Consider the following 72089-nt stretch of genomic DNA (forward strand, 5'->3'; position numbering starts at 1 on the left):
TAACCCTTACCCCTTATTCCCTCTTCTTTCTTTCATTCTCTTTGTTCTCTTTTTGGAGAAGAAGGCTTTGGATGATCATCTCCTTCTTGGTGGATTGAAGTCATCAATCTTCTTCTTTCTTTGGATCTAGAGGTAAACACTTTCTTCTTCTTTCTTTCCTTGTTCCTCTTGGTTTTGAGTTATGATGACAGATTTAGGGTTGTAATTGAACTTGGAAGTTTAATTCTTTCTCTCTCCTCTTGCTTGATGATGTATAATTTGTGAGAAGCGTTTGTGTCTCCTTTCCCTTCAAGATTGTTGTAACCTAGACCGTCATTACAGTAATATTACTGTAGCTACTGTAATATTTGCTTGTTTCCTTGTTTCCTTAGTTGGGATTGAAGCCAATCTCCACTAGAAATTCTTTGGGAACCTTGAAACTTAGTTGCAGATCAACCCTAGACCTTGTTAGGGTTGCTTTGCGTTGTTGAGCCTAGGTTTTCATTCTTGTCTTTTTCATTTAATTTCTTCTTGTTGTTGTGTGTGTGAGTTTGGTTGATTAGGTGGTGAAGGTTCTTTGCAAGGCAAGGAGCTGACGGAGGAGTGATACCACCAGGGTCTTTTCTTGCCTAAGTAGTGAGTGGGTTAAGTTAGTTGCACATTTCTATTGGAATATTATTAAAAAATCTTTATTTCTTGAATTGAAAGTCTTCTATGGTTTAATCATGTATATTGGTGTTTTTATTGGTTTAAAAAGGAGTTTATATGCTATTGATTTATATACAAAACTCTTGATATTTGAAAATGATAATAACTATATGTATGTTTTTGGAATTAGAATAATTTGGGAAACTCTGTTTGCATCCTTATGCTTTTGGCATTGGTGATTGTGAAAGTGGATTTTATTCTGAGATTCATATATTGGTCCTAGGCATGGACAGAATAAGTTGTCACACATGATTTTTATGTCTATATTGTATAAGTTGATATTTTAATTCATTTGAAAGGCCATCTATGCTATTGATTTATACGTGAAATTCTAGATATTTTGAGGAAAAATGAGGATGACTTGAAATCGAATGGCTTTAGGCATGTGAGTTTAAATTCCTTGGGATTTGGTGGTGACTTTGAGTCGAGATAAATGAACCCAAAGTTGTGAAAGTATATGTTTTGTTGGAGAGGAGAGGTTTTTGTTAAATATTTGATAGAGTGTAAATATTGCTTGTGTAACTAATGTTTAGACCTATTGATGATTGAATCTTTAATATGTTGGTGATGGATTATTTTAATATTTGTAAGAACCGAAGATTTATTAATTGGTTTAATGTCTAGAGGTTTTGGTATATGGTAGTTACAATTAAGAGACTTAAGCAATAAAAGAAAGGGATATTGTTGATTATGGAAGCTTCAAGCATAGAAAATGTTTAATTTAATTTTGTTTTAAAGGTGGAACTGATTTAAGATTTAAATTGGAATATATAATTTATTTATTTGTAAAGATTGGAAATTTCTTAGAAGAATGATGATGGATAACATATGTTGTATAGGCTAAGTGTATGAGTGAATTGTCAATATCCAATTCATGAGTTTGACATGTATATTTATTTTTAGGGGAAAATTGAATTATATTGTTCAAGTGGAAATGATCAGACACTTGATCTTATACTTGTTGTCTTAGATGAGAGATCGTATCATTTCTAGAGGATGCATCCATTGAATTTGTGAGGGGTTTATTTGTGAAATTGGTTAAGTATAATGGAAGATTGATGCAAAGAAAGTTAATTAGGTTAATTGATGGTGAAATATGATGGCAATCATAAACTTTGAGGCAAGGTTATCTGTGAAAAGATTCGATTGATTTCTTGTTATGCAAATGCAGAGGGAATGCCCTAATTATATTTATATTCACTATGGTTGTCATATACATAAATTGGGTATTTCAAAATCAGTTACTTATTGGTTGAATGCTAGTCAGGCTAGTATCTATGTTTGTATTATGGGATACCTTAATACATATTAAAAGTTAAGTGCGAGGTATCTCAAGAAGTATGCTTATTGTTTCCTGCAATGTTGTTTCCTACTTTGGAAAATGGCTTATGATGCTTGTGAATGTCCCGAGAGTGGGCATTGCATTATGTTTTCTTTGACATCAATTTACATGAGAAATTCTCCAGCTTTAATTGCAAAGGTTGGCAACCTTATTTATAGGTTGAGTTTAAAGTGATTTTTGTTAACATGTTACAATTGTGGCATTGCTTTACTTGGAAATGTTTCTTATTTTTCAAATTTTGATTGTTGTCCTGGTCAAGGACAAGGTTATTCACTTGTGAAAACTATGGTCAGGGATTTTTTTTCCATATATTTATTTATGTTGTTTTATCGCATTGGCAACAAGATTTGACACTCTTAAGCATCTAATGCTTGTGAATTTGATTATGTGGAATGATGCTCATTGCTGGCATGTGGATATTGTCATGTTTATGGACCTTTTATTACTGTTGTGTTGATATTTGGTTGCACCTATGGCTGGTTGATGGTGATGGGGTGGAGGACCTATTTTCCCTGCCCTCATTAGGTGGCGCGTTGAGTCCTGATTTGGATGATACACCAGGAGGCCGAAGTCACCATACGGAACTGGTAGGCCAACGTCAAAGTTATGATGACTTTGAAGGCTCTCAACTTAGTCTTGACGACAGCTAAGTTGGAAAGTGTTTTTAGGCCATTGCTCTTTTCTTCGAGATAAAGTCTTCGCATTTGATAAAAATTATGTTTTCCTTGCAAAGTTATTTTCAAGATGTGATCTCTTGAAAAAACTTAATTGATGTTGAGGTTTATGTCTTAAGGCTTTAAAGCTCGTATTATGGCAAATTTAGTATTTGTGAAAGTTGAAATCCCTATTTTTGTATTTTCTTCATTGATTGAAAAGCTTTGTTACCTTGAGTGCAATTATGTAAGTTTACATTTGGGAATTTTGAGCGCCAATGGTTATAATCTCACATGTTTGCAATATTTTATTGTTGAAAGACTTCATATCTATTTTTATTACTGCTTAAACTCTGTTTATTGGAAATTTGTGGTTCTTCTTTGATATTCTTTTAGAATTGTAACCAACTCACCGAGTGACATTAGTTACTCACCCTCTCAATCCTTTCTAGGTTTTAGTTATTGGTAGTGTTGCGACGGGGCAAAGTGCTTGGCAGTTGTTGTTCTTATTTTCATCTTGAATCGAGTTGTATGTTTGTTTATGAGCCTGCTGCATTGTATAAGAAAAATGGATACACTAGTGCCATTAATGTTTTATTTGTGATTCGTAGGTTTTCTAAAACTCGATTAAATTTCCCTTTTAAAATTATTACTTCTGTATGTTTTTACTGTGTGCTTGTTTAGCCCATGTATTTATTCAAGAAAGTGTTAGCCTTATGATGACTCAAGGTTTGGGTGGCTTGGGTGTCCCTCCTCAGGTTGTCACAGTAGTTGTTACGTCTTGAGGTCTGCGGGTAGAGGCGTGACATCTTCCAGCTCTTCTATGCTACCAGCTTCTATTTCGTTGTCTCCTTCTCTAGGATCATTTGTCATGTGTTGTTACTACATGCATTTTGGATATATGAAGGGTCAGTATCCTAAGCTTCAGCAGCAACAACAACAACAGTCTCATGTCTCATCCTTTGCCTCGTTCTTATACTATTTCTTATAGAATCTACCTTTGATCTTGTTCACTCTAATGTATGGGGCCCTGCCCCACTTTCATCTCTTGGTGGTTTTTTCCTACTAAATCTCCTTTATTAATGATTTCTCGCGTTATAGCTGGCTTTACCTGATGTGGTCTAGAACTGAGTCTTTGCCATTTATTCTCAATTTGCACAAATAATATATACTCAGTTTGGTAAGCGCATGAAGGTCTTTCGTTCTGATGATGCACGCGAGTATCTCTCTACATCTTTTTTAGCGTTACTCTCTACTCATGGCACTCTCTTTTAACAATCCTGCCCTTAAATACCTTCTCAAAATGGTGTTGCTAAGCGCAAGTATCATCATATCTTGGAAACCACTCTTGCTCATCTCTTTACCTCTTCTGTTCCTCAAACTTTCTAGGCTGAGGCTATTCTTATCTTCGTCTATCTCATCAATAGTACTTCCTCCTCCACTCTTTCTGGCATCATTCCTTATGAACGTCTTTACTCTCATTCTCAGTCTTATGGTCATCTTCACATTTTCAATTATACTTGTTTCGTCCTTTTGCTCATTGTTGAGAGAACCAAATTGTTTCCTCGTTCCACCATGTGTATTTTTTTGGGCTATAGTTCTAAACACAAGGGTTATCACTGCTATGATCCTTTATCTCACCGTCTTTATATTTCTCGTCACGTTACCTTTCTTGAAGACACACCTTATTTTTCTTCCCCTTATCCAAATCTTTCCTTTCTTCAGTCTTCCTCTACTATGGTCTTGTTTGGATTGGCTTATCAAAAAAGTGCTTTTTATTTAGTTTAGTAGAAGTGCTTCTTGAAAAAAGTGCTTCTCTAGAGTAAGTTAAGCACTTTTTTATGTTTTGTGTTTTTATTAGCTTTTCTGTAGAAGCAGAAGCTGTAAAAATAAGCTAAAAAACAACTTTTTTCAGAAGCTGGTCATGACTAGCTTCTGAAAAAACCTGTTTTTCAGCTTTTTTTTATAGCTTCTGCTTTTGCAGAAAAGCCAATACAAACAACTTTTTTTGAACCTAGAAGTGCTTAACTTATAAAAAAGCACTTCTAGGTTTTCCAAAAGCTAATCCAAACAAGCCCATGTTATCTCCACTTCCTTCAGTAGTTCTTCTAGGTGCCACCATCACTAACAATATTATGCCTCCTTCTAATGTCTCCTCAAACAATTCTTCTGTTCATCCTTCCCTCTCCTATGGGTGCATTGATGGTTCCGATGATTCACCTCCTCTCTCTATCGGTTCATTCTCTTCTGAAAATGCTCCTGCTGCCTCCTATCATTACTCCGACCGTACTCGCTGTCCTCCTACCCGGTATGCACTTTCTATTTCCTCCACCTGCTCTTCTTATTTCCAAACCTTCCTTGCTACTATTTAGGGCTTTGGCCCTAATGAACATTATGCTTCTTCTCTCTATAAAAACAAACAATAATAATATAATTTGAAATACAATATTTTCACTTATATTGTAATTTCACTTACATAAATCAAACAGTCCTAAGTTGTGTCGGATGCATCTACGTTACTTTTTTTCCTTATTTTGAAATTCAATCTTTTGTCACCGGCGATGTTTGTGATAAAGTTAGGGAAATAATCCTATACTTCTTTTAAAATATATTTTTAATATTTAATGATCAATTTGTAATTCCGAGATCCTCCTGTCTTATTTCGGTTATAGATCATCAAACATGTAAATTTTAAAAAGGTTTTATGGGGCTGGAGGTTATTTATTTGTGATAAAATTAAGGTAATTTTCTTTTCTCACAAGAATAATAATAAATAATTGAGTTATTTTTAAATTATTATTATTATTGAATTAAATAATTATTAAAACGACGCTCCTTTAATTTTTTTTTAATTACTTTTTATTATATTATCTATCTGTCTCTCGCCATTTTTTTTATATAATGTTATTTTTTAAAAATCTTATTGTGCACTTCCTATATATATATATATATATATATGTTTTAAAATTTACAATTTTTAAATTTTTGTTCAAGTCTTATTAAATTCATGTATAGATTTTTACTAACTCTATTGAGATTTAGATAAATTAATATTTCAAATATTATAATTATTATAATTTTTATCAAGAGTTTTAAATTTTTATCATCTTTAAATTTCTTATTATAAAGAATGGAAACACTACCTGAATCTGGTTAAGATATAAGACCGCATTTGCATTAATATTATCATTTGAAAATATTATAAAAAAAAAAAAGCAAACTAACTCTCAATCTAGCTAATTTGATTTTAATTTTCAAATAAATAATTAATAGACAACAACTTCATAATCTATTGGTACTAAACATAAAAAAAAACACTTCTGGGTTTTCCAAAAGCTGATCCAAACAAGCCCTATACCCTTTGTGTAAAGTATTCATTTTGAGAAAAATATGAGATCGAATCTCGAAACCCATGTATAGTGTATTAAGAAAGATTATAAGGAAGCTGATCAATTCAAGGATGTCATTCCTAATTATGAGAATAATTCAAGGGATTGTATGGAGACTCAAATCATCTCAAAATAGTAAGTTGGAACAAGAGGATTTATCTCCTTTATTCACGACAAGTGGCGGACAAAAATAATGGCAAGTGACAACCCAAGATAGGAATTGATTGATTCCAATTTTATTTTTCCATTCTTTGTATGATTGATTTGAATTCCTATTTTCCTTCCTTTCTGTGTATTGTTTTTTATTGTAACAAAGTCTATAAATATAATAAGAGTTGAACTCTCTTCTCACGTTGAAAAGAGAATTCATTATTTACAAAAACCTTGTTCATTTTTAATTTTTCTTTATGGTACCAGAGCCACTTGTGAGATAAGAGAGTTCTATTCTACAAAACAACGGCTTCCACAATTTCCTTGAATGTTGCCAACTTTGTTAGACTCAAACTTACCCCAGAAAACTATCTCTTGTGGCGTGAACAACTACTTGCTCTTGCAGAAAGTCAAGATATGGTTGGGCTTCTCACAGGCGAAAGAGATAAACCAGCCACGTACAACAATACCACAACAAGTGAAACTTCAACCAATGAAGCAAAAAAGATCTCAGAAGAATACCTCAAATGGCGAAAAGAAGATCGTCTCCTACGTGGGTGGATTATCGGGACACTCACCGAAGAAGCTTTAGGTCTTGTCATTGGCCTAGAATCATCACAATCAGTTTGGCATGCCTTGAAAGAAGCATATGCTCAAGATTCCCAAGAACGAGAATTTACTCTTCGACAACAACTTACATATCTCAGAAAAGATCTAAATCAGCCTTTAGCGGAATACTTGAGGAAGTTTAAAAGTATTTGTGAGAATCTTGCAGCTATCGGAAATCCAGTACCCGACAAGGCAAAAGTCTATTCCTTACTTGCTAATCTAGGTCTGAAATATGAGTCTTTTACAACGGCGATGCTCAAACCTACCATGCCATCTTATTCCGAAGTTGTGTCACTCCTACAAGGTTATGAACAATGAAACACATGGTTTGAAGCCTCTAATTCACCAGCATATGCATTTTATGGACAACGCAAGCAAACCCAGCAACAAACTTACAACAACCACAATCATCAAAACAAGCAATTCACATCAAAAGGTAGAGGTTTTCAGGCTACTAACAACAATTTTCAGCATTCAAATTTTGTAGGAAATAACTCACAACAGCCACAAAGATTTAACAATCACACTCCACGACCACCACCTCTTGGCAAACAACGAATGACAAGCACAGAAAGAGAGTTATATAAGAATGAGCACTGTCAGCTTTGTGGAAGGCTTGGACATATTGCAAAAATATGTTGGAGCCTACCAGAACAGTCAGTGAATAATGAGGACCTTCCTCAAGCTCTTGCTGCTCTCACTATGGATACTTCAGTTGCGGATGTTGAATGGACAACAGACACTGGGGCTTCAAATCATATGACTGCACATTCAGGTATGTTACAAAATCTTAAAAAATATGTTGGTCATGATTCAGTCTTCATTGGTGATGGTTCTCCTTTAAAGATAGATGCAACTGGAGATACTTTAGTTTCTGATGGTAAGAATGAATTATTTCTTCATGATGTCTTACATGTACCTCAGTTAACCTGAAATCTACTCTCTATTAGTCAGTTAACGACACAATATCCTTTAAATTGTGAATTTACTGACAAGTTGTTTTGTATTAAGGAACGAGCAATAGGTCGAACATTGCTAATGGGTCAACGTAAAGGAGATCTTTATGTTTTGTCTAAACCAAAGGAAGCACACTTTTCAAATAGACAAAACTCAGGGACTGAAGAATTGTGGCATCAACGTCTTGGACATCCACAAAGATCAGCTGTTCAATTTTTACGTACCAAGAATTTAATTCATGTTAATTCAAATAAAAACATGGAAACTATTTGTGAAAGTTGTCAATTAGGCAAACTTAGCAAGTTACCATTTAGTTCTTCTCATTCCTCTAGTAATCATGTTTTTGAAAAAATTCATTGTGATATTTGGGGACCGGCCCCTATTTTATCTCTTGGCAAATTTCGATATTATGCTTGTTTTGTAGATGACTATTCTCATTATATTTGGTTAATTCCTCTTCGTGCTAAATCTGATTTTATTGATGTTTACTTAGCCTTTGAAAGTTATGTGCAGCGCCAATTTGATAAAAAAATTAAGATTTTTCACTCTGATGGTGGAGGTGAGTTTGTCAATAAAAAACTTATTTCACACTTTCAGCAACAGGGAATTGTTCATCAGCTTTCTTGTCCTCATACACCTGAGCAAACGGGCATCGTTGAACGCCGTCATCGTACTATCAGAGAACTTGGGATGACGATGATCTTTCATAGTGGAGCACCTAATTTTCTATGGGTTGAGGCCTTTACCACAGCAGCGTTTTTAATCAATCGTTTGCCTTCTTCCTCTATTAATTTTACTTCTCCTTATTTCCGTTTATATGGTGCTCATCCTAATTACTCTATTTTACGTGTGTTTGGCACTAGATGTTACCCATATACATGGGATTCTAAGAAGAATAAGTTTGATCCTAAAACAATTCCTTGTGTTTTTCTAGGTTACAGTGACAAGCATAAAGGATACCGATGTTTCAATCCAAAAACTAGCAAGATGTTTGTCTCTAGACATGTTCTCTTTGATGAGAATATGTTTCCTTATAAAGCAAAGGAGTCGTTTTCACCTTCTAATACCTACATAATAGATTTTCTCAATCCCGCACTTCCTGCTATGGATCTAACATCTATTTCACTACCATCCAATGTTTCAACTACGCCATTAATTGAACGAGAACATACCAACTCAGATGTGCCACTTGAGTCGCCTTTAAATCATGATAGTGATCACACTCTGCAACCTGGTGCCGTCAATGTCTCATCCCAGGATCATGACATGACTCTTGTGACCTCTCCTACCATAGTGAACAATAATTCGGTGAGTCAAAACTTAATAAGTGAAAACTCTAACACTTTTGATCCTTCTGAACAAGTTCAGCCAACATCTCATCCTATGGTTACAAGAGCGAAACACGGCATTTACAAGCCTAATCCACAATATGCATTAACTCTTGAATGTGGTGATATACCAAGTGAGCCACGATCTATCAAAACAGCACTTCAACATGACGGGTGGAGGAAGGCCATGCTCGATGAACTTGATGCTTTGCATCAAAATCAAACATGGACCTTAGTTCCTAGAGAATCTCATATGAATGTTGTAGGATCAAAATGGGTGTTTAAAACCAAATTAAAAGCTAATGGCACACTTGATAGGTTGAAAGCTCGGCTGGTTGCAAAAGGCTATCATCAAGTTGACGGTATCGATTATATTGAAACTTTTTCTCCCGTTATAAAACCAGGTACTATTCGATTAGTTCTTAGTTTTGCTTTGGTTCAACAATGGGATATTAGGCAACTTGATGTTAAAAATGCTTTTCTCCATGGTCACATAAATGAAGATATTTACATGGAACAACCACCAGGTATGCATGATCCTATGTTTCCATCTCATGTTTGTAAACTTCAAAAAGCTCTTTATGGCCTTAAACAGGCCCCTCGAGCATGGTTTGATCGTTTTAGTTCCTTTTTGATTACGCATGGGTTCTTTTGTAGTTTGGCTGATCCATCTTTGTTTATTTTGCACTCATCACATGGCACATTGGTCTTACTTCTTTATGTTGATGATATGCTATTAACAGGTTCTAATTCAAAGTTACTTACTGACTTTATTACACTTTTACATTCTGAATTTGCTATGAAAGATCTTGGACCAGTGCATCATTTTCTTGGCATAGAAGTTCAACGATCTACTAACACTTTGCATCTTTCTCAAACTCACTATGCTCAAACTATTCTTGACAAAGCTCAAATGCTAGATTGCAAACCCATGACTACACCAATGGAATCTAAAACCAAGGGTCTTCATGATGATACTCCACTCTCTGATCCTACATTTTATCGTAGCCTTGTTGGTGCTTTACAATATTTAACACTTACAAGACCTGATCTCTCTTTTAGTGTTAATTATGTTTCTCAATTTATGCAGTCACCAACTAGTGCTAGTATGAAAATGGTTCGGCGTATTTTCATATATGTTAAAGGGTCTATTACTTTAGGTTTGTATCTAACTGGAGATACTACACTTGATCTTTTTGCCTTTTCTGATGCAGATTGGGCAGGTTGTCCTACTACAAGAAGGTCCACCACTGGTTATTGCACATTTTTGGGACGAAAAATTATTTCTTGGTGTGTTAAGAAACAATCAACAATCTCACGCTCAAGTACTGAGGCAGAATATCGTGATATGGCCAACACAGCAGCAGAATTAACTTGGCTCACGTTTCTTTTACGTGACCCGAGTTCCACAATCTTGTCCACCCATCCTGTTTTGTGATAACTTGAGTGCATTGCACATGACTATCAATCCCGTCTTTCATGCTCGTAGCAAGCACATTGAATTAGATTACCATTTTGTTCGTGAAAGAGTTTCAATGGGTCTCCTGATTACTCGTCATGTCTCCTCTACTTCTCAATTTGCAAATATTTTCACAAAACCGCTATGCAAGGCCGCTCTATGTTATTTACATAGCAAACTATGCCTCCAAGCTCGGCATAATTTGAGGGAGGATATTAAGAAAGATTATAAGGAAGCTGATCAATTCAAGGATGTCATTCCTAATTATGAGAATAATTCAAGGGATTGTATGGAGACTCAAATCATCTCAAAATAGTAAGTTGGAACAAGAGGATTTATCTCCTTTATTCACGACAAGTGGCGGACAAAAATAATGGCAAGTGACAACCCAAGATAGGAATTGATTGATTCCAATTTTATTTTTCCATTCTTTGTATGATTGATTTGAATTCCTATTTTTCTTTCTTTCTGTGTATTGTTTTTTATTGTGACAAAGTCTATAAATATAATAAGAGTTGAACTCTCTTCTCACGTTGAAAAGAGAATTCATTATTTACAAAAACCTTGTTCATTTTCATTTTTTCTTTATAGTGAAGCACAAATTTATTGAAATATTAACTTCACTCATATGCAGTTCTTAACTTATTTTTTATGGGGGGCATCACTAATGATCATATTTGGAGTTCCCGAAATGGTGAGATAAACTTGTCCTTCACTAATTGTCCTAAAACTTATCTTGTTATCTGTGCTCCTACTATGGTTGTTAAATGTGCTCCTACTTGAGGATAAAACTTTTTGCAATCGTTCTTGAAATACAATGTTGTAAAACAATAGACAACAACATTAGACAAGGGGCATAGGGAAAAGACTCTGGTTGACAAATTTAATAAAAAAATAAATTTGATAATAAACCAAGGATTTATATATAGTTTTCAATGGCTTTAATAATGGGACTTGCTAATGTATAATATATGATCAAACATAAGATATATATATATATAGAAACAAGTGAACACAAGTATTAATTCATCTTAATTTTAAAGAGAAATAAATATATAGTGAACAAAATGACAAGAGAACCCCAATTATTCCCAATGATAAATGTTAATGTTCCACTTAGGAGTAACCATCAAGCATGGAATTCAAGACTAGTGGACCCAACCCACAGATATTAATTCATTGGATTTGGGGCTACCACCCAATTATATTTCCAATTGATTCATGTTAAAAAATGAAACCAAGTTTTGCTCCCTAATCAATGTTCTAATAACATCATCAGAGTCACAAAAATAATGCTCATTTTCTTAATGCATTCCAAACAAACCATCAATTAAAATATTTTAATACATAATGAGGCAAAAAAAAAAATAATGATTATATATATATATATATATATAATCCTAAAAGAACACTACTGATTTATTTTACAAATTATATATATTATCATAAATTTGTTAAAAATTATAAAAGAAATTAATTAATTAAATTACACCTTTTATGTCATATCTTTAAAGTAGATTATTTTTGTTTGTTCTTCAAATTAAAACAATTAGTTAAATTTATTCAATAAATTTGAGAAATTAATTTTTTCCCAATTTAAATTAATCATAAACTTAACTTTAATTTCATATTAACTAACTTTAATTTCATCTAATCCATAATGCTAAGCATGTGCCAAGAAGTGTATAAACAAAGTCTCACCTCTAATCAAATAGAGTTTCTATTGAATGATTGAACAACTAATCCATGTTGTTATTAATCAAAACAATGGCCTTAATGGCATCATTAATATTAATCTTGAGATTGGGTGGATTTAACTGGTCTATATATATGTACCATGCTTTAGCTTTTCTTTTAATAAGAAAAAAGATTGATTGAACTCAAAGAGGTTTCATTGGGATGGACCATAGCTTTGCCCACTTTAAACCAACTCCACTACTTTTTGGTACATTAATAATAACACTAACAAGCATGCTTTCCTTTTTAATTAATATAAAAAAGGGGTGCGATTTAACAAACTAATTGGCACATCAAATTGGACCCATAAAAGGTCTTTGGTATCCCATTCACTTGTTCAACATCAAACTAATACTTTGATGGAATATGTGCTAGTGAATCAGGATTAGGTTCCAATTCAAATTCGCCTTTCACTCTCTTTCATTCATGACTTTTTTTTTAAAATTTATTTATTTAATTTTTTTTTTAATAACTAATATTGGTATAAGTGATAGAATATTAGGGCGCTTAAATAAACCATTTTAAATCTAAATTTTTATGTATATAGAACAAATTCATGTTGAAAGAGGTCTATTTTTTTATGGGGCTCATATTATCTAGTCTCATATTAGTTTAAATCTCACTTTTTTATTAAGCTCTCAAAACTCTTGCCCCTGATTAGTTTAGATCTAGTGTCTTTTAGGAAATGGGCAAGTCAAAGACCAAAATAAATAAATAATTTTAATTACCTAAATATAAAACTTAAGTACAATGACTCCCCAAATTGTTGTAGTTTTTCAAGAACTTCTCACAAATATTTCTCAAAAAATTTCAAAGAATAATATTCAGTCAAACTATTTATGATAACAATTAGAGGGGGGTTTGCTTAACGAAAATAGAGGAGTAAATTGATCTAGGATACTAAAATATGTGTACATTGTCATTTTTTCCAAAAACAAACTTTAAAAGGCCGTTTTTAAAAATTAATAAAATTAATTTTAAAAAAAAAGACAGAAGCTAGTCATATTATGTCAAAAATAACCAAGGAATCCTCAAAATTAATAAATATGTATTTAATCAATTTCAAATGATGTTGGAAATGCAATAAATCAAATTAAAATTAGACAATCTTTATCCCAGTTTAACAAACATATATATATATATATATATATTTACAAAGGAGGCATGATCCATTAAAAGAACATGCAGCTATAGAAGTGCATTAATTACGGTGGTTTAACAACTTCTTGGGAATTTATCACCTGGGGCGGTCGGGCAATAACAACCTATCACATACGCTAATATATAGTGGCGGAACCAGAAGCAAAATAAAGGGGGTGCTCATATAAAAATTATAATTTTTTTTTTAAAAAAATTTCAATTAAAAAAAATATATAATTAGATTAGTTGAACAACATATTTATTGTAGTTTAGCTATCCAATTGTTACAAAAAAAAAAACAATACATTTATAATTTTTTTTATACAAGACAAAAAAAAATTAAGTGGCAAACAATAATTTTTTATAAATATTTTCTAAAAATATATATATTTATATAAATATTTTTTTAATATATATATATATATATGTTACATCCTAACTAATAAAAATCACGGGTTTAACTGATAAATGTTTATAATTTTTTTTTCTAATTTTTATTCTATATAAACTAATTTGTAATAAATGAAGGCTAAACAATAATTTTTTTGAAAAAAAATCTTTTATATTATATAAATTAATTTATAAAATATCTAAATAAAAAATATTAATTTTGTTCCAAACACTATTTTTTTAAACTATCGATATTAATTTGTAAAAATTATTATTTAAAAAAATAAAAATAAAGATCTAATGAATTATTAATAGTGGAAATTGCTAAAAACACCCTCAAAATTTGCAATATGCACAGATCCTCCCCTTAAATTTGGCTATCCATAAAAACCCCTTCCTTTTTGAATCTGATGATTTTTTTAAACCCCCAAAAACATCTAATGATGATTGATATAGTTAATTTGGAATTTTTTTGGGACGAAATTGTCCCTGCAGTGGGAAGTTGTGGCAAGTGTGACGGGGGTTTGACTATAATGCCCTTGGGTGCAATGAGTTTCTATTTAAAAATGAGGCTTCTATTTAAAATATGAGGTATGAGGTTCTGTTTAAAAATGAGTTTCATGTTTAAAAAATGAGTTTTCTATTTAAAAAAATGAGTTTTTTGTTTAAAAAAATGAGTTTTCTGTTTAAGAAATGAGGTTTTTTGTTAAAAAAAATGAGTTTTCTGTTTAAGAAATAAGATTTTTGTTTAAAAAAATGAGGTCTCTGTTTAAGAAATGAGTTTTTTGGGGTGTATTTATCACCCCCAAAATCTCTTTATTGCGATTAGATTTGGGCCGGTGAGACAAAGCATGCGGCTCGCGATCGCGATCGCGTTGCATGAAAAATGGGATTTCGAACCCTAGAATTTTGATCTCCACCTCGTTCTAGATCTCGATCTTGCCAAAGAAAAAGGTACAACCTTTCGATGCCTTCGCTCGACGACGAGGAGCACGCGGTCTTCCCCGAGGTCGACGACGAAGAAGATGAAAGAGATGAGGTCGACGATAGGGAAGACGATGAAGACAAAGACGGCGAGATCGAACCCTCATCGGCGCCGCTTCCTCCCTCCATTCCCGTCACCGACTTAGGCACCATGGATCCAAACCCCGGAATGATCTCTAACCCTAACCCTATTGCTATCCATGTTGTGGTCTCCGCGATCGAGAATGGTTCCGTTCGAGTTCGACTCGTCTTATCGGACGTCGCCACGAAGACCTCACCACTCCGACCACCGAGGGAGCGTCGCCAGACCGGATCGCCAACGCCGACAAAGATTTCTCCTTTAAGACCCCACATGAGCGAGGGCCACCTTTGAGATCGCTCGCCCGGGATCCGGAGCTCGGCCTCAAGCGTTCAGCGAGATCGTGAACGATGAGATACTCGATGTCCCTACTCGATGAGGGTTTTCGTTTAAAAAAATGAGGTCTCGTTTAAAAAAATAAAGCTCTCTGTTTATATGCTTGTTTGTCTTTGTTTAACTATCGATGTTTCTGTTTAATATATTGTGTTTACGTTTAAAAAAGTGCTTAAATATCGTTGTTTCTATTTAAATATGTACGAGTGGCCAAGATTAATTGGTTTTTATATCCAGGATTAATTTATCGCGTAAATATTTGCTTTTTTGTTTAAATATTAATGTTTTTGTTTAAAAAATGAGTTTCATGTTTAAAAAAATGGGGTTTCTGTTTAAGAAATGAGTTTTTTGTTTAAGAAATGAGGTTTCTGTTTAAAGAAATGAGGTCTCTGTTTAAGAAATGAACTCTCTGTTTAAAAAATGAGTTCTCTGTTTAAAAAATGAGCTTTCTGCTTAAAAAATGAGTACATGCAAAAAGGAATGCAAAAAATAATGAAAAAAATGTATGCAAAAAAGTTTAAGGGCAATGATGGAATTTCATAATGCAGGGGTAAAAAGGAAGTGAAACAATAAAGGAAGGGTTGTCTGAGGTATGCAAAACTCACAGGGGCTGTTTGGGAAGTTTTGAAATTATCGAGGGGTAAACAGTAATTTTCCCTTATTAATATATATATAGAGAGAGTGTGTGTGTGTGAGAGAGAGAGAGTGTGTGAGTGAATGAGTGAGAAAGGAGAGGGGGTGCTTCTAATTACCAACTCCTCTCAGAGTCCCTCTAATATATTTATATATATAAACATATATATAATATTGGTTGGTTGGGGTCAAGGGGGTGCTCAAGCACCCCCTTGACCCTTTTTCCATTCGCTCCTACTAATATATCATGGACCATAACTCTACAATGATAAAACTCTCTTACTATACAATCCTGGAATAATAGAGAATATGATTCCTCCAACAGCGAACTTAATTAATAGTCAATTAACATATATAATATATAATATTCCTATAAAATTATAGGGTATTTGCACAATACTACATACTATAAAAGCTGAGGGGTTTCGACCCCTTGGATGTTCATTCCATTCTAATGATATACCACAAGTTACCCGTGTTCTCACCCATTATAACATTTTAATAATTAATTTATATAATATAAATGATAATTCAAATTTTAATAAAAATTATTTTTTTTTGAAAAAAAAATAAAATGCACATCGTTGACATTGTAGTCCCCCCACCTTAGTGGCAAACTAGTAATTAAGTGAAAACGAGAGCTAGATTCCGAAAATGAACACGTGGGCCCCGCCAAATAAAGCGTGGGTTCGCGCCGAAGCTTCATCACTTCCCCGACCGCGTGGCGACCAAAAACGAAGGACTTTTAAATGAAAATTACACCAAAACAAGGGACTTGTTTGCAAAAATTGTCACTTTCCTTCTTCCTTTCTATCCGTTCATCATATTTGGAGAGAAAAAACTCCAACGAAGAGAGAAATAGAAGACAAAAAGGAGGAGAATTCAAGGAGAGAAATCAAACCAGTCCCTCAGCCTCTTGCTGGACTGGTTTGCATTGTGATTCTTGTGAGTTTTTTTAGCTCTCTCAAGCTTGTTCTTTTACTGCATTTTTTTATTTTTTTTGATCAGTAGGTATGTGTGTTTTTTGGGCAATTTTTTAGATGGGTTTGATGTAATTGGAATGGAATTTTACTAAATTTTCCATCTTTGATTTTGTTTTCTAGTATTTGTTTTTACCATGGTGTCAAAATCTCTTCTTTCTCTGTCTTTTGGGGGCTCCTGTTTAGTAAATGGAGTAGAATTTGTTTTTATTTGTGTTAATCTAAAGTCATTCTAGGATTTATGGGTTCTTTGGTGGCTAATTTTACAGTAAAGTTTTGTTTTTTCTGATTTTTCTTGTGATGGTCTAGTTATCATCTTCCAAGAGTTTAAATTTTTTATTTAGTAGCTAATTCTTCTGATGATTTAGTTATCATCTTCCAGTACTTTGATTTTGGCTTCGTTTAATGCTTTTCTGTTGATCTAAGAAGGAATTTGGGGTAGTTTGTTCATGGTGTTTCTCAATTTACTTTTTTCTTTCAGTTATCTATGAGAATTTGTTTGTGATTGAACTAATTGACACAATGTAAGTTGTCCTGATGTTCATGCAAGCTCTCTATTTTTGTGTCTAGACTTAACTATGCAGGTGAGCTTATTTTGATGATTAGGAGAGTGAACTAAGAACCTGAGTAGATGACGAGAGTGACGCTTGATTTTGGAGATTCAATGCAAGGGGAGGTAATGCAATCAGTGTCATCTGACGTAAATTTTGCCTCACATGGTTTTCCAAAGTATATGCTAGGCCCTAATAATATGATCATTGAGCCACATGAGGGTCCTAAAAAGCCCTCTCTCAAAGAGATTGTTGCCAAGGAGACAGCGCAGTTGTTGGAGCAGCATCAACGAGTTTCCGTTCGTGACCTTGCTAAGAAGTTTGAGAAAGGTCTCTCAACTGCCACTAAGTTATCCGATGAGGCATGTTCCCTATCATGCTTTTAGTTATAAATTTTTCTACTTTCCTCACAGGTTATCTGGGGCTAGTTTCAAGTAAAGACAATATGGAGACAATGTAGAAATAAATTATAATCTAAAATACTTCTTTATTTCTTGCATGTAACTAATATGATGTTGTCGTGTGGAAATTTCAGGCAAGGTGGAGAGAAGTGACATCTTTGGACCGGCAAGTTCTTCTGAAGAAACTTAGGGATCTATTGGAATCACTCAGAGGTCGTGTGGCAGGTCGAAACAGGGATGATGTTGATGAAGCCATTACTATGGTTTGTTTAACTATTACCTTTTCCTAATTTTTTTCTATGAAGTTCAAATATTCAGTGATAGAGCTCTTTCTTTTTTCCATGTCATGTTGAGAACAAACATTTTCTTTTAGTGGGGCAACTAGGCTGTGTCCGAGTTAATTCTCACTTCTTTTGCTGCAAATTGGCAAATGGAACATCAAGTGAGGGTTTGAGGCAAGTTGGTTCCCAACAATTAATTGTTAGCACCTCAAATGGCATCTCTGCTCATTTTAATGGAAGAATGTGGGGTTTCATAGGACAGGGCCATTTCTTTATTTGTATTTAATTCAGCAATTCTTGAATTTATTTTCTCCAATAAAATTCTTCAACATATATTTAGTTCTAAGGCAGAAATTTATTTTAGAAAGAAATTTTGAGTTAATTTATAGATGAGCACAACAATAGACAATGGTCATCAACACGGTTACTAACTTCACTCTTTTTGATTGAGTTACTTTTTGCCAAGTAAGCATGCTTTATTGACCTTTTTCTTTTTTAGTTGAAAAATAACTTATCATTTACATTGCAGACTGTGATATTGTTGGCTGAATGGAAAGTGAATATGTATGGTAATTCCTTATTTTATTTTATTTTATTGTGCTTATCCTAGGTGGAGGCTTTAGCAGTTCAATTGACTCAGAGAGAAGGAGAGTTGCTTCAAGAAAAAGCCGAAGTAAAAAAGCTAGCAGCCATTCTAAAGAAGGTATTTTTTTTTAATTCTCTGATGCAATATATGGTTAATCGGTAGATCAGGAACCCGGGACAAAGGGCAGCCTAATCAAAGACTTATGGTTTGAGTTCCTGTATTCGTGACTCATAACACAGGACGCTTCCTTTCGTTCATGGCCTTAAATAGAATTAATTAATAAGTGGAAAATAGGAACATTTAGAATAGGTGAAAAAACCAATGTTTAACACCGGAGTCGAGATTGGCAAGATGAGTGGAAACAATTAACCTTGATATATGTAAAGTTCCAAAAGGTGTATAATCTCTAATTGCAGGTCTTTCTTTATCATGGTCTCGAGTTTTCAACTATTAAAATAAGTAAATGAGAGAGTACATTGGAAAAATTATACTTTCTAGCTTTGTTCAACATAACCACTATTGATGGGAATTATTATTATTTAATGAGTTGAATAATTTTTTAATGAACTTGTATCTTTTGGTATATGTGTTTGCCATAATATGCTGTGTTTCTTTGTTCTTATATTGAATTTCTACATCCAACATTTCTTTAGGCTTCTGAAGATGCCAAAAAAGTTGCTGAAGAAGAAAGAGCTTTTGCTCGTGCAGAAATTGAAAATGCAAGAGCAGTGGTGCAGCGAATTGAAGAGGCTCTTCATGAACAGGAGAAGAAGTCAAAAAGTTCAGAGCAGCGGGTTAGTGTAAAATCATCTTTGCTTTTTTGTAGGAATTCTACTTTTCACTTAATCTCTGTTAATCATTTTTGAATCCTGTCTTGTTATATTCATAGACCAATATCAGTTTATTTTAGTGGTTTACCTTGATATTACTATTCTCATGTTTATCATGGCTTGATGTTAAGTTACTCATACAACAATTTTTGAGAAGTGTGGAATTCTACTGAATATGTTCTGAGTTCTTCTCTCCATTAAGTTTTTACCAAAAGTCATTTATGCCTTTCTTGTGTTTTGAATTGATTTTTTTTTCTTCTAGGATTTGGAAGAACTAATGCAAGAAGTTCAAGAGGCGAGAAGAATTAAAATGCTTCACCAACCAAGCAAGGTATGTTCTCATTTACGTCTTCCTTTTGATGAATGTATATATAAATATATATATTCTTTGTTACATTTATGTTCTTCCTAGCTTTCTATTTTCAATTGAATGTGGTTCTCTTCTCAGTATTTTATATTCAAGCAATTTACCAATCTTCAGTGTTAATTCATTCTAATCTTCCTTTCCTACTTATTCTGTCTGTTCTGTTTGTACTTTTGTTCTGGCATTGTCTTTACTTCTGTCTATTGGTAACATTGAGGAAACTTTGTTTAGGTAATGGACATGGAACATGAACTTCAAGCACTGCGTGGCCAGCTTGCAGAAAAGTCGGGGAAGATCATTAAGCTTCAGAGAGAGGTGCAAACCTCAAACTTCCATTGTTTAATAAACTAAGTATTGCTCTTATATTGCTAAAATGAGACTTATATTCATTCTGTTACTTTTCTTCCCTGGTGAAATATCTATGTTGTCTATATATTAAACTTTGATATTGCTTTTTATTGGATCAATGTATAACATGGCATCAGAATTTGGTTTGTTTGGTTTGTTTGTGACTATATGAATTTGAATATATAAACTTGGGTATCAGATCCTATCTTCTTGAACTTTTGGGTTGAATCGAGTCCAAATAATATGTTTGATTTGCATTTAACACAATGCATTTGCCAAACTATTATTTACTCCATTTGTTTGACTCAAACATGAGAATTTTGATTCTCTGTCTCCACTCTGAATTGTTCTCCTTTTCCTGGTTTCAGTGTCCAATCTATTTTATAGGGGGACTAAACTATATCAATATAATACATTTTTGGGGATTTTAATTTTCATGTACAAGATATAAGGCTGATTGAATGTGTAGCTGATTAATTGAAGTACTTATAGCTGATTTTATTTATAATCAATATATTTATGTATTTACGAATTTTCTGTGTTTTCCAGATTTCATTGAACAAAAGACGCGAACAAAATGAATCCCTTCTGTATGAGTTAGAAGGCCTTGAATGTTTAGGCTCTTGTTTGTGCATCTTGCCAAGAACAGAGACCGCTCCCAACTTGGCGAATTGTTCTATTCAATGGTATCGTGTCCAGCCTGAAGAAAGCAAAAAAGAATTGATTTCAGGTATGCACTATTTTGGTTTTGTCCATATTAATGAAAATAAGCAATGCTAGATGACTGGTTTATTTGTGTAAACTATATTTAATGCATCCTTGCTTATCTGTTCTCTGAATCACTTATATTCTTGAAGAATAAATCAGAGAATTATTTTTTCTTTAATTCTTCTAAAATGCTTTATCTCTTTAAACCGTTTCTTTTGTTGTAGGGGGTTCATTGATGTTGCTAAATGCTAATCAATCAAGATGTATCTTTTTCTTTTCTTCAGTTTATTTTATATTTTTTGTCCTCTCCAACTCATCATTATTTGATTTAGATTTAATTTTATTTCATTTATATATATATATATATATATATATTCACTTCTTTTTTCTACTTTGCATCACATGTAGGGGCAACAAAATCAATTTATGCCTCGGAACCTTTTGATGTTGGACGATTCTTGCAAGCTGAAATTGTTTTTAACGATGAAAAGATTATATTGAAAACAAGCGGTCCAATAGATCCAGGTTTTACCTTTTCCTTTTATATTCTCACATTGAACCAATTTCTCTTATTAGTTTAGAAATAATAACTGTGAAATTGATTATAAAACATTACCTTTCATGTTGAAACAGCTGCAGGATTGGGAAGCTATGTAGAAGCACTAATTAGAAAGCCGGAGACTCAGTTCAATGTATGACTTGCATTATACTATAGTCGTAGAGTTTTATACCACTGCCACTAAATTTTCTGATGAATTATATGACAATTTCAATACTTTTTATTGACTTGCTATGTATTAAATGCTTAATTTAACCAAATACAGCCATTGACTCTGGGGGATACTTTCTGGCTTGCTGAACATAGCCTTCCATATGCTTTAATGTATAGAAGGATGCAATTTCACTCAATTGGTGAAAAGTATCATGTTGTTTGAGAGTAGGGCAGTAGTTTGGTTTGATGATGAAGTGCTTCTTGGTGATCTTTTCTCAACTTTAACTATGTTTCTCTTATCCGCAGGTAATCATTGTCCAGATGAATGGACGTGATCACCCCTCACATGCTATACACGTATTTCATGTCGGGAAGATGAGGATTAAACTTTGTAAAGGAACAAAAACCAAAACCAAAGAATCATATTCCAATTCAATGCAGGTGAGCATGTCATGCAATTTTGAGAACCATTTAGACTACTTAATCGAAGGAATAGAGATTTTGCTTACTTGAGAAACAGTGCAAAATATACGAATATGCTATTTGTTTTCTTCTTACCATTCAGTAATTGAAACTCATGCTTTTCTGAGGGAAATGATTTGCAGCTTTGTGGGGTGAGAGGTGCTGGAAACGCAGCGGCGCAAGCACTATATTGGCAGGCAAAGAGAGGCCTCTCCTACATTTTAGCATTTGAATCAGTGAGAGAAAGGAATGCCGCCATTATGCTTGCTCGAAGATATGCTTTTGATTGTAATGTAAGCACATCTACTTTGAATATCAAATTACTTTCTCTACAATTTGGTAACTCTGATATTTTTCCCACAGATAATGCTTGCGGGACCTGGTGAAAGGTCTTCGGTATGAATCTACTGAACTTCTATACCGAATTAATTGTAATTATCGAGTGGTGTTTGGGGTGTGTATTTGTATGATTGTAGGGCGTTCGGCTTTGGCTCTTATTATTTTGTGTTTGACATCAAGGGGTCCCTTTTTTCTGCCTTGATATCAAGTTGTAACCATTTTGTTGGCTTGCTCAGTAACTCCCTTTTTTTCTGTGCTGATCTTGTGTAAATACTTTAGGACAAATTGTGATTTAAAGAACTGTTGATTTGGAATTGAAAACAGAAAAGAGATTGGAAATGAGAATGGATTGTTGTCTGTGTTTATGGTTGCAGTTTTATTGTTTGAATGTCATCCTCCATACAATTTGATAATTTCGTCACAGTTTGATTAAAATTCAATCAAATGCAGTATAATATTCTGTGTTTTAGCTGCAGTAACAAGCTGATTATTTTCCGACAGATCAGTTTATAACTAAAATTGTAATTCTGCTTTCATTCATCAGGAAAGAATTCATCGAATACGAAATAATACCACTGAATCTGCAGTAAAATCTTATTATTAACATAGACCAACCCAATGGATCATGTTCAAACACAACAAAACAACAAAGGACAAATTCACAGTTTCTGCTCACTGATCGATGGCTTCATCAAAACATCACGAATGAAAGCATCAAAACCAGAAGAACAAGAAGCGCCATCTCCAAAAGCTTTTCGACAAATCTCAGCAAGCTCACCGGCTTTTTTCCTCAACTCTTTCCCGTTCTCACTATCACTGTCCATAAGCTGACAAGCAATCCTCGCAATCTCCTCCCTTCCAACAATCTCTTCCTCCTTTCCTTCGACCTTCAACCTCAATCCAACCTTCCATTTATCGACAATCAATTTACTATTCGGCAACTGATCCCAAACTAACGGAAATGTCAGCATTGGCACACCAGCATAAATTGCTTCCAAAGTTGAATTCCATCCACAATGTGTCAAAAAACCACCAACTGAATCATGACAAAGAACACTAAACTGATCACACCATTGCAACACAAATCCCGTATTTTTGCACAACTCTGCAACTCTCTGAAACTCTTCCCCTCTCACTACCAACAAGAAAAACACTCCACTTGCATTGAGACCATGCACCATTTCATCCAATTGAGCTCTTGAGATTGGCATGAAACTTCCCAGTGAGACATACAACACTGAATTGCATGGTTTAGAGTCCAACCATTTGTGGTAAATGCTTGTGTTGTCATTAAGGATTGAAGGAATGGCACTGCCTAAACAGTAAATTGGGATTTGGAGTTTGGATTTGAGTGTGTCTATGGCTTCATTTTCAAGTTCATAGACTGATGTGAAGATGATGCTCTTTGATTTTTCTGACCGTGACATTGATTCTCTAAATTTCTGACGGATTATTTCAAGCGGTGAATTTGAGGGTTTATTTGGGACATATTCTTGAAATTCATTTGTTTCTTTACCTGCATTGGAGAAGAATATATTGCATCATTGTTTTGTTGCATTATTGAATGTGTATTGATTATTAATAATTAAGTTAGCAATTGATTGAATAACATGCTGATTAAAACATGATTGAATAATTCCAGAAATTATTGGTGATTTATTAATTGTATATTACAAACCCTCGGATACCCCTCCCTGCTCAAAGATTGAGACTTTGAATCCTACTTTTTTTTATTGTAATTATGACTAAAAATTCCAATTAATTTAATGATATCTGTGATAAATTTAATTATAAAAAAAGTGTGAATGAAACGCAAAAACTAATAACAAAAAATTAATCTAATGTAGAACTGGTATCTAATATTGCAAAAAAAAAAAAAAATCAATTATTGAAAACTTGTCACTGAACAGACTTGAAATTGAAAGGAAGCAGGGTCTGAAACAGAAAATCTAATTACAAATGTCATTATGATAAAAAAATTTTTAAATTAACTGATGTGAAAAACATCAGTATTTGTTTTTAAGAAAACAAGATCTAAATTTCATTATTTCAACTCCAATTCAGCTCAATTTTTTATATAAAAAAATATTAATTGATATGAGACTATTAGTTACTCTAACAAATCCAGCAAAAAGAAAAAATTACCATGTAAATGAGCGCCGAGAAAGAGAGAGACGGACATAGTGAACACTGAGACCAGCGGGACGCCAAGTTTCACTGAAATTCCGGGCATCCACGGTAGCAAGGCATCGGCAATGATAACATCAACAGAATCATTGACTAGTTTGAGCAATATCTTTTCGATCGGGCCTCCCATCAGAGTAAAGACGGTGTGAATGAAGCTCATCATATCGGCGCCACGAGTGTGCTCGGAGGCGAGTATGTTAGGAATGGAGACTAACAGGAGATTAGGAGGAAAAGATGTGGAAGAGTGAAGGATGTTAAGCCATTCTTCGGTGACAATGAATGTGATAATTATGTTTTCGGCTTTTGATGCAAGAGACCTGGCAAGGTTGAGCATGGGGTTGATGTGGCCTCTGCCAGGCCATGGGATGAAGGCAAGGTGGTGTTGGTGGTGGTGGTGGTGGTGAGGGGTGGAAGAACCATCGGAGGCCATTGTGAGTGGGATGAAATGAATGTTGAATGGATGAAGAAAAAGGTTATTGTGGTGGTGGAGGTGTTATTAGAATGACAGTGATGTGTTTTTGATTAGGTTTAAACACTAGGCCCTCTGTTTTTTTTTCTTCCCCACCACTTGAATTTCTATATTTTGAGTACATTTATTTTTTTTTTTAATTGAAAAAAATTAAGTCCAAAATATAAATGGAGTTAAAAGATTGAGGTGATTTTTATTCATTCTCATTGTTTTGGATTAAAATATTATTAAAAAATAATTAAAAAACAATAAGTTTAATCATTAAAATACATCCTCTACTTTATTTTTTCTTTCTCTTTTCCCTTTTTCACTTTTTGTCTGTGTATTCGAATTTTAGTATTTTTTTAAATTGTGAAATTTTTTTATTTTTATGTGATCAATAAAGAGCAGAATATATCAAGTGAGTTTTGGATTTTCTGTTTTAAAGTGTTATTTATTCTTGAATTCATTATTGTGTAGTATAGTAAAATTTTTCATTAAATGGAGTGTTCTTTTATATTTTAATATAGTGCTACTTTTATTATTATTATTATTATTATTATTATTATTATTATTATTATTATTTTGCAAGAAGAACAGATATTATGTTAGTGTTTTTCCTTTAACATTGTGAGTATAATATGATAATTACAATAAGGAATCCAAAAATTTGGGGCAAATTCTCCATTAACCCAGTCATCAAAAACACAACATTCTTCTACAAATTCAAAAATTTTGCACAACATGAAAAATTGCAGGTTAAATTTCTGAATGTAAAGACTGGGGTTTATTTTAGTGATTAAATATATCATTTTTTATTTATTTAAAATTTTTTATAATATTTTAATTAAAAATTGCTATGTCAATAAAAATTCACAGTAATGTTAACTTCCGTTATATATATATATATATTTAAATTTAAAAATAAAAAGACTCCAAATACCAAACTCCGAATAACACACTTAACACATTATTTCAGTGATTAAACTTTTGACGGTGAAGAGGACAGGGATGGTCTATGTGGGGCCCATGATTTGCATGCATACAAAGAAAGGTCACGGGGATAATATGAGAGGGAATCTTTGTGTTAGTTGTTGACGTTTGTTGTGTTATTGTAATAGTGGGATTTGGATGATTGGTCTTGTTTGTTCTATTTTGTGTTGGTTTTTATTGAGTGCATGGTCTAGTGGTGTGCATTATTCCAATTTTTAACGCAAAACTCTATATTTTGAGCTTCATTATATAAAAATATAATCTCTACCGTGAAAGTTTCTCCAATCATTATCTCTATTTTTAACTCTAAAATAATTTTAATTCTAAAATAAAATATTCAAAAAATATTCTTCTCATTTTATAATTTACATATTCATATTATTAATAAATTTAATCATCTTTAATTTTTTTACTTTAACCATTGAATTTAATTATTATATTATTTAAAATATAAATTTATTTTTTATATTTTTTATAAATATTTATTAAATATAAAGTAAAATATGATTGATAAAAAACAAATACAAATATAAATACAAATATTACATTAATTACAGTAACTTAGTACTAGTAGTTCTTTCATTGAGTTTTGAGTTCCCTTGAGTGGGTCATAGTTCTTTAGATCTGTACCTCAAATCCAAATTTTTATAAAAAATTATTTTTAAAATTTAAAATTATTTATATTTAAAATATGTTTTAAAAAAATATGTAATTAAAAAAATTATTAGAAGTTATAGAGATACATTAAATATAAAAGATAAATTTTTAAAAAAATGTAATGCTTCACAAATTTTTTAAATAAATAAGTAAAAAATTTTAAAAAATCTCTAAAATGAGACAAGTAAAAAAGGATAAAAAAGAATAAGTGACAAACACCTTTTATTTTAAAATAAAATGAGAGATATGTACAAATATAGAGTAAATATCTAATTAGCAAGCTTGTCAGACCCGGCCCGGGCATCGACCCGGCCAAGCCCAGGGGTCAGGGGTCGATGGGTTCGACCGGGTCGAACCGGGGTTGAACCGGGGTCAATAATAAAATATTTAAAAATATATTATAATAATTAATAATTAAAAAATAATCAAAATATAATATTAAAAACCATAATTATAATATAAAAAAAATATAAAACTACTTATATTTGATATCCAAATTCATTTTATACTCATAACAAGCACACATCAACCTAACAAAATATGAAAATAATCAAAATTACACACTCAAAGCAACCATCATCAAAATATAAGTATATAACAAGCACACATTAACCTAACAAAAAAAATAAAAAATACATACTCATAGCAACTATCATCAAAAATATAACATGCACACATCAACCTAACAAAAAAATAAAAAAATACACACTCATAGCAACCATCATCAAAAATATAACATGCACACATCAACCTAACAAAAATAATGAAAAAAATACATACTCAAAACAAGCATCGTAAAAAATAACAATTACATGATTTAAAGTTTAATTTCACACAAAAACAAACACATACCAATCAAAATTCAAAAAAACAACAAAAAAAGTCACAAATACATAATCCAAAGATAACAACAATTACCAAAGTATTCAAAATACAACTAACAACAAAAAAAGACATAAAGTTTAATTCCACACTCAAAAAGTCAAAACAAACACATACCAAGTATAACAAAATAGTCACAAATACATAATCAAAAAGATTTACCCAAGTATTCAAATAGACAAACACAACTAACATGAGTTAGGTCCATGAACTTGGATCAAAACTCAAATTAATATCATCATTTCCATCAAATCTTTGATCAAAGCTTGCATGGCCACCAACATCACCACCAACATCACCACCAACATCACCAAAAAATCTTGCAAATTTACTTCTTCTTGGATATCCATGTCATCTAATAAACAAAAATAAAAAGCCATTTATTAAAAAAAGCTTGTTATCAACTATACATTTAATATTAAAAACTTTTTGTATTTTGTTAACCTTGACCATGACGATCATCAAATATAGGAATAGCATCATCTCCATAAACATTATCATCCATGATTTCTTCATAATCAAGTTCGGGAGGACATTCATCTTCCGCTACCCAAAAAAATCCGTCTTATCGATACAATCATAATCAACCGGATCATAGCTCCTTTTTCTTGTGTTGATGTCTATGTATATTTTAAAAATATAAGAAATAAATTTATCTAACTAAAAAAATAACAAAAATTATAAATGAGAACATGTAATGTTAATACCTTTTGTCGTAAACGTAAGTTATAAGTCACATACACAAGATCATTTAACCTTTGATGCTCCAATTTGTTCCTTCGTTTAGTGTGAATGCGCTCAAAGAGACTCCAATTACGTTCACATCCCTGATGAAGAAGCAGTTTGACTAAGGAGTCGAATAGCCACTTTTTGCAAGTGAGGCGCACTATGTCCAAATAATTTCCACCATTCATCTACAAAATGTATGAAAGTTTAAAATATATTAGTAAATAACAAGATATAATTTAAATTGACATTTAACATCAAATACAATTTGGAATGTGGAACTAACCTGGTTGCATATTTTTAGATGCCTGCAAAGCGGATTCACGACTAAAACTCCCTAATCGATCTCGATATATTTTGATCTCCTTCATCGCCTTCTCACTATTGCTACATATGCTTCTTTGCTCTAACAAATCAAGTAGGCCTTGCATTACTTCTGGAGTTTCTACAAATGTGCTTTCATCATATAAAAAAGCGGGGTTGAGAAAATAGGCAGCTGCATGAATGTTGCGCCGAAAATGCTTATCCCATCTTTCATCAACAATTTTGATGTAAGGATTATACAACCTTTGCTTGTCTCTAAAGATAGACATGATTCCTTTACGAATTCTAAACATCCCCTCATAAACATAACCAAGAGAAGGCTTCTCATCGGCATCCACAACACGAGTAGCTTAATTATTGAGCCGCTTATTTTCACCATCAACAAGCAATCATCCCAAAAATTTGTTGTCCAAAAATAATAGAACAAACCAATTTACCAATGGCGGATTTGGACAATCTATGACAAGTATAGTATTTGTCGGTTACCAAAGCTTGCAAAATCATGTTTGTGATCATAAATGCTTTTTAGAGTGATAAAAACGGTAGCAAAACGAGTTGCTCCCGGGCGCACAATTTCTTTCCAACCCAACCTTTTTTTCTTAACCAACTCAACAAATAAATATGGTTGTACATAAAAAAATGGTTACCTTAGAAGCCCGTGAGGGCAAGGGCAACCATATGATCCATCTTCCCAATATCTCTCAAAATCAAATTTAGGCAATGTGCGGCACAAGGAGACCAATAAATGTGATTATATTTGTCATGCAATAGTCTTCCTGCAATGATGACAAAATATATCAAACTAGTTTAGAAAGAAGCATGGTTAAGTAAATAATATAAAAATCTATAACTAATAAAATAGCAAGCAAGCTAAATATTTTAAATCACATACCTGCGGCAACATAATTACTAGCATTATCTGTCACCAAATGTACAACATTTGAAGGCCCAACCCATTCCACAATCTCTGAAAACAAATTCATCAAATTTGTGGCATCCTTAACCATATCTGATGCATCAACAGATTTTATGAAAGATATGCCATTAGGACAATACACCAAAAAATTGATCAAAGTTCTTTGTCTTTGATCACTCCAACCATCGCCCATAATCGTACATCCAGAACTAGCCCAATTGCTTCTAAAGTTATCAACAAGCAACTGGCATTCCTTTTTACAATTCTTTAGTAAATGAATCCTCATATCATTATAAGATGGGCCTTTATATCCACATCCAATCCCAAAGAATGGCATCCAACGCTACCTGAAAATAAGGTGACTTCAATGCATTAAATGGAATGCATGAATCATAAAACCACCGTGCAAAAGCCATATGCGCCTTCCCGAATTGCTTGTTTGTTCGCAAATGCACTCTTGATTCCCTGGTTGAGACTCCGGGGTTGTCCTTGGAACCATAAATTTTTCAATGGAATCCTTGGCCTTCCGCTTTCCCAAAGATTTTTCTATTGTTGTTGTCTTTTGTTGTGACTTCATTAGAGAACTAAATTCTTGAACATCATCTTCTTCAACTTCTTCATATGCATCATCAAATGAATCTTTCTCATTTTGTTTTGATGAAGTAAGAAACCCCGCCATTTGCTTGCGAACATCATCCGGAACTTTTTTACAAGCCGCAATATTTCCCCGAATGCAAGCTAGGTGATACTTCATTCTATTAATTCCACCACCTTGATATTTTGAGCCACAATAAAGGCATGAGAAAATCTTTTTTCCTTGTGCATTATTAGACACATTGAAATGGTCCCAAGCAGGATCAGTCTTCAAACGAACATTGCCACTTGAACAACTAGAAGATTGCGTATTGCCGGCCTCTGGATCCTACACATAACAATTTCAAGCAATATATGTTGTCAATTTATAGTGTGATCTCTATTGTGATGAAATATGTAATCTCAAATATTTTTTTTAGGCACATGATGTACTCATAAATTTTTAAAACAAAAATGAACAATGAAAAATAAAAATATTACCAACTTACCATATGTCGTGAGCAAAATTAGAGTAACAAAAACCTCTTTTTAGATGTTCACTCCTTTCTAGAACCTACAAAGATAATATCTTATAAATGTGAGGTGAAGCCAAATTATAGAAAAATAATCAATATACAAAAAGACATTTCCCACTTTATAATCTCTATGCAATCACATAAGAAAGTTTAATATTTTGCACGATGACGCATTACTCCGTCCGCTACGGTCACTGAGCCGGGGGTCAAGGGCGCCCTCTATGGGGTCTCAAGGCGCTACCGAAGAAATGGCACTTTATTTAAAGATTAATTTTTTCTGTAAAATAGATAGGATGAATGTATCATACGACCTTTCTAATAAGTAATTCCCATGCCATACATATAGATAATCCTCACCATGTATCGTGCATCTATTCACAAGATTACAAATCATTCAAAAAAATCTCTCTCAAAATCATCAACATAATCAGTATGAATCTCTCAAAGCATGGTACAAGATTATAAATCTCTTACCGAGAGCAAGCACAAGGTTGGTGGAGTCACCGGAGCATCATCGGAGTTTGATGGAGTTGGCTGAAGAGAGGGCTGCTAGATGGAGCGATGGAGGAGGACTGGAGTTGAAACTTGAAATTTCACAAAGAAACCAAGGCCAGGGGAAGCTTGAGTTGAAAGCCTCAAAGCCCTAAATTTCATTAACTTTATGACCCGGTTGACCCGGCCGAGTCAACCGGTTCAAGGTTGAACCGGCCGGGTCACCGGGTTGATACCGAGTCTCCATACATCCGGTTCAATGGGTCATGCCCGGACCGGCCACATGGCCGGTTCCCGGTTTTTCCGGTTGAACCGGCCGGGCCGGTCCGGGTCTGACAACCTTGCTAATTAGTACACTTGTGTTCTCACTTTGTATGGGTATTTATGTTAGATTTTGAGTCATTCTAAAAATGAATATTTTATGTAAAGGATTTGGTGCTAATAAGCTAAGAGACTGTTGACGATCAAATTTAATTTTATTATTAATATAAATATAAATATAAAAAATATATATTACTTATAAAATAATAATTATTTCAAAGATGAGGAGTCCCTTCTCCATTGCCACATAACCTTGAAAAACTCAAAATTTCCGTCGTTTGAGGTTAAGTTTGGGTGAGTAGCAGGAGGTCATAGATGTTGGGATGTATGCATGCATGAAATCTATTAGTGGTTTTATAAAATATTACTTTATAAATAATTTTTTTTATTTTTATAATTAGATCACCTTCCATCATTAATGTCTTTTGATTTCTACACTGGAATGTTGCATGGCTCTCATTTTGTGATTGATTCCTCATCGGATACAGAGGTTTTGAGGTATGTGTATGGGCAACAACTTGAACTCTCCTACTGTAAAATTGGGATTCATTGACCAAGTTGTAAAGCATGACTAGGTGATCATAGAAAGCTAGAGAAATTTTAGACAAATTTATGAAAGCTTAATGTGGCTCACACAACCAAATTTTTCATATGGGCGGTGATGCATGATAAAAATAAAATTTTTGATTTTTTATATACTTTTAATTTGGGCTCTACGACTATATATTTCTTTTCAGTGATTGTATAAGATTGACAAAACTTAATAATTTTGGAGTAGAATTAATTGGAGAGATGATTGATTAATTGCTACATTAGATTTACTAATAGATTTTCATATGGTGGTTGGTTGAATTATAACCAATATGCTAGAGCTAAACATATTGCCTATGTTATTACTGTTTTATTTGCCTAACTTGGAAGGCTATAGGTGCAATTTCATCTTCAGAGGTAACTAACATCATATCCGTTGGATTGCCAAAATGGCCACTGATCATGTAACAGAGTATTCCATCACAACAAAATGGCAAAGGGGGAAGTATCTAATCAGTTATAATAATCTTATTTCTCTTTGGTTGTTTACTACTTTTTAATGCCTTTTGGATTGTTGAGACAGCTATTGGAGAAGCAGGTTTTCTTATATTTAATTCTAAATTAATAATCTTAATTGTTGGTAGGTGGTCGTGTTGAGGCAAGCTCAAGCTTGGATGTTGAATTAGTGGCATTAAAGCTTGCTTTGGACTGATAAGATTCAAACACTCGAACCTTACACTTGTTTACACTCACAGCTCCCGGAAGATGATAACTAGGAAATAAACCTCAACAAAGCAAATAACTTGATTGACCTTTCTTACTCCACTAGCATTATATATATAAAAAGAGAAAAGGCAAAAAGCAAAAGAACATACTCCAGAAGACGACAACGCATACAACAGAAAAGTAAAAGCAAATGGCAGCTAGCATAACATAATGAACTAGGAAACAACTAGCTTCTCATGTCCAATCCTTGAGACTCCTGAGCTATCTTCTCCTCGAGACTCCTGATTAAAAGCTTCTGAGTATTCTCTAACATGAACCATGCGCAAGAACGGTATTAGGAAAGGGAGGCAAAGAAGGAACACTGAGAGTTGAGTTAGGTCAAACCCTTTCCCACTTGAATGAATATGTGAAGCAAAATTTGGCTATCTAAAAGCACAGCAAAGATCACAAAGTAATTACACAAATGCACTGTAATTTTTATGTGGAAAATTTCTTTAAAGTGAAAGATAAAAACCATGGAAGGCTCCACTATAAATCATTCATTTTTACAATAACTATACACATTTTCAAGAGTATCACACCAAACATAAATATAGCTTGAAATGATAAAAAGAAAAAACAAGACTATCGAAAAATGATAAGGGTTAGAATTCTAACAACAAATGATGACCTACTTGACCTTGCAATCTGATCTTCACTGTTCATATTACATCTCCAAATGTGTTTAAATGTTGACAAAAAATAAAAATAAAAAACATCAACGAAATCAGACAACAAATGTTCTTCTAATTATGGAGTTAGATCAAACTCATTAGTGTAACCATAACAGTCTTTAATTCAAAGAGCTCTAACAAACAATCTTGCCATTAAAAATAGATTTCCATTGTTTAGAATGAACAATAATACTGTTAGTAATAATCGATCTAATCAAATTAGGATTAGGAAAAATCGTTCTAATCAAATTATGACTATCAATTACAATTAATTGATATTTAATCAACAATTGATTAATTATTAAGGACCGATCACATGAACACATGAATATATGTTAAAGATCAGGGTTACCTCACAGAGATTTCACAAACACAAAATCCTCCAACGCACACACGCAATGTTCTCGAATTTTTTCACCCTTGGTCCGGAAGAAGTGATGACTTCTTTTGCTCCAAACAGCTAATGTGAATATTAGGGTTTTAGCCGTAGCTATCTTTTGATGGCAATAACAAATTCATTAATTCAAAAAACCCCCATCTCATATCACATATTTATAGGGAGTATATATTCGGATAAGGTTAGAACATGTAGTGTGGACCCGGTTGGGATCACTACATCTTTAGCAAATTAGTCCATACTAATTTTATAATCACAATCATGTCCATCAACAAATTGCAATTTAATCCAAAGATTAGAGATATTCATATGTGAGACCCCAATATAATATTTTACATATTAGTCCCTCTATCAATAAATATTCCATATAAGTGAGATAATTAGACCACCAATGGCACTGTCAATCTCCACTTATATCTGTGCTTCTTTACACTATTGGACATAAAATAATTTAAGAAAAATATATAAAAATATATATTTTATATATAATAAAATACTTTCAAAAAATTAACTGGCCGGATTTTTATCCATCACATAAAAAACACAATCTAGAATATTCTCTCCTACAATAGGAGTGATAGATCCCATCTTAGATAACTACAAACCTTCATGTATTTATTATATAACCCAACGTGTCCATATATAGCCTGTAATTTGGATCACCGGTTGACACTATCAAAGTAATATAATTTATACATAAGATTTAATAACATCCTCAGGTAATAAGGACTTTATGTAACAAAATAACTCTTTTGTTCTATGACAGTGTTTGGTCTAAGAGTTCTGTATGGTCCAGTTCAATATTTGTCAATTACAAATATACACAATGCTACTAAGAGTCTCCACTCTAGTGGCTGAGACATACCACTCTATCACATATAGTAGTACAACAATAATGAATACAAAATCATATTTTAACTCATAGGTTGTAAACTATCTTGGGTTGCAAGGAACATAGATAATCATGTCTCACTTTAATGATCTCTATCATTAACTTGAAATCTATACAATGAAAGCCCATAGTAATATATCATCAAACATGAATAATACAATATCCATAATTATGCATGCAATGAAATAAAACTATTTTATTATTAAACAATAACTAAAATTGGCTTTATAGGGCATACTAGTTTTTCAGTCTCCCACTTGCACTCAAAGCCAATCAGGCACAAATCTCAAACCCATCCTATCTAAATGTTTCTCAAACACATTTTGACTTAAAGGTTTAGTTAATGGATCTACTACGTTATTTGCGGAAGCGACTTTCGTTATCTTTATATCTCCACGTTTAGCAATCTCTCTTACTAAATGAAATTTTCTTTCTATATGCTTTGTTCTTTGATGAGCCCTTGGTTCCTTAGCTTGTGCAATTGCTCCGTTATTATCACAAAACAAAGTGACAGGAGACTCTATAATAGGAGCAACGCCCAACTCTCATATAAACTTCTTGATCCATACTACTTCTTTTGCTGCTTCATAGGCCGCAAGATACTATGCTTAACATACTCTTGGATACTCTATAGTATGAACAATGATACCCTAACATGCCTATCAAAAATTAGCTCTATCATCAGAAAACAAATCACTTTTCGATTGCTGAATTGATGAAGTTGGCTAAGAATAGGTTCTCTTGAAATTTCTCTTTCTTTGTTTCACAAGGTGGCTACCTTATATAAGAGATGACACACATCAAAATATTATTGGAACAATATTATCAAAACCCTAATTGGTTAACATAACATAGGCCTTATAAAATTTGGCATTTCTCCACATAAAAAGGCAACCTAAGCCCAACAAATGGAGTTTAAAGATTAAGGTTGCTTTTGCTAGTCATGTTGGTTTGCATCGATTCATGAAGCATAGAAACCTTGAGAATCCATGGGAGTAAAGTAGAGGACTGCTAGGCTGTAGACTTGCTATCTGAGATGGACTCTACGGGGGCGTTTGGTTGCAAGGAGTGAGAATGGGGAGGAGTTCAATAAGAATGAAAATGAGGAGTGAAGTAAGAATGTGAATGAATAATATTTTTGGTTGGTAAGGTATAAAAGAGTAATTTATTATGAATGGGAAAACCAAAGAAAAAAAATGTTGTAAAATGACTTTTATACCCTTAATATAAGTAAATGATATTATATATAAAATAAATGTTAGGGACAATGATAATTATTTTTTAATTATGAAAATTACATGTATATCTTTATAATAAATGAAGAGTATTGCTATATGAGAACCAGATTACACGAATTCTCCACACAACTCATGTGGTTGGCAAGTCATTACCCTATTTATATCTCCTATTCAGCATATGACTTTGTTTTTATATTAAAAAAAACAAATTAAAGAAAAAACTCATGCCCTAATTCCTCTTCCTCTTCATCCTCGTTTTCACGCCAACGTCTCACACAAGGGCGGAACCAAGAGGGGGGCTAGCAGGGGCTGAAGCCCCCTCTTGGCGCCGGGGAGACTATCTTTCATGCCACATAAGGTTTATTGTTTTTGATTTTTTCTATTTAAATTAATATAAAATAAAATATTTGGGCACCTAAAAGCAAGGATTAGCCTTGTGCTTGAGTGGTTAGTGGGTTTTTTTTATAAGATTTGGGATTTTGACCCACCAGGGTTCAAATCCTCTTTATGCATGTGTTAGTTTTTACTCCCATTTTTTTATTTTAAAAATCTTATATATATATATTATTTTGTACAATTTTTTTTATTTTAAAAAATATTATGATCTCAAATTTTTATATAAATTTTTAAATAAAATTTATATAAAATTTTTTAGTAATTTAAAAAAAAGTTTAAAAAATCTTATATAAACTAACATCCCATTTTTTTATTTTAAAAAAATTATGATTTCAAATTTTAACTAAAATTTTTAATTAAAATTTATATAAAAAATTTTAGTAATTTAAAAAAAAGATTTAAAAAATCGTATATATATATATATATATAGTGAGAGGGATAGATTTTACCATATTTTTTTAAAAAATACAAACTTGATATGTATTCTTATTAATTTAGTTATTGAAAATATCTTATATTTGCTATAGATAACACAATTTTAAATTATCCTTTATGTTATTTTAATATATGTATTTAATTTTTGTTATGTTAGCATATTATTTTTCATTTAAAATAATTATTTTTTATTTTTTTTATGGTTTGTCTTTAGGCTTCAGCCCCTCCTATCATCGAGTCCTGGTTCCGTCCCTGGTCTCACATCCCACGCCACCGACCTTTTGCAAGTCACTTGTCGCCTGTCATCCACCAATCATTTTCCTTGTTTCTGCGCAAGTGTCTCACATCCCACGCCATCAAACCCCTCTCCCGCAGTCGGCTACTTGCCTCCAATCTCTCGTTGCTCACCGCCTTCATCTTCATCTTCATCTTCACGTGAACATCTTATATCCCACGCTAACAAACCCCTTGCTTGTCATCCATCGCTCATTGCTCGATCCTGTTGTCAACTCGGTAACACACTGTTTTTTTGTCTCTCTTTCACTCTCTGTGTGTGAGAGATCTCTCTTCCTTTTATTGTGCATATTTGTGTATGTGAAAGCTCGTATGCAAGTGTGCGAGAGTGTGTGTGTGTGTGAGAGAGAGAGAGAGAGAGAGAGAGATTGAGAGAGAGCTTCTCTTCCTGTTACATGTGTTCATGCTTGTGTGAAGACGAAGACGAAAGAGATGAGCGGCGGGCAACGAGCCACGGGCAATGGGCGATGTGCGAGGGGTTTGGTGGTGCAACGTGTGACGGGTGAGAGGCACGAGGCATGAGGTTCAATGGGGCGGCGGTCGACGTGCGATAAGTTTAGTGGAGTGGGTTGTGAGAAGAGGGATTTGGGCATGAGTTTCTTTCTTTAATATATATATATATATATATTAAAACAAAGTCATATGCTGAATAGGATAGATAAATAAGGTAATGAAATGGCAGCCACTTGAGTTGTATGTTGAATTCGTGTAACATGATCGTCTTATATAGCATTACTCATAAATAAATAAATAATCATTATAAAATAATGAGTTAATTAGTGAAAGCTATAATTACATATTTAAATCAAATATTTTCTATATAATTTTTATTTCAATTATTATAATTTAATATTTAAATTAAATATTTAATTGTAATTATTATCTAATTTAACTATACATATAATAAATACTTTAATCACATAATTTACTTTAAAAACTGTGCATTTTAATTATTATAAATTAATTATTTAAATAAATAAAAGAAATTAATTTTAATGTTTATTATATCAATTATTAATTATATTCTATTTTAAAAATTATATAAATTGGTCATAAACCATATACATCAAAGGCAAAGGGCAAACCAGCCATTTACATGCAAGGAATCAACATTCCTTCCAATTTTAGAAGGATTCTGATGCAACATGGTGCCTAATGATTTTAGGATTTTGAATTTAAATATTCAAAGTAGTTTTATTTAGTATTTTGTAATTATCTTAGATTTATTAGTTAGTTTATTATCCAGTAATTTGTAACTATTTTAGTTTCATTTACTATTTTGTCCTTAGTTTAGGTCTTTATAAATATTGTTTTAGGGTTTTGTGGAAGGGGGTCGATGAATTGAAAATTGATTTTCTCGTTTACTCTATTTTGAGTGTGAGTTTTTGGATTAGAACTGTGTATCCACTGCGTCAGGTGGTATAAGAGAGAGGATGTCAACTGGTGGCGATGGTGATGGTCTTCGTGACGATGATCAAGAGGCTAGAGCCCCTATGGGGGATGAAGCATTGCAATGATTGGAGCGACGTTTGGAGCAACGGATGGATCTCAGATTTCGGCATTTTGAAGAATGCTTTGAAGTACTTGTGGATTGTCTGGATGCTCTAGGAAATGATGCACACAGGAGGCGGGTTGACAATAGAAGGCCCGGAGTGGAGTTGGCTCACGGTGATCCTATTGACAAACGTGGTCCTGTTCCTATCCGTAGACAGATTGTCTATGGCGATGATGATTCAGAGGAAGAAAATGATTTAGAACCAAATCGGTTTGGTCGTCATTAACCATATGAGGGTCAAAGGGCGAGAAATCATCATGGAGGTGCTAAAAGGGACAATGGGGATTTCCGCTTGAAGGTGGACATTCTTTCCTTCGATAGAAGCATGGGTATAGAAGAATTTCTAGACTGGATTGCAAAAATAGACAATTCTTAGATTATATGGAGACTCTTCCAGAGAAGCAAGTCGTTTGGTGGCGTGCCGTTTGAAAGGGGAGCGTTGGCATGGTGAGAACTGATTCAATCTAGGAGAGAACGGGAAGGTAAAGGTCCTGTATAAACTTGATACATGATGAAATATTTATTGAAGAGAGAGTTTCTAACTCCAGATTTTGAACAGATCATGTTTTAATAGTACCAACGTTGTCAATAGGGCAATCGGCCTGTCCATGAATACATTGCGGAATTCATGAGACTGGCTGAGAGAAACAACCTCCTTGAGTTAGAAGGACAGCAGGTTGTAAGGTATTTGGAGGGGTTGAGGTCAGCATTCAGAGACATAATCGGTATACAAGTTATCTAAACCTTATCTGAGGCGAAGAATATGACCCTAAAAGAGAAGTTAATGCAACAAGAATGAAGTTGGAGGAACCATGAAGATTATAAAGCTGAAGAGTCCACATAAGAGTTTGAAAATCGTAGCAATAAAAACAACAACCAATAAAGAAGGAACAAGACAATAGAGACTATAGGGAAAGATCAAGAAGGAAAAGATAAAGAAATCAAGAAAGCAAAAAATCCCTATATGAAACCTACTGTATGGAAGTGTTTTAGGTGTAATTAACCTGGACACAAATCAAATGAATGTCCCTTGATGAAGACCGTGAACCTTATAGAGAAGAATAAATAAATTATTTGTGAGCCAGATGGAGATGAGAAAGATGAATATGAAGCATATGAGAGAAAAATTTATCTTATAAGGCAAATAATATCAACTCCTAAACATGAAGAGTAGATTCAAAGCCATTAGTTACTTAAAAATAAGATGTTCGGTTCTATTACTGATGATGGAAGTTGTGAAAATATAATTAGAGAAGCTTCTAAAACTTAGGAAAAAGATAAAAATGTTGATTGGAAGAGTGTTGATGAAAGAAAGAAGAATAATGAGAAGGATTTTTTTGAGTTTCACAAAGAATCAAAACTAAGGTTGTGGTTATTTTCGAAGAAGAAGAGGAAGAAAACTACTAAATGGGAAGAATTCAAGAACAAGGAATTTAAATTTTGGAATGGGGATGGTTTGCTAAAATATACAATTACAAGCTTAATTGCCCACATTAAAACTCGAGGTCGAGTTTCTCATGAGTGGGGGTGAATGACGCAGCATGGTGCCTAATGATTTTAGGATTTTGAATTTAAATATTCAAAGTAGTTTTAATTAGTATTTTGTAATTATCTTATATTTATTAGTTAGGTTATTATCCAGTAATTTGCAACTATTTTAGTTTCATTTACTATTATGTCCTTAGTTTAGGTCTCTATAAATATTGTTTTAGGATTTTGTGAAAGGGGATCGATGAATTGAAAATTGATTTTCTCGTTTACTCTTTTTTTAGTGCGAGTTCTTGGATTAGAACTGCGTATCCGTTGAGTCAGATTGTTATTCATCCATCGATACAAACTCATTACTCTGCCACTCATTACTCTTCCATGCCTTTTGCAATCCCATTGATGCACACCCAAACATGGGCATGCATGACTTTAGCAATGAAACCCACTCCACTCCTTCCAACCAAACACTTCCTACATGTATCAGGGGAGATTCAGTTCCTAGATTGGAGTAGGAATCATTACTTTGTGATTCCAATGCCTTATTTGGATTACCATGTGCGGGAGTGAGAGAGAAGTGTGTGAGTAATGAGCAAGGATTGAGTGAGTGAGCAATCTTATAAAAAATGGAAGGATTGCATATTTCTTGCTCACTCCTTGGGGTGAAATGTCTAATTTGCCCCCTTATTTAATTATTCAAATAATAATTAAATATATAATTTTAATAATAAATAATAATTAATGTAAAATAATAATAACTAATCTTATTTAAATAATAATTAAATAAATAATTTCAATAATAAATAATAATTAAAGTGAAATATTTAGTTCAATGGAAATACAAAACTCAAAATATTTTATAATTAAAAAATAATTATTATTTAATCTAACATTTTTTTTCTTATTCTTTCCATTAAGGGTATAAAATGTGTTTTTACTACATTTTCTTCTTTTATATTTTTCATTCTCAATAAATTATCCATTCATACTTTACCAACCAATTATTTTTTTTTATTCTCATTCCTATTTCACTTCCTCTTATTTTCATTTTTATTCAACTCCTCCGCATTGCCATCTGTAAATGCCCCATGAAGTAATTATAAGGCAATTGAACTAAATAGATAAGAGGCTTATAGCACAATGGACATGTGCTTCTATCGTCTTTATTTCATAAAAAATTGGACCTCTCCAAATAGTTGATAAGATGATTTGATCATGTGAGCTTAAGTAGGTTTTGATTTTGTAACATAAATATATATATATATATATATATATATATATATCCCTTCATTGTGAAATCTTGTGCTCTGTGTCAATATTTAAGGACATAGTTACATTAAAGCTTATTTTAAAAAAATTACCCTTCATAATTAGGGTTTTCGTCTTGGTACATATTTTTTATTTTTGTATTCATTTAGTAACTAGATAAAAGATATTCACCAAATTAATTCTAAATTTACTATAAATCCAAATGTTGAAAAAAAAAACTAAATAAACATATATATTATAAAACCATCCCGCAATCGTGTAGTTGATATTTATTCCCAACCAAAGTTTTAGGACTCAAATCCTATTTGTTGCTTGCCACTATTTAAAATATAAAAAAATACACATAAAAAAATTGAGTAATTAAAATACATGTTTAACTAACATTGGTATCTTTGTAATGAACATTTATCTTGATTTAAAAATTAAAATGATAAAATAATATACGGAAATTTAAAAATTAATATTACTTTTAATATTGAGCCCCAAAAATTAAAATTCATTTCACTAAAATATGAAGAAAAAATAATTTTAAGCTTACATTTTTTAAACCTGGAGGTCATGGACAACACTACTGAAATTGTCATAAAATATTTATAATCATTTCATACAAATTCAACATAACAAACAATCACTAATTTTTTTATAAATGATAAAATTCAAGACAAAAATAAGTGACAGATCCGTGGCAATGAATTCGTTGACAAACACATTGTGTAAACCTTGTCCCTTCTCATGCTTGTCGTCTTTCACATACATAAGTTCAATATATTTTGCTGAAATGACTAATTTCAAATATTACAAATTAACCATCACTTTCTAATTTATCCTCCATCCCTCACTGTCATAACGAAGGAAAAATATTATGTTACAAAATCAAAACCTAACATCTATTGTAGACCCGTCCTCTTAAATAAATTTAAATTACTTTTAGTTAAATTTATCTATTTATTTATATTTTAAAGGGAGATCTTTATCTTATCCCAGCCTCGGAGAGTAGAAAATTGGAGGAAACCCTACCTCCTCTCGTGTCGTGTGGTGACCTTGGCGGCAGGCTCTTGATATTTTTTTCCGTTGAATTTTGTGACGAGAAATCCAAGGTAGATGCTTGAAATTTTAATCGTGGTTGTGAGATCTTGCTTATTCTCATTCTTAGTTTCCACTCCATAGATTACCCTAAGGAATTTGATATGTATTCATTATTTTTTTTTGTTTATTCATTCATTTATTTATTTTGTTTAGTATCTTGTATACATCCAGCATGTTTCCCATTTATGTGTATAGGTTATATTTTCATGGTTTCTAATATTTGTCTTGGACTGATGTTAAGCTATTGTATACCTTGGCCTTTAGGATGTATATTTTTTTTATGACCATTTAGGTCATTTGTACTGTTAGGTATTTTCTTACAACCATGCGGTATGGTCATATGCATCTAGTATACCTCTTTCACAAAATTAGTGAGCTTATAATTTGGGGTTTTGATGTTTATGCACATGCTTTGTGTTTGTTAGGGCTTCCTTCTAGTGCTTGATTTTGATAATCTGATTTGGAGTCTTGGAGTTGGGAGACATTTAGGTAAGTATCCACATATAAATTATACTACGTATATAGACCTTTTGAAACTAGATAAATTTGTGAAAATCAGTATTTTATTTATTTATTTTGTGATAATTAGGTTTTTATTTATTATTCAAATGTTGTTTATATAATTAATACTATTTTCGGAATTATTTTAATTTATTTAATATTTCAAATTAATTATATTCTTTAGAATCTGAAGTGTTTACACGTGGGGTGCAATCTTGATTTTGTTAAATTTTGAATTTTGAGATAATTCATTTAAATCCTGATTTTATTTTCTTTTGAAATTTCAAATACTGTATTGATTTATGATTATTTAAAATTTCTGAATTTCGGATATTTGTTTAAATTGTGAATAATTCATGTGTTTAAAGTTCAGATTATGTATTTATTTATTTATTTATTTTGAATTTCAGGTATTTATTTAATTTTTGATTAAAGAATATTATTATATTTATTATCTGTTCATGTTTGTATTCCATTAACTGATGTATTTTGATATGACAAAAATGGGATCATGTTACTGTAAATTCTTGTACTTTGCCTGTTTTGAATTTTGGTTAGTTCATCGTTTTGTGAATATAAAGTACTTTGATATAGAAACTAGTCCCCAACTGACTATGCAATAACCCTGTCACTGGGGGTTAAACACTGACCGTGTCGACAAGTATTTTGTTCTAGAAACTATAGTTTCCACCGCTTGCCGTCGGTGAAGAATATCGGCCTTTGATAATTTTGGCTCGTGTCACCGAGGGTAAAAATATGGCTTTTAATAATTTTGTCTCGTGTCACCGAGGGTAAATATATGAATTTTGCGATTTTGTTTTGGCAATAGTTGTTTGGGGGACCTATACGCTTAATTTTTGACATCTATGTTATGTGAATTAAATTTGTGTTGTTGGTTTTGCAAATTGTTAAATTATGATTTTTGATAAGTGATCCCTATATTTTTAGTGGGTGCTTACTGGGCTGTCAAGCTAATAAATATTTTTGTAATTTTTTTCAGATCAAGAGTAAGGGTGAGTGGCGGATAGCTTAGCAGGGATCGTTGGGTCATCGCCAATTTATTTCGCTTGTAATAAGTCCCGTTTGTTGTGGGCATAGATTTTGTTTGAATAAATTTGTAATGACTGTGCAAGTCACTTAGTTATTTCTTTTAGTGTTGAACTTTGTTCTTGTTTGTAGTTTTGCTTCTCTGTTAGGTTTTGTGATTTTGAGAACAGGTTTTGAGGCCTTGCATGCCTACTGGGCCTCGGCTTGGTTGGTGTGTGGCCGTTTGTCAGTGCACTGGGCCTGGTGAGCCGGGTTCGGGGCGTGACATCTATTTTATGACATATTTGTAATAGATCCTTAAGGACGGTAGATGCTTCTGTTTCAAGATTGGACCTCTCCAAATGATTGTTAAGATGATTTGATCATGTGAGCTTAAAAAAAAAAAGTTTTGATTTTATAACATAAATATTTTTTCCCCCTCCTTTACATATCTTTAAGAAAAAAATCTCATATGATAATGAACATATGTAGTCAAAACCACTTGGTTCAGGTGTTAGAGGTGCTAACATGAGTCCCTTGTGTGGCTTGTGAAACATTGAGGGTTTGAATCTTAATTGAAGGAATAAACTTACAGGTGTGCATTCGAGACAATAACTTACACGTGATAGAAATACTACCAAATACTTTCCACTTTTATTAAAAAAAAACACATAAAGAAATATAAATCATGCACCACATGTGGATGAACACCTCAATAAAAATATAAATTCAATACATATCTAAATAAGAGGACATAAATTTACAATCAAGGTAAATAAATCTTTAGGTTCACTAAGCTTATAGCTTATATCATCCAAGATATAAGGCTGCCATAGTGTTCATAGAATAAACACTCGAGAAGGCGTCCCCTGGCTCTTCCCTTGGCTCTCACAGCCAAGTTTCTCTTCCACTTTGTTATGGCAAGTGGGGGAACGTGGTTCCTCCTCAACTTGGGCAGAGGTCACAGGAATGATCCACCATAAAACCGATCCTTCCCCTTTTCAAGATGGCCCCGTTCTAGCGAAACTTAAGGAGAATGCTACAGAGTTTGTTCAAATGGACATGGAAGCTCAGTCAAGAGTGTGAATGCTCTTTCAAAACTCTCTCTACGGGAAAGTCTTTGGCAAACCTCCCCCATTCGAGCAAGTGACGATGCAGATGATGACCAAGTAGACTAAGATGGGTGTCATCCATATCTCTGACCTTCCGACTTCCGAATGGATTTCTCCTCATACGCTATGAAGCTTATACAGTCTCACACTTCAACTTGAGCCTAGGCAGTTGTTCTTTGAATATGTGCTCACCAAACTATCAATTGCCGCCATTTGGGTATAGTTGCATAACCTTCTTGTAGACTTATGGGATGACGATTCCTTAGAAACTATCACTACCCATTTTGGAAGGCTCCTCAGATGATAATACTTTTTCTCTGACCAGGTCCAAATTTGCAAGAGTTTGCATTGAGGTATATCTAGCCAACCCTCTGAAAAGGGGTTTGTGGATTGGTGATGAGAATCATCGTATTTTTGTAGTGGCTCTTAATGAATGCCTACCAATGTTCTGCTACTTCTGTGGAATGGTTGGGCATGGGTTTAATTCTTATAGCCGTTGGATGGAGGAAAAACAGAAGAGAACCATTCCACCCTCTTATTCTGATCGGGAAGATCTACGAGTGAAGGCGGTAATGTTTTCTTTTTCTTAAACCACCATCGATATGGAGGCAAGTGAAAATCCCAGTGGCCGGTTACAAGATGAATGAGCTTCAGGTCTTGCCCTAGGCTTCTCTAAAACTGATTATGAGCCATGGATGTTAGTCTCACATCAGTGAGGCCGTGCTCTGGGTTGCAGCAAGGAGGGGGAATCCTCCTCTCGTGCTCAACATGTGGCTCGAGAGACTGCTGTTGAGAATACCTGAAGCCATGGTAATCAAAACAATAGAACACTGATGACACATAGAGGCTTCAGGGCTAGAGGCAGAGGCGATCACATCGCGCCTCGTAGTGCCATTATTGTTCATCATAATGGTGATGAGATCCTAAATAACAGTGTTCCTGGTCCCGAATCCTCTACACCAAGGCCTTCTTCTCTTCATCGAACAAATCACCTACAATCAAATGGCTCTGATGGTGGAGTGTCAGTTACGCCACTTGTTGGCAAGCATACCGAGAATGTTCCTAATGGTGACAAGTCTTATGATACTGGTGTCATGCCAAGTAGCCACCCAAAAAGGGTATCTCATCAGGCCTCTCCACCAGCAATTCTTAGAACCTCTCTGGAAGATTTCCATCACAACACAGCTGTCAACCCTAAGGACACTCAATTCATGTTGGTTGATAAAGTTATTGATGCCTCGCATACTTTCCAGGGAGACAATGATCGAGAAACTGGTGACTCTGGAGAGTCGGATGAAGAAATGTCTGATGATGAAGAGCCGAACGATCTTATAACTCTTGATCAATACCAAGAAAGGGCCTGCAAGGAGACCTTAGCTCGAAAAGGATCTCATATCCTGGTAGTCTCCCAGAAAAAGGGAAGAGTTGATACGGGTGACAAAGGAAGTGTCACAAGCAAATGATTTCTTTGATTGGGATCATTCTTCTCACTTTCATTTTTTTTCTACACTTTCCTCTATTTTTTGTTTCACCTTTAATCTCTATAATATGGATATGAATCTGACTAGGATTATTTGCTGGAACTGCAGAGGCTTTCGAATAGAAATATTGTTCTTCAAATCATTCATTTGATCAAGAGTTTCAACTCCCATTCTTCTTTGCTTAGTGGAAACCAGAGCCGATTCAGAACGCCTTGATCATCTACAATTGAAAATTCCACATGATTGGGAGTGGGCAATGATTGTTGCAAATGGATTTTCTGGCGACATCATGGTGTTTTGGAAAAAAAAAAACTATTGTCATGATTATGCCAATAGCAATCTTTTGTAGAGCATTGATGTTGGTAATCTCGTATAATAATACTAAAATTTGGATTGTGTCCATTATTTATAATGCCTATCGTTTTCATGCCTAACAATCTCTCTGGCTTAAACTTTCAGGTCTGTCTACTCTTAACCTTCCTTGGGTCATTCTTGGGGATTTTAACACTAATCTTTCTCCTAGAAAGCATATAGGGGGCTCGTAATCTTACTATATTTGCAAATGTCGTATGCTCTCAATTTTATTATTGAGAATAATTTGTTAGATGTGGGCTACACCGGGATAAATTCACTTAGTGTAATAACTAATCAAGGTTAGCGCGTCACTGGTCTCAGTTGGATTATTTCCTAGTGAAATTGGCCTGGTAGTCCAATTTTGATTATTACATGTTAAAGCACCTGCCCATAACCTTTTTGGATCATGCCCCTCTTCTATTATATGCTACTCGTATATTTTGCAAAAATAATGTTGTTTGTTTCGACAATTTTTTTACTTAACTATTTGTGTTGCCATGAGATTGTTAGAAGTGCTTGGAATTTCACCCCTGCAAGCTTTTACTCATCTTATTGCTTGCACTTGTAAAAACCTTATTTTCTGGCGTTCAAATGGTTTAAACTCTATCAAAATAGATTTAGCTTAAACCGATTTGGATATTTTATATGCTAATAATACTCATAATTTTGCTACCTATGAGGGCTTGTAGCCCTCTACAGCAAGCAAGCTGCTTTGCATAGACAAAATTCTATTAAGTAGGCTCAGAGGGCTCGCCTTCTTTGGGTACAGAACGGTGACCATAACTCTAGTTTCTTCCATAATTCACCTCGTTTTCATAAACATCACAATTCTATCTTTCACATTTTGGATTTGAATGGTATTCACCAATTGATGTGGCATTGAGCGTGTTTGTACTGATTTTTATACAAACCTTTGGTCTGATAATTCTGATAACTCTTTTCTGGATACTTTGCACACTCTTCCTATTAATCTTGGCAGCATTGCTAATATTGATTGTGATTTGCTAGCCCGTCGCCTGTTTCTAAAGATGAGATTTATAAAACTTTGCTTTCTCTTCCCACTGGCAAGAGCCCCGGGCCTGTCAATCTTAATGTGGAATTTTATCATTTTTTTCTGGAACGAAATTGGTGATCGTCTAGTTTTGGCTGTTTAATATTTCTTTAGCAATTCGGTTATGGCCAAGAATTGGGGGTAAGACCTATGTTGCTCTTTTCCCCAAAATTGAAAATCCTAAATTGGTTTTGGATTATCGGCCGATTTCACTATGTAACGTCTCTTACAAGATTATTTCCAGACTTTTTGCTAATTGTTTAAAAATAGTTTTACCACGTCTTTTTGGTAAAGAGCAAAGTGGTTTTATTTCTAGTCACAACCCCCTTGACAATATTATTGCTCTTCAAGAAGTTGCCTACTCGATTAATAGGGATACTATAACCCCCCTCCCCCCCTAGGATGCTAGTTAAGATCAATGTGTAAAAAGCTTGCAACACTTGAAGTTGGAATGCAATTATTGCCACAGTTACTAGGCTGAACTTTACTAATACTTGGATACCTTGGATCAAAACTTGCTTAAGCTCGACTTCTTTTTCTTTCCTTCTAAATGGCCATCCCACCTGTTGGATTTCCTTATCTAGATGGGTTAGGCAAGGGGATCCTTTATCCTCCTATCTTTTATATTAGTTTCTCAAAATCTAACTTCTCTTTTTAATTTTGGTCTTTGTCATAACATGATCCTTGCTTTCAATAGTCAACTTTCTCCTAATTTTAATCACCTCATGTATGCCGATGATTTAATCCTCATTACTCATGCTTCTCGAAGGGTTGCCTGTAATATAGAGCTTTATCTTAGGCCTTGTTTGGATGCATAGTAAAATTTTCTATAGGAATTTTATTCCATAGGATTCAAAAATGATTCCTATGGAATTTACTACAGGAAAAATTCCTACGGAATGGCGTTTGGATGTGCACAAAAATTTTTCCATAGGAATTAATTTAAGTTGAAAATGAAATTAGCCGTTAGAGTTTTTAAAAAAAATCTAGCCGTTGGAGTTTTTGAAAAACTAGCCGTTAACAATTTTCTCTATATGCAGTAATATTATTAACATGGAGTAATAGGATGTGCAACATGAAGTAATGGGAAGGCTTTAAATTCAGACCAACATTATTTTGAAATTACTTAATTAATGGGAAGGCTTTAAATGCAAAGTTTGGAAGCATATCTAAGACCAGCTTGTTTATGAAATCATAACTATAAAATATAAAAAGCAATTAATTCTTAAATAACATCTTAATAATAATAATAATAATAATAATAATAATAATAATTGAAATTACTTAATTTGGGAAAGACCAACTACAAACTACTTTTTCGGATCTCTCATCTGATGTTTTCCATTCTTCATCGTTTCATTGTTTTCAAATCCAAATCCAATCAAAACTTTATTTTTCATTAGTTATATATATATATATATATATATGATCATTAATCATCGCAGAAGACAAACTTCAAGGTATGCTCACACTCAAACAAACCCACAACAAATACAATTACCTAATAACAAGCATATAAGTTTGTTAACGGATAGTTGGAAGCATGGTTTTTATAATAAATAGATGAATAACAGGACTGATAGGGAAGAAAATGTTGTTATGATCTAATTAGAACCATGCAATATATCATTCCATATCAGTAGAAAACTTGGAAATATAATTGTTTAACAAAAACCAATTCATAAGATCACATACTTCATTACATCATATATTATATACATATATATATATATATATATATATAGAACTAAATCTAACATAAAAAATAAGCAAAAGAACAAATTAAGAAAGGGACATGCACAGAAGGAACAGCTTACATATCTTCCCCTTTTTGTTTTTCATGAACTGTACACACTGAAGACATCTACTTATAACCCTTTCTTTTCTCTTTCACAAAGAAAAAGATCAATGAAATGAATGAGAATGCAGAGAAGCATGCAACAACAATACAATATTCTATAGACACTCAAAGAATTTTCACAAAATTCACCAAGAACATATACAACTACAATTGATGTCCAAATTTTAAGCATCACAAACACTAGATCTTCATCCTAACTATTTGAACAAATGTGAAGTTTAACCTTTGAATGAATCCATGGACAAAGCAAAAGAGAAAAAAATTCACAAGATTTAATTTTTCTTGCCATATTATAGCAACAGGGAAAAAAACTCCAGTCAAATACTCATAAGCTAAGTAAACCGGAGATGGATTTGCTACCAAAATCGGCAAGATTCTTGGACTCCTTCTCCAACGGCCACAAGGCATCATTGTCGGGATCCAAATGGGGAAGGAGATGGAGTCGGAGGGAGGCGGAGGCGGAGACGGGGAGAAGATGGAGGCGGCGGGAGTGGAAGGTGGGGAGAAGATAGAGGCGGAGGGAGTGGGAGGTGGGGAGAAGGATGTGGTGGCCAGGCCAAAAAAAAAAAGCCCAGGTTTTCGATCCCAGCAACCACACGAAAAACAAAGGAAAATTTTATTTTGGTTTCACCCCTTTGAAATATTCCTTTGGAATCATATGATTCCATAGAAATTTTAACCTGTAAAAAGTTTGTTCAAACACCCATTCCTATAAATTCCTATGTAATACTAAATTCCATAGGAATGGCCACTATTCATATGGAATTTGGTGGTATCCAAACAGGGCCTTAATATCTATGACACTCTTACATGGCAGCACTCTAGTCCCTTCAAATTTGGTATTTTCTTTTCCAATTAGTTTAACAAACGAGTTTATGAAAGTATTTGTTCCAATCTCAATTTCAAAGCTAGCTCGTTCCCTCGCACCTACCTTGGAGTCTCCATTTCTCCAAAGTGGCTTGGTATTGCACATTTTACTTCAATGGTTACCAAATTTAATCGCCTTTGTGCACATTGGAATCGTTCCAAAATTTTAGTTGCGGGGAAAACAGTTTTAATAAACTCTTCCTTAATGTATATTCCTATTTACTATCTTTTAGTTTATCCCGTCCTAGATCAAGTTTTGGACCAAATGTCCAAAGTAGCTAGGAAGTTTCTCTAGTCAAAGTGTGGTGATGGAAATGGTATTCATTTAGTTAACTGGGGAGATATTACACATGATCGGTCTCAGGGCAGTTTAGCGATTAGGAATTTTAAGCTTGCTAAGATCTCCTTAATAGATAAAAATATCTTGATCTATTTAAACTCTCATGATAATTTTTTTGGTCAGAATTTTGAACCTCAAATATGGCCATTTTAATTTTTGGATGGACGAGATACCCCCAAATTGCTCCTGGTTCTTTAGGGGCCTTAAAGAGCTGCAAATGTTGTTTAACCTCACCTTTGGATTAATTCCTTGAATCCTAATTCCATTTCTTTATGGTTTGATTCTTGGTACTTTGAAACACCTCTTGCTCTCAATACTATTTTCATTGATATGAACTTGGAGTTTTCTACAATTTCCATTATAGATCTTACCAATGGTACTCATTGGAATCTTCAAAATTTCCATCAGGTGTTTGGATCTCAGTGTAACTCTCCCATTTGTGATCACACCATCATTGATTTTAATTTTGAGTATCATTGGGTCTGGTTTCCTTAGAGTTATAATCTTTCTTCAATGGTGTATCATCATCTTAACCATGAGAACTCATTTTTTGAATCCTAGATTGGTTGGAAGCGCCTCTAGAATCTGAAAATTACTCCTAGAGCCCAGCATTTTATTTTCTCTTAAAAGGCAAAGTTAAAACTTATGATTTCCTATACTCTTTGAATCTGGGTCAGCAAACTCTTTATGTATTGTGCAGCTTGGAATTAGAGACAGCTGAACAATTATTTAACCATTGCAACAAGACAAAGGTAGTTTGGGCTTTCATAAGTGACCTGGTTGGTACAAATGTCTCTTTTCCTCATATTATTACCTTAGGAATGTGGCTTGATAGCTCCTTTTGTAGATTTTATCAACTTAGTTATAGTTGCAACAATGTGGTTCATTTGGAAGCCTAGGTGTAATCGTATTTTCAGAAATGAACAACCTTTGTATGACTCCATTGCCAGGAAAGCGTATGCTTATGCTAAGGAATATATCAGCATTGTCCTCTACTTATGGGAAATGTCTTCTGCTGAACAATTTCTTAGCTTCTAACGGATTATTCCTATTTTCTGCTGGTTGCTGGAAGGATACAACTAAAGATAGTGGAGTTGGTTTCTATCTTTCTCAGTTTAACTATTCTATTCTCTTGTAGGGTACTACTCCATTACAGTGATTAATGCTCTAGATATGGCTACCAAAGCCCTTATTATTGCACTTCATTTGGTCGAGCAGCCGAACTTTAGAGCCCAGCACATTATGATTCCTTCAACGGAGTTACATCAAACTTTTGATAACAATGATATCCATGACTGGCGCGCAAATGTTTGGTTAAATTACATAGGAGCCTTCTCCTTACTACTGGTTCTCTACAAATTCATTTTATTCCTAATAATTGGAATTGTGCAGTTTTCAGATTGGTTGTTCATGGATCTAGTATTAATGAGATATCCTTGTTCTTCTAGGGCAGAGAAAAACCTAGATGAATATCATGAAAATATTTAATTCGTTTGGTTTTAGTTTTTGAGTCAGTTTGTTCGGTTTTCTTGCTTTTTGTCTCTTTATATTTTGTTTTCTTTTTTTGTTCCATTTGTACTTCTTTAGTTTGAAATAAAAGCTCTTCAGTTCTTTTTAACAAAAAAAAATATCATCCAAGATATAAAAAGACTCACATACACTTTAAAGTAAAGGAGCAAAAATTACCAAAAAAGAAACCTTTAATTCTCTTTTATATGATGTAAAAAATACAGGAAATTGCCAAAAACACCCCTAACTTTGTGTATCCCTAAAAACACCTTTCTTTTAAACTCAATGATTTTCAAACCCCCAAAGGTTGTAACCGGCGTTAACAGAGTCACTTTTGAATTTTATGGATGAAATTGCCTCTCGCATGGAAGATTGTGGTAGTGCAATCATGTTTCCGGTTTGAGAGGAAGTGGGGGTTATTTTTTTGGGTAATCCCTAGAGACAACCATTACTGGCGCCTGTTATACTTTTTTTCTCTCTTCGCCTTTTCAGCTTTTCCATTTCTAAAGTTGTCTCTGCCTGGGCATCCTTGTCTCGAAGAAGAACTTCGCTTTCCACCATTGTCTCGAAGAAGAATTTCTGCTCAAGTATTCGGCATTTCATCAGTTTGCAGTGTAAGGTATTGAGCTGAGGTGGACGCCGTTGAAGAAGTCGTGTTTATGGTTTTTTTTTATAAATGATTCTGTTAGAGAAAGAGATTTTTCGGTTTTGTTTTATGGTTCAGTTTTTATTAGATGATATTTAAGTCTGCAGGGAGATTTATCAGCTAGGGTTTTGTTTTGGTTTTCATTTTTGTCTGTGTACACGATCGAAAGAGATTTTTTGATTGTTATGCTGTGTAATGTTTACAATGTAAATTTCCCCTTTACGTTGATATGGTTACAGTTTTAAAAATGAGTTTTCCGTTTAAGTAATGGGATTTTATTTAAACATTTGATGTTTTTGTTTAAGAGTTGTTGTTTCTGTTTAAAATGTGAGATTTCTATTTAAATATTTATGTTTCCATTTAATAATATTTAGGTTATCATTTAAAAAACTTTACTTTCCGATTAAATTTATCTGAATACTATTTAATGTATGGTTATTGTCGCAGGCTTGTGATTATGGCGGTCAACCTAGTTAATGGGCGATGCTACTTAACACCGGTAGTGGAGACTGCGGCTGAATTGAAAGTTCACATGAGTGGTTGACACTAGGAAATAATCCGGAGGGCACCATTTGCAGCATTCACCGAGATTGAAGCTGTATTCCAAGATAGGGCCCTCCTTGATTCTTTGCTGCAGAGATATGATGGCCGCACCAACAAATTTAGGATCAGGAGAAGCTTGGTAAGGTTCAGGCCCGTAGATGTGGCTCTCGTTCTTGGACCGCGTTGCAATAGAGATGTAGTCATATTTTAGAAGAAAAAGAAAGCACGCTTCGCTTTTAAAGATAGATATTTTTCCAGAACCTACGAGAGACAGAGAGACTTCATCAAGAGAACACTTGAGCAGCTTGTTCAGCAGAGGGGAGAAAAAGAAAATTTTGTCAAACTCCTGATGGTGTACCTTATGGATACAATTCTCTTCCCAAACACGTTCTGCTTGGTTCTGAACTGGATCGTTGACTATGTCGATGACCTACTTGGTATAGGATGATATGCATGGGCGCAAGCGACGCACAAGTGGCTGATGAAGGACGTCCCACAAGCGACCACTTGAGTACATGCGAGATGCGCCAGAAAGAAGACGAACACGAGGTACGTCAAAGGTTGCTCGGTTGCACTGAACATCTGGTTTTACGTGCTGACCATCACTAGAAAAAAAAGGTGCGACTTGGCAAGACCCCGAGGATACTGTGCTACGGTGAAAGTAGTTACCAGAAGCAAGCGTCGATAGAAGCCATATTGTCATCGCTCGAAGGAAATAAGGTAATAAATCATGAGTCTTTGTTTAAATATCAAACGTTTATGTTTAAAAATATGATTTAGTGTTTAAAATATCGGTTTTCTATTTAACAATTTGGGATATCATTTAAAAGCCTATGTAACCATTTAAATAATTGAGTTAACTATGTAAAACCATTTGTTATTGTTTAAATTGAATGCTTTTACTAATATTGTGTTGTTTAACTATGTTAGCTTACTGAGCTGGTCGCGGCGAATGTGGATGAAGAAATTTTCATTCGGGCCATCCACCGGGGGATGCTATTGCTCTCGAACCACTGGCGTGAAGGCAGGATGAGAGGCTATCCTCTTCAAGATGCCCTCTACGCCGTTCACCTAATGACAACCCAACTCGCGCATGAATTCCTCAGCATCGCCGCCCGGCTGAAACACCCCTTTCCCCGACGGCAACATCCCCTCCTACCGGAACAACCCCCTCAATTGCAATAGCCCCCCTTGGGGACAATGTCACCGTATGTCTACTGCAGGCATACCACTTACTGATGATCGAGTTCCCTCGGCTTGTTGCTCGGGTGGAGGCATTGGAAGGATGGGCACAATCGAATGCGCCGTCCCTACAAACAAATGAAGCACCTGGCATAGACGCCACCTGGAAAAGCCTGGATGTAGATGAGGTAGCCCCAGCGATTGCTGAGGACGTGAGTGGGATGGCGTTAGATTTTGATGACGACGACGTCATTTGGACGCCCGTTCGAAGGGGGCCACGTTTGAAGAGAATCACCAAAAGAAGAAAACAATAATGTCTCTCCCTCCACTGGTCGATGATGAAATAATAACAGCACCATCTGCGGTTGATTGGCCGGCTACAATGACAGCATCTTAGAAATTGCTCTGGAAGAAGCTCCAGTTGTAGTCGATACGATGGCCAAAGAGCTCCACATCTCGGTGGAACCGGTGGACGACAATGCCGCGTTGAAGATAGACACAATCCCTCAACAACAAGAACCAGTAAAGATTGTGTCTCCGATTGATGCTGTCATCATGCCCGCGTTTAATAAGATCGTTGACAGGATTGTCAACAAAATCCCTGTCTCGGTCGAGCCAGCGAACGGCACCGCCGCATCTAAAGGAGATACTCTCCCACAACCGTCAAAAATAGCACCTAGCGATAAACTGAAAGATTCTGCTGACGAGGGGCAAGGAAACATCAGCGAAAAAAGAATGACCCGTGTTGCGGTTGACAGTACGGTCCTCGCCAACCAACAATACAAGGAAGTGCAGACGGACTTTCGACCGAAGAAGAAAGATACCCCGGACAGGGGTGCCTCGACGTGTTCGAGTAGGAGTTATTAAAGATCTACCTGAATTACATGATGGATTCATAAATATTAAGTATTTCCATTATACTTTAAATATATATGATATCATTTAACATTATGAGTTACCGTTTAAATATGTTAGTTTCTATTTAAATATTTACGTTAGTGTTTAAATTTATGAGTTACCACTTAAATTATTTTGTCTCCGTTTAACTTTATCTTTTACCGTTTAACCATAGGACTGTCGTATGGAAAAAATGACTATGTCAGTACCACATGAGCCAGCCTATACATGATGCTGGACGGGAAAAAAATGGCGACAGACGATGTGATGGACACGTTTGCTTGCATAATCCAGAAATCTCTAACGAGAGTACCATATCCATATATGAAGCGCACCTCCATCACACGACCACTGGCACTATTCATGTCCAAGCAGGAGGACACGAGTAAAACGGCTCTCATTATGATGGGAGATGCCGTGCGTAACCTGCATGATGTTGACATAGTCATCCTACCAATTATCATGAATGGCCACTTCCATTTGGTTGTTCTTAATGACGACAAGCAAGAATAGATGCACTATACTTCTGCCAAAAGTGAGGAGTATGACAGAGACGCCGGAGAGATGGTAAGTTCTTTGATAACTAGAGTTTTATGAATAGTGATCTCTTAGTTGGGATTCTAACATCAAATTTTAAATCACGACAGTGAAGACTATTCAACTATTGTGTCGATATGGACCTCGGCGAGTTGGCGACTATAACGTGCCCCCTTGTTCATGACACTGACACACCAAGGTAGAAATGAGAAAATGTCGACTGCGCCGTCTATGTCATGTGGTTTATCAAACAACTACTCAACGGTGAAAAGCTATGGCTACCGCAAGCGGACGTCCCTTACTAGCACTTAAAATATGTTACCCGTATACTTAAGGAAGGGAGTGTAGCCAGCATCATTGAGAAAGGGGATTCGTCGACCGGGGTGAAAAAAGATTAATATATAATTATGTAAAACAAAGTTACCGTGTAAATAACATTGTATCTCATTTAAATATCATTGCTTTTATTTAAATATCATTGTCACTGTTTAATTTCTAAGTTTCTCTGTTTAAATTCTTAATTTTCTGTTTATCTTTCAGAGTTACCGTTTAAACAACATTGTCTCCATGTTTAAATATCATTGTTTTTGTTTAAATATCATTGTCTCTGTTTAAATAATAAGAGTTTCTATTAACTTTTTGTTTATTTACAATGCCATTTTTGTTTCTCAAAATTTTTAAGTAAAACGTTTAACAGACAATGTCTCTGTTTAAATATCAAAAGTTGACACTCAAATAAGTTTGTTTCTTTTTAAATATTTATTCATTTACAATGTCTAGTCGGTGACAGTTTCATTGCAAGATGTATGATTGTGACCGACGTGTGCCAACGGCTGCAACGTAACTCGCGAACCTCGGACACTTGTGACTTGATCTTTTTTCGTCTAGAATGCTCAGGTTGCCTTCTCGTCATAGGCGATCGCAAACGCAGTTCACAATTTTCATCCGTAGGCTTCTCATTGTCAGGTATAGGGAATATAGCTTTCTTATACGCCAGGTGAAGTAGCCGCTAATAAATCGATGAACGTTGGTTTCTATCTGCATTAGTGCCATCTGCGACATGAGCAAGTTCTATTGGCAAGATCTACAGAGTTGCTACACTCACTACAACAAATTTGATGATTAATGGCGCACCATTTAGTGTCACAAAATGAGAAATTCTCGTCATGTATAATATTTGATGACATTAAACACCCTGTCACAACGATCGTCACCTTTGCACCGTAGCTAAAGATATACTATGACGATATGCACATTGTCGTTACCAAATGCTAAAATTTACGTGACGACATATACAAATGTCACATTATAGCTATGTTTTTGTGACATTTATTTTTGTCATAAAACATATTATAAGGTGTCACAAAAAATCATCGATCGTCATAAAATATGAGTTGAATATTCAACTATTAATGACAAAATTTATCTTGTCACACTAATTGATGACGTATATTTTGTCACCTATTATTAAATAAACAACGTCGCAAGTTGTCATGAATTGTCACACAATATGAGAAAAATATTCAACAATTCATGACGAAAAAGATGGTCATCACCCAAATTAGTGACATAATTTTTTGTCACCGATTATTTTTAAAAATAATGTCACTAGATAACTTATATCGTCAAGAAATACGAGGTAAATGTGCATCTATTTATGACAAAAAAACATGAACGTCACATGAAATGGTGGTGTAATTTTTTTGCCACCGATTTTTCGTAAAAATAATGTCATAAAATATTCTAAATGTGAAATTGATCGTAACATTAATATATTTGTCACTCAAATAGGTGGCATTTATAGACTCACCAAATATTTATTAATATTTAACATTTCGTGATGTTTGCTAAATGAAAAATATGACATAATTATTTTTGTGACCCATTTACCATTAAAGTCATGAATATTTTAATATCATTTTTTCATCAGGTCATTTGTTAAAATATATAATATTTTATATCATAATATAAAAGAACACATAATAAAATGAATTCAATACAATTTCCACACTTAGATTTCAAACATAAAAGTATCAAAAATGGAAAAAGTGATCCCTGAAAAAAATATAAAAATATCCTTACATCTTGATAAATTTAAATTTTTCAAAAACCAAGCTAGTTGACATGTGTTGCAGCTTATTCGCTAGCTTTCAATCTGATTCTTCTTATGACAAAGATTCAGTTGATGAAGAACCCGGCTCACTTGAAACTGTAATAAATATTCAATAAAAACAAATAAATAATTGATAAAAAGTAAAAGAAATGTCGTGATAAGTAAATTTAAAAAAATGACATTGCAATGTAAAATAAAACTAAAACATACTATTACCCAAAAATTATGGCATAGGCATGTGTATTTCATAATCAATCATAGCTTGGGTCATTATTTACATTCAAATAACTAATTTAATATAATAATAAAATAAAATCATATATATCCAAACAGAGAATCTTTTAGTCAATTGATTCAATAATAAAATAAAGCAATCATGATTAAAAAAACAAAAATTAAATTCACCTAAAACATGCAATATATATTTTTTTTAAATCAAAATGATATATTTTATACATACCTTGTCTTCTTTGTGTGAAGAAGCCTAATGGTTGTCTTAGAAGAAATTTATATATTATTTCTCACTCGGATAGTAAATCAAGAAGATGAACAATGGAGACAAAGGTTTTCTTTAATGAGTTGTGAGAAGATTTGGTGAAATTTGGAAGAGAGAGTGATTGCTCCTAATTGGTACAAATTTTTTTAAAAAACTATTTTTTTGGCGGGGAGTGAAGAAAATAGTAAAATTAAGTAGAGATTTGAAGAGATTTGGTGAAAGTTGGAGGAGCCAAAAAAAGGTAAAAATTTAATTGATACAAATTTTTGGATCTTAATTGTACTTAATTTTAGCTACCGTTTTTTTGGCAAAAAGGGGAGAAAAATATGCATTTTAATCAATCTTTTTGAACATTAGGGGTTAACAAATTTATACTTTGCTAAAATTTAAAATTTATAGTTTATATATTACTTGTTCTTGGATCTACAATGTTGGTTATTAGTTTAACATTATTTATCTTAATTTATATATTCTAATAAATAAGTTATATCTAACAAAGTAATTTATACAACATAATGGGTTAAATTATTTACATAAGTTAGTGAGTTAATTAATTAATTAATTTATCCAAATTGTTTTTCATTAGCATCCTATTATATTTATAATTTGTAAGATAAATTATTATATTTTTTTAATTGTCATATTAAATGATTTAGATTATTTATAACATTTGATTGTTTTAAATCAACTATAAATTTTAATATAAATCTCAAATTAAATTTTATAACATTATAATAATTTAATCATATTCCACTAAACATACAAATATAAAACAAAATAAAAATAAATATAATGAGAAAAATTTCAAGTATTATTTTTAAGTATTATTTTTCCGAGATTTTTCAAACTCGGACCAAACTTGATAGTCTAACCTTGTTGACTCGTAATTGATTTGAAGACCGATCTTGTTCGACTAGAAAACCCCGATTTGGAATAACCCTAGAGCAAATCGTTGACCTATGATTGAAATTTGGTGAACCAGTGACTTGGTTGAATTTTTTAGGGAGACTCAACTATCAACAAATATTTTCCTAAAAATATAATTTTTAATATTTTATATACTAATTTGCAAAATATAAATTTTTTTGAGATAATATATGTTTATAAATATTATTTTTTTCTAAAAAAATAAAATTTTTTTATACTACAAAAAGTAAATTTGCAAAAAAGGATGTAATAATATATTTTTCCAAAAATATTTTTTTGTTAAAAAAATATAAAAATTTTTAAATTATATGCATTAATTTATAAAAACATTTAACATTTTTGAAAAAAATAAATTGAGGGTGTTGTACCCTCAGTGAAACTTGACTTTTTTTTAAAAAAAGGGGGAAAAAAGAGGGGAAGGGGATGGGGAAAGTGGAACACCCAACTTGTGAGACAATGGGATGCTCAAACACACTCTTGACCCCCTCTTTCCACCTTTGCCAAAACCATACAAAAATTCACGTGCCCCGGTCAATGTGACTTGCATCCACATGTAGAGGGACAAATTTACTTTATTCTTTCTTGAGAAAAACTGATGCAACAAGCACAAGAGACCTTAAAGCCAAAATAAATAATACAACCCCCAAGAAATCTGGTTTGGATTGCTTTAAATAATAAATAAAAAAAGAGTTAATTTGTACCCACCCTTTAATTTTTTTTTCTTCATCGTTCTCCTAAAATTTTGATTTAGGTCATAATTCAAAGCAAATCACAAAGAAATAATTCAAGGTATCTCAACAATAAATGCTCACATTAGAATAAAAATGATATCTCATTTGTGAGGAAAACTTTATGTCATGCACAAATTAAACAAATGTGACATTTTGTAATTCATTCCATTAATGCTATATATATATTTATATAGGTGACACAATGAGACTATCACAAATACTTATATTTTAGTGACATACATACATGTCACGAAATAATTAAAACATACATGACAAAACCAAATGGTCACAAACAATATACAATGGCATTAGTGACATAATGTCAAAAATTGTTTTAAAAAAATTATGTTTTATAATCGTCACAAAAATTGCAAAAGATTGATGACAAAATGAGAGCGTTACCAGATATTATTAGTGTCACTAAAAATGTTTCCCTCCATCTCCAGTTGAAGGGAAAATTTGGCGCCACACATTGTGTGACGTTTCTATGTGACATTATCAAGCATTGTCATGTACAATATTCAGTTTGTGGAATTAAGTGACGATATTTGATTTTTGTCACATTATATGCTCTTTTAGTGACATATGAAAAATATGTCATATAGAAAATCGCCACTAATCATCAAATTTGTTGTAGTGACTAGTGAATCACTTCATAACGATCACCGACACAACGACCAACATGAAGATTTTGGCTTTCCTCAATAAGTATCTCTACATTCGAATTTATGCCCCGGCATAAGTAGGTCTCCCATTTGTTCGCTTGCTCATGGCTGTTGCATAACATGCACATCAACTTGAACCTGTACAACGTAGAACACGAACACTTAATCAAGGTTAAGCAAAGACATTGTTATTTAAACAGAAAAAAAGTATTTTTTAAACGATAGGATAAGAAATTAAATGAAGAGCTAGATAGTTAAACACAGATAATGATTTTTGCACCATAAGGAAAACTTTTTAAAGGATAAGAACAATTCTTAAGCGTTAAATAAAATCAACATTCGAATACCTTATGGAGTCGACCATTTTCATCAACGGTAAATGCCGAGCTTCTTTGATCCACGCATTGAATGACTCTGCGACATTTAAATACATCTCGCCCCAGTGTTCACCTATGAATAGATAATTTGACCAATGTGACATTTCTGATTTATGAATCAACCACTAATAGGCTTCTGGTGATGTGACCTGCAGTTCATTCACATTATCATCGAATTCTTTAGCCATGGATGCCCATGCAATACGAAAGTATATGGATATGCACTCCTCCTTCAATGCCTTCCTAAGTCTGTCATTGACTTTCATAAAATTGGCCTCCAAGTGTCGACGACTGTATGCATGTGGGGAAGAAGGGAAGACTTGTGCAATGGTGTTTACAAGGCTCTTGGACCTGTCCGACACAAATGTAATTATTTCTTCATAGTCTCCTTCATCGTATAAAGCATCACCTAACTTGGAAATGAACCACGTCCAATTGGCATCAGTCTCGTTGTCGATAATACCAAAGGTGACGTGGAAAAAACCATTGTTTCCATCTATGCTCGTGGCACCCAATAGAGTACCCCGATACTTTTCAAGTCGGTGGGTACCATCGAGAAATAGCAGCGGCCTACAAGCCCTATTGAATTCCACGATACACGCACTGAAAGAAAAGAATGCACGTTTAAAACGCTCATCGTCTCTTTCCACAATTGCAATGCTGCCAGGGTTTGTCTCAACCACCTTATCCACATACTAAAGCAACAAATCGTAGCTAGAGATGTCACTGCCATCGAGGATCATCCGGGCATGCTCTTTTCCCAACCAAGACTGCTTGTATGGAATGTGAACACCATGTTCTCGCAACATGTCCTTCTGAATGTCGATGGCCTTGTACAAGGGCCGGTCGTTGAGCTTCTGAATCACTCGTGCGCTTACCCATTTTTTGGACGCTTTTGGATGTGACGCCGATCCAATTCCACCATTGCAAGTGTGTGACTGGTGCATTATCTTGATTCTTAAAGTATTTTTATTATATTCCTTTGATGCATGAAGGTGCCATTGACAACCATCGGCACCATATTCCATAGTCACCCGGTGTTTTTTGTTCTTTAGGAATTTGAAGTCAAATTCCGTTTGATTACAAAATTTTGAAGTACGACTCTGAAATATTCAACACCTTGAAAACATTGTCTGATATCCAACGACAACACTTCAGATTGATCTGACTAGAAAGAAAGGCGTGCCACACCGTCAGCGTCGCCATGAGGTGGAATAGAAGCGTTCGTAGAATCCGAATTCCTGCCAACACTTTAGTTTAAACAAAAATGATCAATATTTTAAGAAGAAACATAAAATTATTAAATGATAACTAGAAAATTTAAATGTTAAAACAAATATTTAAACAAAAACAGAATAATATAAGCGGAGAAGACGATTTTTAAATGGAAACTTGATATGTTTAAACAGAAACTGGGATAATTAAACAATAATTAACTTCTACAACTAGATAAACATAAAAGAGAAGAACTTTACAACAAGAAGAACTCATTTTCAGTAGAATACGACAATGGCACATCATCTGTCTCAACAACAAGATCGACTATACCGCATTTGAAGATGGAGTACACCTGACACGTGCGCTGGAAGTCAACCTCGTTTTCTATTGGACAAACTGTTTTATGTCCATCGGGTGTGATAAACTTCACCCTAACACGGGAAACATCGAGACCCCATCGTTCACATATCTCAGCTAACACTGATTCCCAAGAAGTCAACGCCGTAAACAGTAGCACTCGTCCATCCCCGTTATATCTATCAATAGCACAAAAACTCTCCATAATAAACTTGCATTTAATACATTGTTACTACCTCCCGCAGAATGATCAAAGTGAGAGCAACGAAGAAATTCTCGCTTTATCAGGAAACTACAGAACTCAAATTGAACAAACAAAAAGAGGAGAAGATGAAGAAGAAGATGTAATGAGCATTTTAAACTTTGTTTGACAAAAAACAAGCAGGAAGGCAAATGCAAAATTGTATGTATAAAGGTCGGACATGATATGACTGGGTGGTTTTTTTCCGGCCATTTTCAAGGGCAAAAATGAAATTTCATAACATGGACTCATTTCAAGTGAACGATAAGGGGTAAAAAGGAACTTAAACAATAACAGAAGAGTTGTCCGGGGTGTGCAAAAATTGGAGGGGCTGTTTAAGAATATTTAAAATATAAGGGGTAAAAAATAATATTTCCTGAAAAATATCAATCAGTCCCTCTAATCACAGGCGCTCAGACTATAATTCTCACCACTTATTTTCTTCTTTATTGATAGAAGGACTAGTCCATTAGTTTACTGTTTGGAGTTTTTCCATAAAAAAAACTATGCCTCAGAAGGTCAACCAAACCACCTATCTTGTTATAATATATCTTGAGCCCCACCTAAAAAATTTTTTTTTTTGCTATGTTGACATGTAACTGCCATTATGAACCATATATATATACAAAGTCTTCCCATGATCATCACAAAACATAATATATTATCTTTACACAAGATGACCAATTCCAACCATATATAATAAATTAAGCTTCACGATCAAGTGTCCTCTCATGAACTTCATTCTCATCCTAATTATCAAATTTTCTAAATTTTCTTGTTATTTTTAAATTTATTTTTAAAAGTAAAACCAGTTCAATTTACCCACAGTTTTGCTCCTCCGGATCTGAGAAAACAAGAATATATAAACTAATAAATGCATATTTAAAAAAAAATTAAACAACTTCGGTCAAAGCTTAAGTCGGTTTAAAAATACATAGACCTAACAAGTGAAAAAAGAATCAAAAGATATAAAAAAATAATATGTAATAAAAAAATCCATCAAATCACTGTTAACAGCTGACTAATCAGAACAAGCCGGCCATACTTTATCATTATAATTCCAACATAGATAATATAAATTAAAATGGCCGGCTAACTTCTTGTTTTTTGTACTATGGATAATTGATAGAAAAATGGACGGCAAACAATAATCCATGAATATAAATAAGAGAAGAAATCTAGACCTTGGTTAACCAAAGAAACAAAGATGGAAAAGAAGTCAAATAATGAAAATGAAAATGAAAATGAAAATGAAAATGGAAATACAAATTAACATTAGTTCTTCCATCATTATCATCATCATTTAAGGCTGTGTTCATGCATGCAGATGGAGTGGATAATTGGCATCATTGGTGCAATAGGTAATGGCATGTCCTCATCTTCACCTTCATTCTTCATTGAAAAGATCAACAAGGTTCGATCACATTTATAGTCTTGTTTCTCTCCATTAGTTTTCCAATATTTCTTCCGAGAGTTTTTTTCTCTAGTGTATGTTTGCATTTTCATGAACCTAAAAAAGAAGTGCACTTTGATACATGAACCTCATTGGCCTTCTGTTTAACTAACATAGAGAAAGAAATTAATAGAAACTTGACGAATTTTTAAATAAAGTTAATTTTGAAAAATTAGTATAATTTTTTATAAATTTAAAATTATCAATTAATTTTAATCAAATTTTTTGATCGACATAAATTAGTTAAAGTGGGCATAAAAATACAACAAAAAAAAGTTATTTTCACTGAGTTTAATTTGAATGTGTTGCAGAATGCAGTGGCTTTGCTCTACATAGCTTGTGGATGGTTTGTAGCTGCTTTCTTGGGTACAAACTAAACTAAGTTGTTTTATTGTCGCTGAATAATTATTTCCCTTCAAACACATGATATATGAATATGTCCCTATTGACAATGGCATGCAGAGGGATATTGTTGGGCGAGAACCGGCCAAAGTCAAGCATCATGAATGCGAAACCGATATTAAGACAAGATATAGCATACCTTTGATCTTAAAATTCCATCGACAACAGAGGTTGTCACTATATCTCTAGTGATGGCCTTGTCATCCAAGATGTTATTAGCGAAAAGGTTCACTTGATTTTCTCGTATTCAGTTAATTTAGCTCTTATTCTACGATCAATAACTTTAACTATACATGTATAAACATAAATTAATTTTGTAGATACCGAACTTCTTGATGAACTTCACAGTATTTATCGGAGGATACACCGTAGGATTTTTCATGTTGTGGAGACTAGCTTGATTATTGCATTACAAACTGTGTTACTCCTGATCATACCTGGAATCATGTATGCTTTATAGCATCAAAGATTAGAGAGGAGTACAACAAGGCTGGCCACATTGCAGAGCAAGCTATCTCTAGCATTAGAACAGTGCACTCTTTTTTCAGGGAAAAGAAGACGGTCGCTGAGTTCTCTGCTGCACTTAAGGGTTTTCTTAAGCTTGGTCTCCGGCAGGGCCTGATCAAAGGCATTGCCATCGGTAGTAACGGTATCATCTATTCGATTTGGGCCTTCTTGTTGTGGTACTCTAGCAAACTAGTTATAAACCATGATGCGCGTGGTGGAGAACTATCTTCGGTGTAGGAACTATTACCATCGCGGGAGGCATATATGTAAGTTTATTACTAAAAGATTTAAATTTAATTTTGATCTCTATATTATTGTTTTATGTTTATTTGGATTCAAGAATTTGATGAATGAACTCAATGAAAAGTTCACATATAATTGAAGAAAAAAGAAAATGAATCAATATAGTTTTTTTCCCTTAATATTCTGTGTCTCGGGTTCAAAGATTAAGAACAAATAAAGTAATGTAAATTGTGGGCTAAAATTGCACTTTCATATGTTTTCAAAACTTTTATACAGTGTTTTAAGTTTTTATTTGAATTACAAAATTATGCTTATTGGAATGTATTTAATATTTATATTTATTTTGTGAATTTTATGTCTTGTAGATTATTATTCAGGGTTAAATCTGCGGGTAGTCCCTTAAATTTTGTTACCATAATTTGGTCCTTTAAAATATAAACATGTTTATATTATTCTTTAAATTTTATAAATTTGTTCATTTTGGCCATTTATCAATTATTATGGTTGCACAATGTCTTGAATTAAACCAATAAATATTTGTCGTATGATAATATATAAAATACATACAATTGACATATTCTCTGAACACCTTGCAGCACACACAAAGATATTAAATATTTAGGGCAACGCACCATGATTCTGTGAACTTTTTTAAACTTAACAAAAAAAAAAATCAAATTATATTGTTTATAGACTAAGATATATTTTTTTCTTTTATTTTTATAGATCAAAACAAATAGTAAACCAAATTTTAAAAGATCATCCGTTGTTTTCCTCTTATCAATGATGTTTTTTTATATTATAAATAATAATAACAATTATTATTAAGAAATATTCGATATTTAGTAAGAAGAACATTACAGACAAAAAAAAAAACAAAACAAAAAGCGAACAGACAAACTATAGTATTAGGACATAACTATATAAAATAACAATCTAATATATACAAGGATCACCCTAATATTTCTCATTGTTTTATAATGGAATTAGAGCATTCAGAACATCGCTTTCGAACTTGAAACACCTAGCAGAGGCAAGTGCGGTGACCAGAAGGATATCGAAGGTAGTGAACAGAGTACCGAAGATCGACTTGAAGAACAATGAGGGTGAGATACTACAAAGTATAACTGGAGAAGTGGAATTCAAAGGCATTAAGTTTGCCTACCCATCAAGGCCTGAAACCATAGTCCTTAATGAATTCAATCTAAAGGTCCTTGTAGGGAAGATATATTGCCATTGGTTGGATCAAGTGGCTTAGGAAAATCAATAGTGATTTCATTGTTACTCTCTAAACAAATCTCAGTCTGGTTAATCTCATTTCCTCAAAAAATAGACCTAAACTGGCTATAGCAGCACCATGATACCCTACAACAGGGTGAAGACTATGAAACATACTCCAATCTGAGCAAACTCTTGAATATTCATCAAAAAGCTCCCGACACCATCAATGGCGACAAAAGTGACTCCATGATTCCCAACCGCCGCACCAGCAGCAGTAGGTATTCCAAATCCCATAGCTCCAAATCCCGCCGAGGTCAACCACTTCATCACCAAGCGTAACTACTTCGTTCTCTTATAGGTTTAATACTGTGCTGCCCACATCTGATGCTCCCCGACCCCCTGTCGATATAATCGCCTCACCGTTAGTCAGTAATCTGACTAACGGTGAGGCGATTATATCGATAGGGGGTCAAGCAGCATCAGATGTTGGTTGTACAGTATTATACCTATCAGAGGATGAGGTAGTTGTGCTTGGTGATGGAGCAGTTGACCTCTAGAGAAATCCATTGGCATTGGTGAGATATAGACTTCTATGCCTCGGACTTTAGCACACATACAAAACATCAAGCATAGACCTGAGAAAAATAGGAAGGGTGGGGGAATAGAGGGAGAGATGGGGATGGAGATTTGGTGCTGAGGGAGGGCGGAGACAATGGAGAAGGGAGTTCTTTGAACTTATTTTAAGGGTGTTTAGGGAAGGAGGGAGTGTGTTTTGGGAATTGCAGGAAGGGTATTTCTCAAAACATGGAACAGTGGTAACGTTGGCCATGACAGCGACGGTGGCGGTGACTGTGGAGGCCATCACTCGAGAGAGAGAGAGAGAGAGAGAGAGAGAGAGAGAGAGAGAGTCTTTGGCTGTATAGCCTACTCATGAATACCTTCTCATAAGCTATAGAAGCTTGATGAAAAATTAGGTTCCCCATCACATGATCGGCACCGACCCCTTCCAAGAAACACCCATCGTCGAGATCACCCGCTCCATCACCAAGCACAACTACCTCGTCATGAATGTCGATGACATTCTGTGCATCATCAAGGAAGCCTTCTCATGCTCTTTAAACTATAATCTCCATCAATAGTTACAAAGGTTTTATGTGATGGTGTGTTGATTGAAGCCTAACAATGAATAAAAGAGGATAAGGCTATGTTGGATACTGGCATGAAGGATACTCATTAGAATCTCAGTGAATATGCAGCCAATCTATAGGAGGATCTACGTACACAGTGTGATCTCCATGCATTCATAGTTGGAGGTAGAAGTCTTGTTATGTTTATGAGTAGAAAGGACAAGTTATGGCTTGCTACACCAGCATAATGGTTTGAATTGTTTTGATTTATGTTCAGTTGTATTTTATCATTGAGTATATGTATGTTATGTTTTTTGTTTTCTCTTTAGTGAAGTGCAGAAGCTAATGAATTAGTAAAAGCTTTGTGTGTTCCTTGTTGTTTATACACTTACCTCCTCATCTCACATGAACCATTAGGGCTATGATAACAGTGGTATCACAGCTTGTTACACTTCTCCCTCTCTTATAGTTCTCCTGAGAGTTTCTCTTGCACCTCACACACAGAGAAGTCAAGGTTCACTCATGGATGGAAATGGGTTACCTCCCTTGCTAGTATTTGATGGTAAAGGCTACGAGTATTAGGCCATCATGATGAGAACTCTTTTCTATTATCAAGACCTCTGGGATTTGGTAAACAAAGGGATCCCAGAGAATGATGATGAAGCAAAGTTGAAGGAGCATAAGAAAAGGGATGCTAAGGCCCTCTACTTGATTCAGAAATTACTAAATAGATAATTGTTCTCTCAAATCTCTGTAGCAATAGCAAACATAGCAAATGATGCATAGGAAGGACTGAGGAGACGGTATCAAGCAATTACTAAATAGGCATGCGGACAAACGGTCTAAGACCCACTGGGTGTGAACCCAGCAGACCTGCAAGGCCTCAAAACTTGACTTAAAACCGCTAAAGTTACAAAAATACAAAGTCCAAGGAGGACAACACAACCCAGGGCTACATGAAGTCCAAAATACAAAACACAAGATCTAGAACAGACAAATACAGGGACTCAAATTCTACAACAAAGAAGAACATCATTTACTGGCAACCTTTTTAAGTCCACACCGGTCTACCACTCTTGATTTGGAAAAGATTTAAAATGACTTTATGAGCTTACTAGCCCAGTAAGCAAGCTGCTGAAAAATATTTGAGAACAACAGGATTTATAAATCTCATTTTCAAATATTGAGAATAATTTAAATTTTAAACTTAGATTAAACAGAGCTTAAACAAATACAATATAAATAGTCCATCAGAGGAATAGTTCCCAAGTAATACCGTTATCCAAAAATATTGGAAGGTAAGGAATACCATATTTCAAAACTGCAAATCAGGAATATAATAAATCGCCAAATATGAGCATAGGTCTCCAAAGTATAGTTATTTCCATTTCTAGTTAGTTTAAACAGGAAAATTCAAAAGTATTGTTTAAAACAATATACCATATTTTCAAAATATTATATGTCTCCAAATTTACTATGAGTGTCAGATGTCATTTATTTACCCTAGGTAAACTGAGACTGAATAACAGAGGTTATTTATTTACCCTCGGTGACCTGAGATTGAATATTAGATCACTGTTATTATTTCACTGATGGACCATTATGAAACTACAGTCTCATTTTTGAAAAATTCTTGTCGACAAGATCAGTGTTTAACCCCATTGGCTAGGTTGAGCATAGCTTATTTGGAGACAAAAGTATACAAACAAAACTCATAGTTGAAGTATAGAATATTCACAATTTTTCCCAAATATTCATAGAAGAAGAAATACATCATTTCATAATCCCACTTTAGTGGAGAAAAACCAACAATTTTAAAAATAACAAATAATTAATAATAAGCAATAATCCAGCTAAGGAATGAAATAAAAACTGAGTATATGATCGATGGTAATTAATAAAATAATTAATAAACAAGTAAATAAGGAAGTACTTATTATCCTCAAATAATGAAGCATAGTTAGGAAATAATTAAAATATCTAAATAAACCACCTATAAAATTTCACAAAATTTTATAATTTCAAAATCACTACAAATAAATTACCATATACTAACGGTATGAAAAATATTGGTAAAAATCAACAATCCATTAGTAAAGGTCCCAAAACCCTATACCAGCGGTAAAAATACCTATTCCAACACTTCTTTTACCGTCGGTTAATGTCTTGTAGGTATAGACCTATACCAACAGATATAGCTTTTGTTGGAATAGATTTATTAGGTTTAGTGACGGAATATGTTTGTAGCTATTAGTAATATTGTTGAGATAGCATTGTCAAATTGCTTACCATATACCAAAAATAAAAATACTTATTCCAACAATTCTTTTACCATTAGTAGAAGTCTTGTGCGTATACATCTATACCAACAGTTATAGCTTCTGTTGGAAAAGATTCATGACTTTTACCAACGTAATGTAACAGTAACTATTGGTCTCACCGTTTGTAAAGCACCTTAGATTTATTCACCTTATTCCAATGCTAAAATGTATATTCCAACATTTTTTTATCGTCGGTAAAAATCCCATAAACATAGACCTATACCAACGGTTACAACATTTGTTGGAATAAATCCATTTTATTTATTAATGACTACAATAGCAGTTGCTATAGATAAATATATTGAAAAAGACATGTTTAATTTTAGCAACGATTATTCTGTTAGTAAAAATTTTCTATTAATAATAAATATGTCAATATAACCATTATGACACATGTAAATACATTATAAATAATTTAATATCTCATACACAATTAAATTAATTTACAATACAATGCCATAGCAAAGACATTCCACTAAAAAAATAGAAAAAAACTATTACATCACCACCAACATATACTCATGTCCAAAAGTAAACTACCATTTGATCTAGATAACCAAGAGTTCTTGCCTTAATTCCAAATCTAACACAATCATTCTACTAAATTTCAAAAATCACAAACATATATTTATATAATACATATCCAAAAGTAAACTACCATTCAATCTTGACAATCAAGAGTTCTAGCCTCAATTCCAAATTTAACACAAAGATAAACTACTTTCATTTAATGTCTAACAACCAAATAAAGTGACAAGGATTTGTTCAAGTAGAACCGATGACATCTTCTAAAAAACACCACCTACAAAAACCATTTTAAAAAAATTACAATTAATTAAATATATGCAGCAATAAAACACTAATCTAAACCCTTAAAATAATAAACTATTTAAATGACAAAAAAATAATGAGCCTACTTGATATATTTGGATTTACTTGATGACTTGATTCGAGAGGATGATTATTCCCACATGGCGTTTGTTGAGCACTAGAAGCATCAGGTACCTACAAATCATGTAAAATAGAAGTTAAAATATCTAAATAAACAATCTATATAATTTCACAAAATTTTATAATTTCAAAATATATATGGAATTTTACCGGTGGATTACTTACGTACTACTAGTCATAACTTTGAATCCCATCCGAACACCAATTTCAACCTTCACCAAAAAGTCCTATAGACATGAAACCAATTCTAACATCTTGATAAATACTCCTAAACCATGATCCAACATACGCACAATTTCAGCCACATTTATGGCAAATATAATTCTAG

The 72089-nt window shown here is 33.5% G+C and overlaps 4 protein-coding genes and 1 long non-coding RNA gene across 5 annotated transcripts; 2 read left to right on the forward strand and 3 right to left on the reverse strand.

The window, feature by feature from the left end:
• The first annotated feature begins 16663 nt into the window (after positions 1–16663).
• LOC120273579 (stomatal closure-related actin-binding protein 1) lies at positions 16664–22651 on the forward strand. The gene is made up of 13 exons (XM_039280230.1): positions 16664–16815; positions 17421–17763; positions 17937–18065; positions 18694–18786; positions 19323–19463; positions 19762–19830; positions 20095–20178; positions 20761–20941; positions 21328–21444; positions 21553–21611; positions 21938–22072; positions 22237–22386; positions 22457–22651. Exons 2-13 carry the CDS (start codon positions 17482–17484, stop codon positions 22493–22495), a joined length of 1479 nt encoding a protein of 492 aa, XP_039136164.1. The 5' UTR covers positions 16664–16815; positions 17421–17481; the 3' UTR covers positions 22496–22651.
• A 338-nt stretch (positions 22652–22989) lies between these two features.
• On the reverse strand, positions 22990–25129 carry LOC120273580 (UDP-glycosyltransferase 87A2-like). Its single transcript, XM_039280231.1, has 2 exons — positions 24578–25129; positions 22990–23948 (listed from the first exon to the last, which is right to left on the reverse strand). Exons 1-2 carry the CDS (start codon positions 25047–25049, stop codon positions 23092–23094), a joined length of 1329 nt encoding a protein of 442 aa, XP_039136165.1. The 5' UTR covers positions 25050–25129; the 3' UTR covers positions 22990–23091.
• A 3289-nt stretch (positions 25130–28418) lies between these two features.
• On the reverse strand, positions 28419–29758 carry LOC120273227. The gene is made up of 3 exons (XM_039279857.1): positions 29542–29758; positions 28612–28998; positions 28419–28513 (listed from the first exon to the last, which is right to left on the reverse strand). The coding sequence occupies exons 1-3, from the start codon at positions 29756–29758 to the stop codon at positions 28419–28421; spliced, it is 699 nt and encodes a 232-aa protein (XP_039135791.1).
• Positions 29759–29929: 171 nt separating this feature from the next.
• On the reverse strand, positions 29930–30692 carry LOC120273228. The gene is made up of 2 exons (XM_039279858.1): positions 30648–30692; positions 29930–30487 (listed from the first exon to the last, which is right to left on the reverse strand). The coding sequence occupies exons 1-2, from the start codon at positions 30648–30650 to the stop codon at positions 29930–29932; spliced, it is 561 nt and encodes a 186-aa protein (XP_039135792.1). The 5' UTR covers positions 30651–30692.
• Positions 30693–64806: 34114 nt separating this feature from the next.
• LOC120274096 lies at positions 64807–67740 on the forward strand. The gene is made up of 5 exons (XR_005540698.1): positions 64807–64950; positions 65301–65355; positions 65452–65617; positions 65712–66164; positions 67132–67740. It is a non-coding gene; the product is annotated as an uncharacterized LOC120274096 (long non-coding RNA).
• The last annotated feature ends 4349 nt before the right edge of the window (positions 67741–72089 follow it).

The sequence above is a fragment of the Dioscorea cayenensis genome, chromosome 12 (assembly GCF_009730915.1).
Source record: "Dioscorea cayenensis subsp. rotundata cultivar TDr96_F1 chromosome 12, TDr96_F1_v2_PseudoChromosome.rev07_lg8_w22 25.fasta, whole genome shotgun sequence".
NCBI lineage: Eukaryota > Viridiplantae > Streptophyta > Magnoliopsida > Dioscoreales > Dioscoreaceae > Dioscorea > Dioscorea cayenensis.

What these genes read in the sequence shown, in the direction of transcription:
- LOC120273579 (XM_039280230.1), top strand. Translation starts at nt 17,482, where the DNA reads ATGACGAGAGTGACGCTTGATTTTGGAGATTCAATGCAAGGGGAGGTA. An exon ending in TTGATGAAGCCATTACTATG is followed by an intron (nt 18,066 to 18,693) that starts GTTTGTTTAACT and finishes TGCTTATCCTAG; the next exon opens with GTGGAGGCTTTAGCAGTTCA. An exon ending in CATATTCCAATTCAATGCAG is followed by an intron (nt 22,073 to 22,236) that starts GTGAGCATGTCA and finishes AATGATTTGCAG; the next exon opens with CTTTGTGGGGTGAGAGGTGC.
- LOC120273580 (XM_039280231.1), bottom strand. Translation starts at nt 25,049, where the DNA reads ATGGCCTCCGATGGTTCTTCCACCCCTCACCACCACCACCACCACCAA. An exon ending in TCTCGGCGCTCATTTACATG is followed by an intron (nt 23,949 to 24,577) that starts GTAATTTTTTCT and finishes TCTCCAATGCAG; the next exon opens with GTAAAGAAACAAATGAATTT.
- LOC120273227 (XM_039279857.1), bottom strand. Translation starts at nt 29,758, where the DNA reads ATGGGCGATGGTTGGAGTGATCAAAGACAAAGAACTTTGATCAATTTT. An exon ending in TAGTAATTATGTTGCCGCAG is followed by an intron (nt 28,999 to 29,541) that starts GTATGTGATTTA and finishes TCAATAATTAAG; the next exon opens with CTACTCGTGTTGTGGATGCC. An exon ending in ATCTAAAAATATGCAACCAG is followed by an intron (nt 28,514 to 28,611) that starts GTTAGTTCCACA and finishes TACATTTTGTAG; the next exon opens with ATGAATGGTGGAAATTATTT.